The sequence below is a fragment of the Pelodiscus sinensis genome, chromosome 16, assembly GCF_052426305.1.
Source record: "Pelodiscus sinensis isolate ZL-2025 chromosome 16, ASM5242630v1, whole genome shotgun sequence".
NCBI lineage: Eukaryota > Metazoa > Chordata > Testudines > Trionychidae > Pelodiscus > Pelodiscus sinensis.
This window is the reverse complement of record NC_143067.1, coordinates 27,514,206-27,585,937: the sequence shown is the minus strand read 5'-3', so window position 1 is coordinate 27,585,937 and position 71,732 is coordinate 27,514,206. Positions and strand designations below refer to the sequence as shown.

Genomic DNA, 71,732 nt, shown 5'->3' with positions numbered 1-71,732 from the left:
AGAGGGACAAGCATGTCTCTCTCTCTCTCCAAGACATCATTCTTCATTTTCTGTAAGTAGGGTAAAGTTTAGGTAGTTTCGTTAGGTTTTATTGTGTTATGGATTGGGTATGGGATCTGAGATCTGGCACTGTTTAAACGATGTTTTGGCTTTTCTTTGTAACTAAGTTCTAGGCCCATGGAGTTTCTCCATGAGTATATTTTGTTACCTTCCTCTCCAGTCATTATACTTGCAACCAGAATATTGTTGTAATAATAAAAGTTCTTTCTTTTCTTTTTATTAACCTGGCAGTGGTTAATTGTGTGCCTTGATTTTTATTTTAGGGGTAAGATTTCCCAAATGATCTTTCCCTTGATTTCTTTATCAACATTTGGGTGGTGGCAGCGGAAGTTTTATTCCCAAGATCTAGGTTTTAAGATCTTGGGGGGAAGTTTTATACCAAAGCCTGGTAGATAAGGCTTTGGGGTACACTTGCTGGCCCCCACTTCTGCATTTATCATGCCAGAGTGGGGAAGGAGCCATGACAGTCCCACCATGGAATTAAGAGTAAGACAGGCCTCTCCAGAAACCCCATGAGAAGGAGCAACTGGTTCCTGTGTGGCAGCCTCATGCAGCTATCTGCTCTGGACGTGTGCTCCATGTACACCCACGTGCACTGGCTGCGATATAATCCCCAGGCTGAGAGGGCTGAGAAAGGAGCACGCAACCCCTCACCACCCCCCATGTGTGTCTAGGGAACGTAACGGAACTCACCTGATGGGCCTTCCCTGGCTTCATCTGAACCCTGGGAGACATCCGGGGGCTGGGTGGAGGCCGATACTGGCTCCAGGGAGGTGATGACCTCCTGGCTGGCAGGCATCGTGTCCTGGCTGGCCTCCTCCTTCTCTTCCTCCTCCTCATCAACAGCCCCAACCTCCTGGAGGATGACAACTGGCATCTCCAGGCTGGAATCAACCACAATCTGGGGGGAAGGGACCAACCTCCCTCCCAGGATGCGGTGCAGCTGGTCAAAGGAGCAGCACAACTGGGGTGCCACCCCTGATCGGGAAGTGCATTCCCTGGCCTTTGTGTAGGCCTGTCACATTTCCTTCATCTTCATGCACACCTGCTCCTGGGTGCTCATGTGGCCCTTCTGGCCCAGGCTCGTGGCCATCCAGCATTATACATCCACATTTCTGCACCTGGTGCAGAGATTCTGGAGGTTTGCCTCCTCTCCCCAGACCTCAGTGAGATCCAGGGTCTCTGCACCAGACCAGGAAGGAGCCCTCTTCTTCTTTTTGAAATAAATGTAGTGTAGACATGCCCTGTGAGTTCCATCTTGCTGTTAAAGATGGGGATTACTATTGTCTGTTCTATTTGGTGACTATTAGTTGCAGACTTTCCCAGTATTGACATGATATTAATGTAGTCCTGAGCTGGCTACTTGGGGAGCCCTTAGTTTCAGATTTCCAGCAACCTGTACCATTGATCAAAGAAAATAAGAGTACAGCACCCTCAACAAGAAAAATATATTGGTGGACTGACAGCAATTTCCACAATTCATCTCCGTGCAAAATGCACAAGTATATCCCCATAACAAGTGCAAATTTAGATAAATAAACTAGGCATTTTCCTTGTGCATGAGGGACCATCATTATTTTCATCAAGAGTGCAAAACATATGCTAGGGAGAAAAGAGAAGCAAATGTGATTAATACTTTCATCATCAAAATTCTGGAAGTTCTTGTCTGTCATTATATCATAATTTCTCAGCTTAGTAAACTATACATGGCAGATGAGGCCTGAAAAAATAAGGAAGTGGAAACACAGGACTCTGTGCTCTTAAAAAAAGTGGCAGAAATTTTAAAAATCTAGGTTTTTGAACACAACAAACTGCACGTTTTTATTCTAATTTTAGCCAAAACTGTGGGGCATCTGATAAAGGGATTACATCTGCCCATCCACCTCTGAGACACTAGAATGCATAAATGGGCCATGACCTTTTCAATTGTTATTAGCAAACTTTTTGCCTGGCTGCACTGTGGGCTAAATTCATGCCTGGTGTAACTCAAAGTCAGTGGAATTACCTAAGGGATGAACATGCCCCTGTCTGACTTTGGCATGGGAAACATCCAACTGTACTCAGAGTGACTTTTTTCTTCTCACTTGATAATTGTCTCAGTCCTGATCACTAGCTGTTTTTTTAATCTAGTGCTTGAACTGGCTAGTGCTGAGTGTTGAAAGTAATGTTACAGCCACACCTAGCATCACTGTTGGCTGAAAACAGGAGAAGGGTCTGAGGAAGAGAGGCCAATACAGGAGAGTCCTGGGAAAAAATGGAACAAATGGTCATGCCCCCATCCATGTGAATAACCCTATAATTTTGCATCCTAAATGGACAATGCACTTAGCCAAATTAGTAGGGAGTTTTAATGGCAGTGGCCTAATGGCTAAGGCATCAGCCTCCAGAGCCTGGGATTGTGGGGTTAAGTCCCACCCAGGCTCCCCTCCCCCAGAGGCTGGAGCATCAGCACCATCTTCCTGCTAATGGGGAGAGAAAGCCTGCAGGGGAACTGTAGAGCATGGACACCTGCCTAGAGGCTTTCCCCACTGCTCCTATTGGCCAAATGGGATGGCTCCCCCATCCCTGTCATGCCAGATCCTATACCCCCATCCTCCTCTCCCTCACCAAGACCCCAGCCAGCTCTTGTAGAAACTTTGTATTAAGTCCTTTCATAATTTGTATTCAGTCTTTTCATATTGTAGAAACTTGGTATTAAGTCTTTTTATAATGTTATAGTCCTTAGGAATAATTCAGATAACTTGGCCTTTTATTAGAAATAGAATAGATCTCTCCCCTTTGACTTGAATGTGGTCCTGTAAAATTAATGAGGTGTGAATGAATTAGGTGTGGAAGGCAAGCACCTCCAAACAGCTGCAACAGTTGGAGAGGGGAACAGGAGCCAAACCCAAGGACACTAAGACCTGTCAAGTGAGCTAATTGAGAAAAGACCAGACATATTGATGGCCTTGGGAGTCAGATCAGACATATTGTTGGCCTTGGGAGTCACCTTCTTTTGAAGCAAATTAAAAAATCCTATTTGAAGATGAATGTGGCAGCATTGAGGACAACACCCAGAAGAAGGTGCCATAGATCACTAACTGACACAGCTAACGTGCATAGATTTGCATAAGATGACTAACAGATACAGTTAAAGCATATAGATTTGTGTGAAAGGGAAGCTACTATAAATGTAGGGTGTCTTGCAGGGGATCCCAGGTCTCCTCAAAATTGGAGCATTGATCTGGATTGGCAAAAGCCTGGCTCCTCCCCCCCCTTCCAACTCACTTGGTCAGTGAAGTTAGGGGGAGCGACTAGTTGGTAACAGTAACAAGATGGAGTGTATTTGTGTGTGTGCATGAGTGCAGTACAGCATTTATATGTGGCATTCTGCCTTATCCCCCTGAAAAAGATCCCGTGCAATTCTTTAAGTACAACATACAGGCTGAGCAGGTACAGAATGGTGGTAGGATGTGCTTTTGGATGTTTAAAGGGAAGGTTCCACAGTTTTCCTGACTAAGTTAGAACTTAGCAAAAGCAACATTCCCATTGTGGTGGCAACCTGCTGTGTGCTCCATAATATTTGTGAGAGCAAGGGTTTATGTTGCAGGGCAGGGGGCTGTGGCAGAGCACCTTGCCATACCTTATGAGCAGCCAGATACTAGCCCAATAAGAAGAGCTCAGCAAGAGAGCTCAGGGCAATGGTAATCAAGGATTCATTAAGAGATGGCTTTATGAATGACCAGATTTAAAAGTCATGCATGTTGCTCCAGCTTTCAGTATGCTTGCCTCTTCATCCTGTCATCCCCTCCCCAAACCAAGCAATCAAAAGGCCTTTGTTTCATAACTTATGTGTTTTTATTTAGGGAACACCTATGAAAAAGAAAGAGCGTTCAGATGGGAGTGAGGTGAGGAGGAAAAGCGGTATGGGAAGGAAAGCCTTTGCTCCAGGATGCAACATGGGGCGTTGAAGATGCCCTTAACCTCCCTCCTCCCACCTGTTTTTTAGGGCCCCAGTAAAGGAGTCTATGGACCCCAGTGATGATGGAATGTTGCTCTGCAAAGGAGGGAGTGGGCCTCTGCAGGAACGCATCCTAGAAAACCATCACGCAGTCCATCATATCCGCCATGGATGACATCAGTGTCTCCTGGTTTCTCAGTTCCCTGTACCTGCCTGCTGTCCTGCCCTCACATTCAGTACACATCTCCTCCAGGAGTGTGCTCCTCCATTCCCCTAATTGCTCCCTGTCCAAGTGGGCAGACTGCATTTGTTCCTTGAACATTTTGTCCCGTGTCCATTTTCACCTGCAGATTTGCTCCAGACAGACAGCTGGCAGAGCCGGAGGTGTGCACAGCAAGCTCCCTGCTGTTCCCACTGTAACAAAGAGTGAAGGGTAGACTTTTCAGGAGATACATCGTGGAGCATAAAACCTAATGTATTAACAAACAGTGAAGGTCTCTCTAAAAAACAATGGGGATGTGTTCTGTGCAAGGTCACAGTTTTGCTTTAAGTGGCCACTATGTAGCAGGTATACAACAGAGTTCTTAGAGAAGCAGCTGGACTCAGTTTATTGGCAGGCATGGTAATGGACATGCTGGGGCATGTGCCTGTGGGTGGAAGGGAGGACAGGGTCCAGTCATGCCAGCCAGGCAGGATGGCAGTTCATGCAGATGCCCTTTGTGCTACTTTCCCATCCCACAGGAGTCTTCAGGTGGATTCTACATGCATTTCCCCCCCTCCACGCCCGCCAGTAAATTTCCCAACCCCACCCTAGACAGAAGCAGCTGCTGCCACCCCTTTATCAGAGGCAGCAGCACTCTCCTGCTGACAAAGTGAAACTCCCTCATTGGTGGTGGTGGAAGTATTTTGTTGGCAAAACTGCCAATAAAAATCATTCACATGTGCCGTCTTTTAGCAATGGGGCTGTGTCAACACAGACTTGTCACTAAAAGCTGCATAGTGTAAACACACCCTAAGTTTGATATAATTCTGCCCAGGAGCAGTAAAATGTACATATGCATGCAAAAATACGTAATGCAACTTGACTGACATAAAAAGCATTTTAATAAATAAGAGACAATAGTGTAATGTCAGTGGTTCTTGCCCTCTCATTTCATTAAAGAACAGAATGTGATATTAAAGGGTCAATATGCCATTTGAATGTTAGTCAAAACAGGGAAACATTTAGAGACTCAAAGAAGTTACTTTACTACAAATGCCACTCCTGCTTCCAGCATTGCTTGTCCTTTTCATTTTAGAAACACTATTTCTGACAGATCACTTCTGAAAAGGATGCTGCAGCAGCAGAAGATGGCTTGGCTGATTCAGCAACAGGATTCCCAGAGCAAGCACTTTTTGGAGGTAACACCATGAGTAATGATGTTACAGCATGAAGAATCAGCAAGCATAAGTATACACAGGGCTGGCCTTAAGCCGATTGCGCCGATTCGGCCAAATCGGGCCCCGCACATAAGGGGGCCCCACGCCCCTGCACCCAGAAGTTGGCTCCCTCAGCTTTGCTCGGCTCCCCGCTGCCCTTACCTACACACGCTGCCGGCTGCTCCTGCTGTGCGTGCCGTTCGCAGGTGGGCAGGGAGATGCCGGGCGTGACATGACATAATACCCGGGATTTTAAAACTGAAAAGTGCCATGCCGCTGCACAGTTCTCAGACCGACCCCGCAGAAGGCAGAAGGTAGGAGAGCGGGAGCGGGAGCGGGGGCAGGGGCAGGGGCAAGGGCAGGGGCCGAGGCTTGGATGGGGTGGGAGAGGAAGGGGCTTGTACGGAGAGGAGGGGGGAGAGAGGAAGAGGCTTGTACAGAGGGGGAGGGAGAAGAAAGGGGAAGGCACCAAGAGGCAGGGTGGAGGTGAGACACATGCCAGGGGGCCAAGTACAGATAATGAGGAAAAGGGCAGGAGGGGAGCTGTCAGTGGGAGGGGGACAGAGTGATGTGGGGAGAGGAGAGGGGAAGGACATTGGGGGATAGAGGGGGAGGTGCTGGGAGAAGGCTTGAAAGAAGGGGTGGGCATGAGAAAGGTGGGGATGGAGCAAGATGTGTAAGGGCACAGAGGGGCAGGAGGGGAATGGGGCAGAGGGTGGGGGGGTGGGCATCAGGGAAAAAGAGGGCAAAGGGGGCAGGGGCAGTAAGGGAAGGGGGAGGCACCAGGAGGGTGCAGGGGTAAGGGAAGGTGCAGGTGCCAGGGGATTCTGGGGGTGAAGCAGAAGGGCCGACACCTGCAGGGGAGGGACCAGCACTGGAGGAGAGAGGCAGGGCAGGTGTGTAGAGGGAGGTGTTAGAAGAGGGGATGAGGAGGGGTAACTCACTGGATCATTTCAACCAGAAAGGGCATTGTCTCAACGACTTGATTACCTGCATCCTGCTTCAAAGACCTTTTCACACCAGACTTGAAAGAGAATCCTCTGAACTGTCATTCATACATAAATTCGACACTTATCCCCTAGGTCTAAACAAAGACATTAATTATCTTACCCATTACAAAGATAGCTTCCCCAATTATCACCTCTAATATCATTAGCTCACAGACATTTACCTCCCCTCCCCATCCCCCTTCTGTTCTGAAATTTGATTTGTCCTTTTCATGTGTGTTCATTTTTTTGACTGTATCCTTTGGTATATATAGTTGTGCCAATTTTCTTTCACTATTTGTGAAGGAAGTGGGTCTGGCCAACAAAAGATCCTCACCTAATAAACCATCTTGTTAGTCTTTAAAGTGCTACATAGTCCTGTTTTTTGCTTCACCTGATAAGAGTGGGGCTACAGGAGAAGTGGGCACAGTGGGGAGAGAAGGGCTGGTGGAGTGGAGCAGGTTGCAGGAGGGATGAGGGCAGTGAGAAGGGCAGGAGTCAGGACAGCAGAGGAGAGTGAGGAGTTGGGGGGCAGCAGGCACCAGGGGAGATGATGGAGCAAGAAGAGGAGACATTGCAGCAGAGAGAAAAGGTAAAGGTTTATAAAATATTTCTTAATAAGTTGGTATGCTGCCCACGAGCAGTTTGTTTGCGCCCCACGGTGCAGTTTGGGTTTATGTGGGGATCAATACGTGGCCGGTGAGTGGGAGCCAAAACAAAAGTAGTCCGTGTAATGATCTTCTGTTGATATGTGTTTTAGTAGTTAAATTCTTGGACTGTCATTGCTCATGAAAAGTGCTGTCACATGAGTAGAAATCGGGTAAATATTGCATTTTATTATTATCAGCAGAACTCACTTAAATGGGGCCTGTGTGTTGTGTAGTCTTGCCTTAATCTTTGTATTCATGCCTGTCAGTGTGAGAGAAGCTATTTGTATATTTTTGCTTGCATATACAACCACACTTAAGTTGAGGCCCTCAGCATGTTCTGTAAGTATCAGTGTGGCCTCTGGGGCTTCCAAAGTTGAGTTGCCCTAGCTCATCCCCGACAGGTGTCTGTCTAACCTGGTCTTAAATATCTGCAATTTTCCACTCAAGTGGAACAAGGCGTAGAGATAGTTCGGAATGGCTTGCTAGTCCGAACTATCTAGCCCATGCTGCGTGTAGCCGCGCGGCACGGGGTTCGAACAAGCCAGCATTTAAAAATGGCGCCGGCCGGCTTATGCAAATAAAGCCCGGGAAATTCAAATCCCGGGCTTCATTTGCACGTTCGGTATGCATACATTACCCCTCTAGTTCGCACTAGCGGGGTAGTGTAGACATACCCATAGAGACAATGGAGAGTAGGGTGAGTCCATGACTATGGTTAATGACTGGTCAGGGTGACTAACTATTATCAGCCAGTGGTCTGAATGAGCAATCTACTGCCATCTGTTAATCAACTGTAGGAAAAGGCTTCACGAGCAGACCTTATTTATATAGCCAACTTACTTTGCCACAGAGATCAGTAAACACACTTGCTGTGTCAATGTGATCAATTTTGGCTCTTTTGGGTTGAAATTCACTTAAGACTTGGAGCTGGGAGAATGAAATGCTGTTATCCATATTGTAGGATTAAAAGACCTGAACTTAATATGACCTGGATTAGGGTCTACCATAACTTGAACACTAAGCAAAGGATAGTGAGTCACATCTAAATGAAAGTCACAGAAGATGGAAACAGATTTTATTTCTGGTGGTGTAGAGTCTATTTGGGAGTCCTCAATTATATCTGACACTTTACATCCAGGCTGTGTCTAGACTGGCCAGTTTTTCCGGAAAATCAGCCACTTTTCCAGAAAAACTTGCCAGCTGTCTACACTGGCCACTTGAATTTCCACAAAAGCACTGACGATCTCATGTAAGATTGTCAGTGTTCTTGTGAAAATACTATGCTGCTCCCGTTCGGGCAAAAGTCCTTTTGCATAAAACTTTTGCACAAAAGGACCAGTGTAGACAGCTCAGCTTTGTTTTCCGCAAAAAAGCCCCAATTGCGAAAATGGCAATCAAGGCTTTTTTGCGGAAAAGCGCGTCTAGATTGGCACGGATGTTTTACCGCAAAAAGTGCTTTAAAAGCATTTACGGAAAATCATGCCAGTCTAGACGTAGCCCCAGGGTTTAAAGGCAGGGCTGACTAAAATCAGTTGAGTCCTTGTCTTGTCTCAGTGATCGCTTGAGCAAAAATCATTGATAAAATCTAGTGTAGACAGACCTCGGACTCAACATGCAGGCAGTGTGTTGAAGGGCAGTGCAAAGGAGGCAATGGTGGTGAGGTACCATATTACCTAGTGAAATCATTGGTGCTGAAATCACTAAAGACTGGAATTTGACCACAGAACTGACACTTTCTTAACAAAGACTCCATTTTTGCTATTTAAAAAGTAAATCAATGTAACAGAAAACTGCAACGCTCTCTGGTAACTTTTTAAAAATCAAACTTTAAACTTCATTGAAAAAACTGGATAGTTTGCAATTGAAAATATTTGACCTACACTTAAGGCAACTGATTTAATTTTGTGTAAAATTTTGCATAATACAGGATGGCATTTAACAAAAAAATCCTGGGTCGGGGGGAGGAGGGGGGCCCTGCCAAAACAGTTCGAATTGGGACCCACACTTCCTAAAGCCGGCCCTGAATACACAAAGATACATCTGTTCCTGGCTGGGATGTAACATCACTCTGAAGTGCACATGCAAGTCTAAAACTTTCTTTTTTGTGAGTTTAGCTCTGGTTAACTGTCCCAGATTCAGTGCCCTAGACTGAAACTCTATGTAACTACAAAAGAAGAAAATGATAGAAATTAGCAGTGCAAGTTTCCTTTCCAGTGCTAATGTGCCTCCTACCTGTTAGTGGATTTATCTACTTCTATCATGTCCAAATAGTCTTTGACTTATTTGCTGAAACTACCCAGCAAGTGGGTCAGTGGCTCACTCAGTAGTGAGGTTTTGGTGATGTAGACATCTATCAATTAGGGCAGGCATGGCCAACCCACGGCTTGCGAGCCACATGTCACTCTTCCTCCCCATCAGTGTGGCTCACAAAGCCCCTGAGGCTCACGAAGCCACCCCCGCTCCCCCTGAACATGGACCACACCTCCCAACTCCCCTGTGCAGGGGGAGCCGTCTGGATCAAAATGGTGGATTCAATATCGTGGCTGTGGCCACCGATGAGAGCTTGCTGAGGCCAAAAAGCCTCAAAAAAACTTCTTAAAACTTTTTTTTTCTTTTTTTTTTTTCTCTACAACTTTTTGCCCTGACTCTTCATGCTGGATCCAGCTGAATCTTGACTTTTCATCCCAAACGGGTTGGCCACTCCTGCATTAGGGAATGATTGAAAACATTGACTCATTTCCCCATAAATCATTAAATAGTAACAGCTGTTGGTCATTACAGTACTAGGCTGAATTCTAACCTTTCATCTATATAGAGATTAAAGGCTCTGTTCAGTTATCAGGCATTAAAGCCATTAAATATTTTAAAAATATTATTAAGTGCCAACAGTGTATGTGTTCCTGTATAGGACCCAGAGAAGAAGTCTCTGCCCCATGGAATTTACAATCTTCATTCTTGTTTAGTTTAGAAAGATCAATAGATTGATCTGTTCCATTGCTGGGAAGTATACAGCCATATAAAATTGTCTCATTGATTTCCTTCTGATTCTAACTCACAGTAATTCTGCAGTTGCTCTAGTAATTGAATACCATTGTGAACACATTTCACTTTCAGGGTAAATAGGTAAATACAAAAACAAATAGTCTAGCAGCACCCTAAAGACTAACAAAACATGTAGATGGTATCATGAGCTTTCATGGGCACAACCCACTTCTTCAGATAAAGGGGGTTGTGCCCACAAAAGTTCATGATATCATCTATATGTTTTGTTAGTCTTTAAGGTGCTGCTAGACTATTCATTGTTTTGTTAAGTCTTTCCAGTTACAGACTAACTCGGCTACCCTTCTGAAGTTTTAGGTAAATGCAGGCATGCTAGAAGATCCATAGCAAAGTATTAATGTAAACAATGCCTCCCTTTCTTTCTCTTCTCTTATACAGTTGGTGTGGGGAAGGCATTTAACTACTGTGGACTATATAAACTATTGCTTTGCAAAGTACTTTAGGATTCAGTGATTGCATGAGTAATTTAAATGCCAGCTCAATGAAATATTTATGAGACAGATAATTACTAACTCCACTAAAAATTAAAAAGAATTATTTAAAAAGGCCAATGTGAATACATGACCTCAAGAATTACTAAATATACTTGAGAGACCTTGATCAAATTGCTTTATTTAGAAATAAGATGAACTTGTTTAATGCCCATCTTGACTATAATTCATAGATGACTAAGAGAAATATTTATGACACAAGGAACAAGGCAGAACAAAATGCTAGACTTGATTAATAACAGCTATTAAAGTGTTACAGGTCTAGATAAGAATTAAGATAATTAAAGATAGTGGTCTGAGAAAGGACCTGGAGCTCAATTGCTCAGCTAAAGTAAATCCACATTGCTCAATTCACTTTTATAGAGCTACTCTGACACCAGTGAGAAGTACTGGATGTTGTTTACAACTCTGGCAATGATTTGCTGTATGACTTTGGGCAAGTCACTAGATCCAGATTTTCAAAGTGGCCAGAATTTTGGATGCTAGAGATTTTGCAACCAACTTGAAGCTTGATTTTCAAAAGTGCTGAGCATGCAGAACTCCAAATAAAGCCACTGTGAAATGAGTGTTTTATTATTGCTTGAAAAACGAGCCACATGTTCATGTTGTGGTCTCAATATTTTAACAAAGGGCTCCCACAAAAATGTCCCCTAGAGGCATGTGCTTATAGAAAGGAAAGGTGAGGGAACAGGGAACCTATTCATTTGTTATCTCAAACAAAAATGTTCCCTTTTACCTTGAGCCAGGGAAGGAGCAGTGCCACTTGCTAAACAAACAGTAGGCGGCACTTTGATGGAAACATTCATGCTTAGTTCCTGAAATATCTAGCTAGCATGATGATTATAAAGCACAATGCCCAGTTTGCACAATCTGACATAGGGGGTGGGGATGAAGTTGTTATCTGTGGTGTGAATCTGAGAAGTGGTTTAATAATACCTCCATCTGGTGAAGCCTGATCTGTTCCAAAATCTTTTTAAAATGGTTTTTTGGAGTAGTTTTACAAGCCCCAAAGATGAGTTAGAGGAGTCCAGAGAAAGGATGGGTGCCTCGGGCAAGGAATCATCCAAATGTAATGAGGAATCACTGCTTCCATTGCAGCCAGCTTGAAGGGGAAAGTGTGGTTATGCTCACTCTTTTGCTTAGCCCTGTAAGGTATTCAACTGTTGTTATGGTAATGCAGTTCATGCTGGAATGAGAAAGAAATCTTGGGTGTGCTTATGTAAATTCAGTTCAGTCAGTTGCCATAGGCCTGATAGATAGTCAATTGTTAGAATGGAATTTTGCCTCTTGTAACTTATTTGGCTGTTGTGGGTTCACAAACCATGTTAACTCTAAATGCAGGAATTGTAAAATATGACCACCAATGCTTGCAGGAGAGACACTGTCATTATAAAGAATCTAGGCTGGACAAGGCTTTCCCTTCCTGACTCAGTGAAGTGAATTGTGGGGGAGAGCAGAGCTCTGAACCAGCAAGCTACATGCCCTCCAGGCATGAGCAGTAAGACTGGTTTATCTTCCCCCCTGTTCTAATGATAGAATTAAAACAGACTTCATAAGGAGTCTCTCTCTTTTCTGCTGGCCTACGCTGTGAGTCAAGAGCTGAAATCACCAAGAAGCTGGAATCACAGAGAAGTGAAATCTCTAGGTTTGGCCCAGATCCAAATCCATCACAAGGCCAGTACCAGTAGGCGTCTGACAGGAGCAGCAGGAGGTGGCCGGCGGGGCGACTGGCAGGAGCAAGGGTCTGGCGGGAGCGGCTGGCAAGTGGCTGGCAGGAGCAGTGGCAGGTGGCCAGCAGGGCGACTGGCAGCAACAAGCAGCCAGCAGGTGGCCATCAGGAGCCATGGCCAGTGGGGCAGCTGGCAAGAGCAAGTAGCTAGCAGGAGCAGCCAGCAGGCGGCTGGCAGGGTGGCTGGCAGGAGCAGCAGTGAGTGGCCAGCAGGCAGCCAGTGGGAGCACCCAGGAGGCAGCCAGCAAAGTGGGACCAGAGAGCAGCAAACAGGTGGATAGCGAGTGACCAGCGGAGTGGGTGAGATGCCTGATGCACCCGTACCCTCAGGATGGGAGATGAGCTCTGCAAATCACCTCTGAACTCTGGTCTGCCCTGACCAAGGGCAGCAACTGTGAGTGGAGTACAGAGAAGGGTTTGGCATGTGAATGGGACTCTTACATTGCTGGACTTGTGAGCCTGGGAGGCAAAGGCCATGGCTCAACCTAAATGAGCTGGCACATTTACTTTTGATTTGATTATGAACTCTGCTTGTGGTGTTTTCCCAAGCTAACGCCATATTACTTTTCTCCCTATTTCATTAAAATTTTCTTTTCTATGCTCACAGTCTGAGATTGTGAGTGGGGAAGCATTTCCTCTCAGATGCTCCCCGGGGTGTGTGTTAATTTCCCAGGTTACTGGGTGGGGGCTCGAGCCAGTTCTGCGTTGGATGGATGAAAAGGAACCCTTAGGATATGTCTACACTACAGCATTAATTCGAACTAATTTAATTTGAATTAGTTAATTCAAACTAAGCTAATTTGAACTAGTGCATCTAGACCTAAAACTAATTCGAATTAGCGTTTTCTAATTTGAACTAGCATGTCCACATTGAGTGGACCCTGAACCGAGGTTAAGGCTGGCCGGAACAGGTGCCAGCAGGGCATCAAGTTAGGACTTAGAGCGTGGAGCTGCTGCCTCAGGCTAACTGAGAGCTGTGCTTAAAGGGACCCGACCCCCACCCCGGACAGACAGTTTTCAGGGTTCCCCGCTTGCTTCTCTACCTCGATGAGGGACAGCAAAGCAGTCCTGTCTTGGAGTGCCCTGAGTGCCCACACTCGGCACATCACAGCACTCGGCCATCAGCCCGGCTGCACTTGCCGCAGGCTGCCATCTGGGGAGGGGGTCAATCGGGGGGCTCTCAGGATCCAGGAGACCCTGCAGGAGAGCTTCCACCCCGAGGAGCCCGCAGAGCCACCCCAGTCCTCCCCATCGGGGGCTCGTACCCCATTCCTCCCTCACCTCCTTCCACTTACCCCTCCCTAGCCCCACTTCCTGATGTAAAAATAAAGGACACGTGTTCAAAAATAGAAGCTCTCTTTATTTAACAAAACTGGGAGTGGGGGGAATAACCTCTGGGGAGACTAGGAAAAGGAGGTGGGAGAGGGGAAGAGAAAGGGTGGGAGAGGGGAGAAGGAAACCTGGGAGGAGGGAGCTGGAAGGGGGAAGCCAGGGGAAGAAGGAGGAGGGGACGTATCAAACTATGGTACGCCATATCTTCAGTACTGTGTACAGATGTGGTCTCCTCACCTCAAAAGAGATGTTTTGGCCTTGGAAAGGGTTCAGAAAAGGGCAACAAAAATGATTAGGGGTTTGGAACAGGTCCCATAAGAAGAGAGGCTAAAGAGACTGGGACTTTTCAGCTTAGAAAAGAGGAGACTGAGGGGGGATATGATAGAGGTCTATAAAATCATGAGTGGTGTGGAGAGGGGGCATAAAGAAAAGTTCTTCATTAGTTCCCATAATAGAAGGACTAGAGGACACCAAATGAAATGAATGGGTAGCAGGCTTCAAACTAATAAAAGAAAGTTCTTCACACAGCGCGTAGTCAACCTGTGGAACTCATTGCCACAGGAAGCTGTGAAGGCTAGAACTAGAACAGAGTTTAAAGGAAGTTAGATAAAGTCATGGAGGTTGGGTCCATGGAGTACTATTAGCCAGGGGGTAGGAACGGTGTCCCTGGCCTCTGTTTGTGGAAGGTTGGAGATGGATGGCACGAGACAAATCACTTTGTCATTGTCTTCGGTCCATCCCCTCTGGGGTAGCTGGTGTTGGCCGCTGTCAGCAGACAGGCTACTGGGCTAGATGGACATTTGGTCTGACCCAGTACGGCCATTCTTATGTTCTTATGTTCTAAGCTCAGGGCTCAGGGTTGGGGGTCTCACTGGACCACCTTGATTTTCATGCAAACCTGCTCCTGGGTTCACATGTGGCCTTTGGTGGCCAGGCTGGCAGCTATCCTGCCCTTGTCGGCCACTTTCCTGTGCCTAGTGCGGAGGTCGTGGACGTTGGAGACCTCCCCCCAAACCTGGATGAGGTACACGATCTCCGCACTAGACCAGGCAGGCGCCCGCCTCTTGCGGCCCTGAGCAGGCGCCTGGGAGCCGCCAGCCTGGTCCCGGGAAGAGGCAGAGGGCTGGGTGGCAGCGGGTGGCTGGCTCGTGCCGTGCCAGGTGCAGGGTCTGCTGGCTGGGTGCTGGCAGGCTTGTACCTGGCACAAGCACCGTAGCCAGACCGTGCCTCTTTAAGGGCTTCGGGGCCAGAAGGGGGGCAGAAGAGTTTCCCTGGTTTGTCCCAGAGTGGCCACCAGGGCAAGCTGGGAAGGGCTAGCACAAGCTTCATATTCATTTATTTACCTGCAGCAGCGCAGACTATTTTAGTAACTGTAAATAGCATTATCTGATGAATAATTTGTGTTGACAACAGCTGATTGTAACCCAAATTATTCGACCAACTAAACAATAGTTACAATAAATGACAGATTTGGCTCTGGTCTACACTAGGGAGTTAAATATCTCCCTTTATTTTGAAATAATAAGCGGAGCATCCACACTACCAAGGACATTATTTAGAAATAATGGGCTGGTTATTTTGAAATCTGTATCCCTAATTTCTTCTGGAAATAATGCTTATTTTGGATTTTTGAAATATCAGACAGTAATGTGGAGGCTTCACTGCTGCTATTTCAAAGTAACTGCTCCCTAGAGTAATTTGAAGTAATTACTCCCCAGTGCTTCCTGCGGCTCTAAGTTGAGGTAGCATGTCCACAATAATGGAGAATACCTCGGACTAATTTTGAGGCTTTCATGTAGTGGGGACATGCTATTTTGATTTTGTTATTTCAGGAGTTATTATTTAGAATTTAGTTATTTGGAAACAATTTCCTAGTGCAGCCATGCCCATTGTGAATAAGACTAATGTTATCTTATGCAGTATTCTCAGTGAAATAACATGGTTTAATGCTAGCTTTTGGGAGTCTAATGTTTCATCTAGCCAGTGATTATTATTTGAATAATGGTGGTTTTAGTTAGAAAGATATTCAGTACTATTTCTCCTGCCCAATAACAGTTGAGGGACAGCACATAATGGATCTGATTTTCAGAGCCACTAATCAGCACTTGCAGCTCCCATTTGCTTCTTCTGGAGTTATAACTGCTCAGCATACCTAAAAATCAGGCTTACTGTGTTTTTAAAGAGAAACGTAAAAAGCAATTTTCAGGAACTACAGTTTGCAGGCCCAATGTCTCCCCTCTGATGAGGAGAATGGGAAGGCCTCTGAAAAATACTGAGGGGGACCACCGCTGCTCACATCTACCCTGATGAGCATCAGCAGAAGGCACCAGCTGAGGATGCCATGGCAACAGAGGGGGACACTCCTGTCACCCTCGTGGAGTCCATCCCTGAGGAGGCCTCGAATGGAGATCCACAAGCCCCCCGCTGCTATTGCCAAGACAATTGTTGCCTCGGTGGCCAGCGGAGAGGACTCTGAGCCTGCGGGGATTGACTTTAGCTCCATCTTTGAAGAGATGAAGGCCCTGCCTCTGACGTCACTTGCTCAGGGGTGGATGACCCTTTGCCAATGGGCCTTGGTCTGAGTGGTGACTCAGCTGCACCATCCCCTCCTCTTCCTCCTTCCCCGATGCCCTAGGCAGCTGCCCCTACTCTCACCCCTAATATTACCCGTGGGCCTAGCCTTTAGAGGCACTCTGCCTGAGGCCACTGAACACCTAGGGGTGATGGCTGGCACTGAGCGGCCAGATCCCAGGCCTGTGGGTAACCTCTCCTTCACCATTGGGGGCCCACCAGCTTTCATCATGCTAACCAACAACATGGCTTTGGACATATGGTCCACCCAGCCATCCGAGCCCAATGTCAGTGCAACCCCCTTCCCCATGTCCATCCCCTCAGTCCCTGATCCCATTAGGGAGGTGCCACAACCTGCTGGCTTAAGCCCTGGGGATTGTACCCTCACCCCGTTTATAAGCCCTGGCCCTTCTCCCTGTCCTGAATGCTTCCCTGCTCCCACCCCTACTCACAGCTCAGCTCAACTCCCAGTCCCGCTCCTACTACCACTCTCGTCCCTCCTCCCACTCCTGGCCTGACATCCACTCCTAATCCTGACCCTACTCCTCCTTCTGTCCCCATCACAATGCCCATTCCCCCCCTACTACTGCCCCATCCCACCATTATTGCCATCTCCACCAAGGCCGTTTTGTTTCCGCTACCTGCGAGCAGTCCTTGCGGGGTGTTTTTTGTTTCACCTATCCCTAGTCTCATAGGGGCTGCCCTGTTCCCTCCACCACCCCCTCTCTCACTAGGGATGGAGACAGGCATCGTGGCGCTACCACTTGTGGTGCTGCACTGGGGTTCTGACCCCTGATTGCCTATCTCCATGGCCCAGGAAGTCCATCCAGGGGCCAGGCTGAAAGTAAACCCTTATGCCCCAGCCCCCTCAGCAGTGAGGGCTGAGCTGTGCCAGTGCCTCATGGATACCCATGGGGCTAAGGACAAGGTGCTGCTCACCCTTTGGTGCTGGGGAGATTTTAACTGTATCCTCTGAGCCACAAAGGTCCTTTTGCAGAAGGCAAGAGGGACCAAGAGGCAGGACATCACAGCCTACCACCGGGCCTGCAAGTTCCTCAACAGTCTCCTGGCCTTTGGGTCAGGGAGCAGTCTACTGCAAGACCTGTGGGAGACCAACAATCACCCTGCCTGCAAGAATCCACCCGAGCCCACAATATGAAGGACACCATCTTAGTGACATTAAATGCCCGGGTCAGTAGGGCAGGCCTCCGCAGGAGCCATGGGCTCTCCTTCCTTTGGGGTGGGGGAGTACTCCGTGGTTTGCCTGCAGGAGACCCACACAACTGCAGCTGTCGAGGCTGGCTGGAGCAGATGGAGGGACGGAGTGTACTTTAGCCACCTGTAAAGGGTTTACGCCTTCACCCTATGTTTTTATTTGCATCCCGTGCCCTTACGTTTACAGTTTGACAATCTTTGTGCTGTCTTGCTTGCCAGATCTGAATGTCCCTCCTCCGGGATTTAATTAACACTGACTTATACGGCGGTGGGGAGAGGGGGGTCCGGGCCCACCCTCACTCATGGACCCCAGCCCAGGGCCCTAAGGATGCTGACCTATCTAGGTCTCGTCTGACTGGCGGGGCTTCCCGCTGAAACGCACCAGCCCGCGGGCTATAATGCCCTGCCCTGGGCTGCTTCCTCTCCCCTGACCTGGTTTACCAACCAGTCAATCACGGGACTTCTGCCTAGCCCCCGACCTTTCCAGGGTTCTCCCGTGGCATCTCTGGGGCTCCCCTGGGGTTGTGACACGGCAGTACACACACACCTCCGCCGGTCCATCCCCCGTCTCAAGCGCTGGCTCCTTTTTTGAATCCTGGCTCCCTGGCATTACGTCACACCTGGGTGCCCCCTCTCATCTGTCTCATGGTGTGAGAGCACGCCGCGCATGCTCCGTCCATGCTCCGCCACCCTTCATGCCGGCGGCTTCCTTCCCCTTCCTCCTGCTCAGCTGTTCCACGATGCTTGAACACACCATGCATGCGTGCGCCTCTGCCCATCTCCCTCCATACCGGGCAGGCAGAGTGCAGAGCCATGACACCCCGTCACACCACCTCAGTGCCTATGCAGGGTGATCACCCTGTTCTCCCCTGCCTTATGGCCTGAAGCGTTCGAGGTTGCCAAGGTCACCCCAAGCCACCTGCTACACGTCTGGGCCCGTGTGAACTTGGTCAACATCTACACCCTGAAGGTGGGCCCAGACCTGGTGACCTTTTATCAGCAGGCCTTCCTCGGCACCTTGGATCCTTGTGAATGCATGGTGCTGAGTGGGGACTTCAACGCCACCGGGATCGCTCAGGAGTCGAGAACAGCCAGGCCATGGCAGTGTCCTCAGGGAGATTGTAGACCACGATTCCCTGGTGAACATTTGGTGTGACCATCACCCACATAACACCACCACCTTCATCTATGTCCAAGTAGGGGACAATCAGTTGCACCAATCCCAGTTGCCTCATATACTTATCTCATTTCCACCTAGCACAGGCCCACTCCTCCAATGTTCAGCTGGCCCCATTCACATACTGCCATGAAAGCCTCTCTTATCAAGGAGAGGTTGGGGCTAGCCTATTGGCACTTTAACAATAGCCTGCTGGAGGATGTGGGCTTTGTAGCATCCTTCCAGGAGTTCTGGCTGGCCTGTTGGGGGTAGCATCCTGCCTTTCCCTCAGCACAGAGATAGTGGGGTGTGGGGAAATGCGTGCTCAACTCTTCTGCAATGACTACTCCCAGGGTGCTAGCCAGTGGAGGAATACTGCAATAGAGCAGCTGGAGCAGGAGGTTTTGAAGCTTCAGAGGCACCCGGCATCTGTCCCCAAGGATCCACCCCTCCGCAAAGTAAACTTGGGAAAGTGGGAGGAACTTCGGGCCCTCAAGCATCATGAGCCCGAGGGGCCTTTGTTCGGTCTCACATCTGTCTCCTTCAGGAGATGGATCACAGTTTCTGCTTCTTCTATGCCCTGGAGAGAAAGAGGGGGGCCAAAAACCACGCCACCTGACTCTTGGTAGAGGACGGCATGCCCCTCATGGATCCGGAGGAGATGTGTGGAAGGGCCAGGCCTTCTACGCCAACTTATTCTCCCCGGATCCAAATGACCCTAATGCCCACCAACATGGGCGGGCTGACTGTGGAGTTCTACTGTGTGTTCTGGGACATTGTCAGCCCAGACCTTATCAGCATCTGGGCTGAGTCCTTAGATATTGGGGTCATCCCTGTGTTGTGCAGGTGAGCCATGCTTGTCTTGCTGCCAAAGAAGGGAGACCTCCACAACCTTCGGAACTGACGTCCCATCTCATAGCAAAAGCCACCTTGTTGTGACTCTGGTCCATCCCAACCAGACCTACGCTGTCCCAGGCCACATCATCCTTGATAATTTGTATCTGGTCTGGGATCTCTTGGAGCTCGAGTATAGGGATGATCTGTTGTTTGCCCTCCTGTCCCTGGACCAGGAGAAGGCATTTGACAGGGTGGACCACTGGTATCTCCTGGGCACCATGAGGGCCTTCAGCTTTGTGCCCCATTTTGTGGGCTTTCTCCGGGTGCTATTTGCCTTCACAGAATGTTTGGTCAGGCTCAACTGGACCCTGACCCAGTCGGTCACTTCAGGTGGGGAATACATCATGGATGTTCACTATCAGGCCAGCTGTGTGCTCTGGCAATCCAGCCCTTCCTCTGTCTCCTATGCCAGAGGTTGACAGGGTTGGTGCTCCAAGAGCCAAAGCCACGGCTGGTCCTGTTGGTGTATGCCAATGATGTGCTCCTTGTGATCCAGGACCTGGGCAACCTGGTGCAGGTGGTGGCCCGTCAAGCCATCTACTCAGCAGCCTTCTCTGCCCAGGTCAACTGGGTCAAGAGCTCTGGCCTGGTGGTTGGGGATGGGTGGCAGGCAGGCTCATTTTAAATCTTTGACTGCACCCCTGATCCCTGATGATGAGGTTTTTCATCATTTCTCCCCTGTAATCAGTTGAATCCTGGGTCCAGTGGTCCCTCCCGCAAGGCTGGGTGAGAGGCCTTTAGAAGTGGAAAGACTTGCACCCGCCCACCTCCTTGGATTCAAATAGTGCTCACCACAGTCACACAGCCCTCAACTAGGCTCAGGGGAGCAGATTGCATAGCCAAAGGTCAGGGAAAGGGGTGGGTATTGGCATCTGTGCATTGAGGTGGATGTGGGGGGAATTTGCTTGGTCCTCCTGATTCACTTGTTACAGTCCTCTCTGGGTGGGTTGGAAGGAGGGTGGGAAAGAAGACTGCATGGGGTGTGTGCGTCAGGACATTTGCATGATTACATTTCAAACAAAGTTTATATAGGTGTTAATGGCTTATGGTAAGAAAGAAAAAGATTCTTTTAATAGAATTTTTTGGAATGTTGCTGATATCTGAAACTCTGGTCTTAATGATCTTTTTAAAATCTTGTGTTACTAATTAATTCACAGTAAATTGTATTGCATTTAAGGCCAGATCTTTGCTATATGGTAGAGTTCTGGCTCTTATGAGTCACAAGTAGCAAGTACTAGGTGTGATGCTAGTTGTTTTGTAGGATAAAACCTAATTTGCAAACTCTTTGAAAAATGCATCTGTCTAAAAACCCTGAAGCCATGTATTCATTTGCTTTGAGGTTTCTACTCTTTGAGTTGGTAACACATATAGTAGTTCAGAACAGCAATGTAGTAAATTCAGAATTTACTGGTGTGGGATCCTGACAGGTCTCCTTCTTCATCAGTTATGATAAACATTCAGCTGTGTGCGTTTTCGTATGCTCCCTCAGCATACTATGTCAGCTCTGTGCAAGTAGATAGCATAATAGACTTCATGAGAGCCCCCAAAGACCACAGACTCAAATAAGTTACTAAGGCACCCAAAAGCAGCAAGGAGTCCTGTGGCACCTTATAGACTAACCAAAGTGTTGGAGCATAAGCTTTCATGGGCAAAGACCCACTTTGTAAGATGCATGTAGTGGAAATTTCCAGAGGCAGGTATAAATATACAGGCCAGAATCAGGCTAGAGATGACGAGGTGGATCCAATCAGGGAGGATGAGGCCCACGTCTAGTAGCTGATCTGGAGGTGTGAATTCCAAGAGAGAAGAAGCTGCTTTTGTAATTAGCGAGCCATTTCCAGGTTTGTGGAACTTGGGTAATAGATAGAACAACCCTGGTCGGGGCTCTAAGGGTGTGTTGATTTGTTCCTGTGCTTGTGTGGGGAGTGTCCTGAGCAGATGGTGCAGTTTCTTAGTGTATTCCTTAGTGGGATCTGAAGAAAATGGCCTGTAGAATTTGGTATTGGAGAGTTGACTGGCAGCCTCCTTTTGGTAGTCAGGCCTGTTCATGATGACAACAGCACCTCCTTTATCAGCCGCTTTGATTATAATGTCAGAGTTGTTCCGGAGGCTGTGGATGGCATTGCGTTCTGCACGATTGAGGTTACAAGGCAAGCAATGCTGTTTTTCCTCAATTTCTGCCTGTGCACCCAAGTTAGTTTTATTGTCAAACAAAGTACATTAACAGTTATACATAGCCAGATAGCCTCCAGGCCCCTATGCATTTGTATCCATGACAATGGACACGGCTCAGTCAATAGAATGGATTTCACTATTGCCCGCTAGACCTGCCAAAGAGTTAAGTCAATGTACCCCAACAGCTATAGACACAGAAAAACAATTTATGACACATGCCTTAATGATACATTTGGTACCTTCCCTTGTACTTTCCTCAGAAGCATTCCTATACTTTCATTCTTGTTTCAAACTATTTTATCATGCACTCAGCTGGGTGTCCTTGTACTATCCTGGTGGAATATATTTACGTATGCCATGTGCTTTTAGCACTGGGCAGATTCAAACCTGGGACTATAGAAGCTTAGTATAGAAACCTCTACAACTTGAGCTATAAAGCCAACTGCTTCTCAGCTTAGGCTATAGAGCTCCCTTGTTGTTATCTCTGGCTGTAAATGGTCTAAGTGCCACTACATGGAACAGTGACCCACACTAGGGCTGTGTCCAGACTCCATGCCTCCGTCGACGGAGGCATGTAGATTAGCCAGATCGGAAGAGGGAAATGAAGCCGCGATTAAAATAATCGCGGCTTCATTTAAATTTAAATGGCTGCCCCGATCTGCCGATCAGCTGTTTGTCGGCAGATCGGGAGAGTCTGGACGCGATGCCCCGACAAAGAAGCCTTTCTTCATCGACACAGGTAAACCTGGTTTCACGAGGCTTACCTGTGTCGATGAAGAAAGGCTTCTTTGTCGGGGCATCGCGTCCAGACTCTCCCGATCTGCCGACAAACAGCTGATCGGCAGATCGGGGCAGCCATTTAAATTTAAATGAAGCCGCGATTATTTTAATCGCGGCTTCATTTCCCTCTTCCGATCTGGCTAATCTACATGCCTCCGTCGACGGAGGCATGGAGTCTGGACACAGCCTAGGGCTACATCTACACTGTTTGTTTTTGTGGAAGAGGAAATGCAAAGGAAGCATTAATTTGCAAATCTTGTGCTCTCATTTGCATATTCTCTTCTGATCCTTTTTGCAGAAGAGATTTTTGAAAAAAAAACACTCAGTGTAGACAGGGCCCTTTGTCAAAAAAAAACAACTTTTACACAGGATCCCTTATTCCTCAAAAAATAAGGTTTACAGAATCTTGTGCAAAAGGGTTTTTTTCCAAAAATGGCCCCGTCTACATTGCGGGTTGTTTTGCAAAAACCTCTTCCACAAAATGGATCGGAAGCGAATTTGCAAATGAGAGCGCAAGATTTGCAAATGAGCTCTTCATTTGCATTTCCTCTTCTGCAAAAAACAAATAGGATGCGTCTAGACTGGCAAGCTGTCTACACTGGCCGCTTGAATTTGCACAAGAGCACTGCCTTTGTAATGTACAAAATCAGTGCTTCTTGCGCAAATATTTTCACGCTTCCACTTGGGCAAAAGCCCGCTTGTGAAAGAGGGCCAGTGTAGACAGGGAAGAACTGTTTTGAGCAAAAAAGCCCCGATGGATAAAATGGCAACTTTTTGCGCAAAAGCACCTATGCCAATCTAGATACACTTTTGTGGAAATACTTTTAATGGAAAAACTTTTCCGTTAAAAGTATTTCCACAAAATCATGCCAGTCTAGACGCAGCCGTAGTGTAGATGTAGCCTCGGTGTGCGGGTTACATAAGTAGTTCTGGTGCCAAGAGATTCTGACTTGCGGGTAAACATCTGCTTTTGACATGGCCTGTCTACTGATTATAGTATAACACTTGTTTAATTTGGTTCAAGCATCAGGCCCATGTGTCAGGCTTTCTTTCTCCTAAAACACACACAGTAAATATTGTATTAATGTTTACAAGGAGAGAATGACTATTTGAAGTTGATTCATATATTGGTTTAGCATCCTAAAACTGAGCTATCTGTGGATAATATGCATTTTGGTGTGTTTACTAGCTTGAGTTTTTAGAAAGGATGATGCTACATATACTACAAGGGTAATGTCAAATTTCTTTGCATTGCTCCTTATTAACTATCCCTTTTTTAATATATTTTCTTCCATATATATATATATGTGTGTTTTTGTTTTTATTGGTGGTGCACATCCACTCACTACCACAATATTGGTATTACACATAAGACATTTCAACCTGCCTAAAAGAAAATTCAACCTGCCCAAGGATAGAAAATATTAGATGGAACACTGCCCCTGTTTGGTTCCTTCAGCACTTACACAAAGCAATTGTCCCCAACATTCTCCAAAAACTTCCTGGATTGTCTGTGTACTGCTGTATTAGTCTCCCAACAGATGTCAGGGTAATTAACGACCCCCTTGAGAACCAGGGCATGTGATCTGGAAGCTTCTATTAGTTGTCCGAATAAAACTTTATTTACCTCACCCACCTGATCTGGTGGTCTATAGCAGACACCTACCATGACATCACCCTTGTTTCTCCTGCCTCTAAATTGAACCTAACGACTCTCAACAAGCTTTTCTCCCATTTTATTCTGGAACTCTGATCAATCATACTGCTCTCTTAGGGTATGTCTATACTACAAAGTTAATTCGAACTAACAGACGTTAGTTCGAATTAACTTTGATAGGTGCTACACATACAAACCGCAAGTTCGAACTTAATTCGAACTAGCGGAGCGCTTAATTCGAACTAGATAAACCTCATTCTACGAAGACTAACGCCTAGTTCGAATTAAGCCAGTTCGAATTAAGGGCTGTGTGGCCACTTAATTCGAACTAGTGGGAGGCTAGCTCTCCCCAGCTTTCCCTGGTGGCCACTCTGGGCACCACCAGGGAAACTCATCTTTCCCCCACCCGGCCCCGGAGCCCTTAAAGGAGCACGGGCTGGCTACGGTGCCCGTGCCAGGTGCAAGCCTGCCAGCACCCAGCCATCAGACCCTGCACCTGGCACGGCACGAACCAGCCACCCGCTGCCACCCAGCCCTCTGCCTCTTCCCAGGACCAGGCTGGCGGCTCCCGGGAGCCTGCCCGGGTCCACAAGAGGCGTGCGCCCACCTGGTCTAGTGTGGACATCGTGGACCTCATCCACGACGTCCACACTAGGTATAGGAAAGTGACCGTCTAGGGCAGGATAACTGCCAGCCTGGCCACCCAGGAGCAGGTTTGCATGAAAATCAGGGTGGTCCAGTGAGACCCCCAACCCTGAGCCCTAAGCTTAGAATGGCTGTACTGGGTCAGACCAAAGGTCCATCTAGCCCAGTAGCCTGTCTGCCGACAACGGCCAACACTAGGGACCCTGGAGGGGATGGACCGAAACAATGACCAAGCCATTTGTCTCGTGCCATCCATCTCCAGCCTTCCACAAACTTTGGGCAGGGACACCATTCCTACCCCCTGGCTAATACCACTCCATGGACCCAACCTCCATGACTTTATCTAACTTCTCTTTAAACTCTGTTCTAGTTCTAGCCTTCACAGCCTCCTGCAGCAAGGAGTTCCACAGGTTGACTATTTCCTTTGTGAAGAAGAACTTTCTTTTATTAGTTTGAAGCCTGCTACCCATTCATTTCATTTGGTGTCCTCTATTCCTTCTATTATGGGAACTAATGAAGAACTTTTCTTTATGCCCCCTCTCCACACCACTCATGCTTTTATAGACCCCTATCATATCCCCCCTCCTTCTCCTCTTTTCTAAGCTGAAAAGTCCCAGTCTCTTTAGCCTCTCTTCATAAAGGACCTGTTCCACCCCCTGATCATTTTATTTGCCCTCCCCTCTCCCACCCTCTCTCTTCCCCTCTCCCACCTCCTTTTCCCAGTCTCCCCGAGTTTTGTTCAATAAAGAGAGTTTCTATTTTTGAACACACATGTCCTTTATTTTGTACATCAGGAAGGGGGGCTATGGAGGGGTAAGTGGAAGGAGGTGAGGGTGGAATCGGGTACGAGCCCCCGATGGGGAGGACTGGGCTGGCTCTGCGGGCTCCTCGGGGTGGAAGCTCTCCTGCAGCCGCCCGATTGACCTCCTGCCCCGGATGGCAGCCTGCGGCAAGTGCAGCCGGGCTGATGGCCGAGTGCTGTGATGTGCCCAGTGTGGTCACTCAGGGCACTCCAAGCCAGGACTGCTTTGCAGGCGGGGAACTCCTGAGAACTGTCTTTCCGGGGTGGGGGTCGGGTCCCTTTAAGCACAGCCCTCGGCTAGCCTGAGACAGCAGCTCCACGCTCTAAGTCCTAATTTGATGCCCTGCCAGCACTGCTTCCGGCCATCCTTAACCTCGGTTCAGGGTTCACTTCATGTGGACATGCTAGTTCGAATTAGCAAAATGCTAATTCGAACTAGTTTTTAGGTCTATATGCACTAATTCGAATTAGCTTAGTTCGAATTAACTAATTCGAATTAAGTTAGTTCGAATTAGCGCTGTAGTGTAGACATACCCTCACATACAATGCAACTTCCCCTTTTCTCCCCCACCTGTCCTTCCTGAATAGTTTATACACTTCCATGACAGTGCTCCATTCATCCCACCAAGTCTCCATTATTCCAATCAAATCATAATTCTTTGGCTGTGCCAGGATTTCCAATTCTTCCTGCTTGTTTTTCAGGCTTCTTGCATTCATGTACAGACACCTAAGATAGGTAGCTGATTGTCCTACTTTCTCAGTTTGAATCAGGGGTCTTCCTCTATTGCACCTTTCTCCTTGTGTTTTTTCCTGGCATCCCACTTCCTCACTTACTTCAGAGCTTAGGATCCTCACTACCTCACTTACTTCATCCCCTGATTAACCTAGTTTAAAGCATTCCTTACTAGGTTTGCAAGTCTGCCTGCAAAGATGCTCGCTCTTCTCTTCATTAGGTGGATCCCATCTCTTCTTAGCAATCCTTTTGCCCTGAACAGAATCCCATGTGACGGGCAGCTGCCGCAGGTGAAGCCAGTTGTTCGTGGTGGCTCTGGGAGCCGGGGCTGTAAACTTCATAGAAACGTGCACAAAAAATGCAGCAGCAGAAGTCCCATTAAATTAAGTGTGTAAGTACAATGTTTAATTTATGCTATTATTAACCATCATGTCAATTATCAATAATATTATGTTGCATATTTTCAGTCATGCAAATGCAGCTCTTTGTTGACCACTTGTTCTGAATTTTGTTGTAGTTTGGCTCTTTGGTTTGAAAAGGTTGCAAACTACTGCTGTATTCGGTGGTGCCAAAATTTCAAGTGGGTTAAAAGCTTTTAGGCTGCTTTTGAATACTGGAACAAAAGGCCTAGGTCATGACACTTGCATGATTACATTTCAAGCAAAATTTACATAGGTGTTAATGGCTTAAAATAAGAAAAGAAAGGATTCTTTTAGAAGAATTTTTGTTAGTGTTATAGATAACAAACTCTGATTGTTTGATTTTATGCAAGTATGCAAATGATTTTTCATAATGAATAACAAATATGCAAATAAAATTTTGCAAGACCACCAAAAGTTTGTGAATAGGTTTGCTGGTCCACTGGATAAGAAATGTTGGGAACCACTGGTGTAGGACACCAGGGCTGTGTCTACACTGGCACCTTTTTCCAGAAATGCTTAAAACGGAACAGTTTTCCGTTATAAGTATTTCCGGAAAAGGAGCATCTACATTGGCCCCGGAGTTACCGTTATAACGATGCGCTTTTCCGGAAAAGAGTATCTACATTGGCGGCGCGCTTTTCCGGAAAAGCAGAAGCCCAGAGCCATTTTGAAGAGGGCAAAGGCCACCAGACCTTTCCGGGGGCGGGACCAGAGTGCCGTTCAGACACGTGCTTAAAGGGGTCTCGCCGGACAGCCGTTGGTCTCCTGCTCCCGTGCCTTGGGGCCTCTGCCAGGGACTGGCACCCTTCGCAGGTTCGGTGGTTGCCCTCTGAGTTTTGGGGACACCACCCTTTGGCCCCCAATTGCTTTTCCCTGAGTTTTGTTTTTTCTGCCCTGCTCTGTCTGCTATGGAGCCGTGGGTGGCCACGTACCTGCTCGGGCCCCTGTTTCAGCTGTATAAGTGCCTGCTGCTCGTGCTGGAGGCTGGTGCCATGGTGTACATGTACCAGGAGGCAGAGATCGCATTGGACTCCCTCACCAGGGAGGCCCTGGCAACCATGTTGCATCAGCACCCCACCGTAGAGAGGCCCGTTTGGAGAGCAGCACCGACTGGTGGGACCAGGTGGTCCTTGGACTATGGGACGACCAGCAATGGATCAGGAATTTCCGGATGAGAAAGCGGACCTTCCTGCAGCTGTGCACCTGGCTCATCCCCGTGCTGCAGAGAGCCCCCACCCGGCTGCGGGCACCCATCCCCGTGAACAAGAGGGTCGCCATCGCGCTCTGGAAGCTGGCCACACCGGACAGCTACCGCTCGGTGGCACAGCAGTTCAGGGTGGGAAGATCAACCGTCGGAGTGATCGTCGTGGAGGTAAGTCCCAGGGGGAGTGGGGTGGGGGGAGGGTGCTGCACTCCAGGCCCAGGGACAGCCAAGACTCCAGGCTGGGTCGCCCAGGGATTTGGGCCGTCCCTCCCTTGCACAGGCCCGGTGGTGGTGGGGGGGCCGTGGGGTGAGGGGGGCCCTGGTGTGTGTGTGTGTGTGTGTGTGTGTGTGTGTGTGTGTGTGTGTGTGTGTGGACAGAGGGAATCAAGGGGGGGGCCCAAGGGAGCACACACTCACCCCTGTCATATGTGATGTGTTCCCTTGTGTTTCTCTGCACCCTTCTGCAGGTCGTCCACACCATCAATGATGTCCTGCTTCCGCGAATCATCCGCCTGCGTGACGTGGATGATACCATGGCCGGCTTCGCTGCCCTCAGCTTCCCCAACTGCGGGGGAGCCCTGGACGCCACCCACATCCCCATCCGGGCCCCGGAGAATCGAGCGAGCCATTTCATGAACCGCAAGGGGTACTGCTCCATTGTTCTGCAGGCCCTTGTGGACCACCGGGGCCGCTTCGTGGACATTTACGGGGGCTGGTCCGGCCGGGCACATGACGCACGCATCCTCCGGAACTCCGGACTCTTTCGCAAGTTGGAGGAGGGCACCTACTTCCCCCGGCGGGACTTGACTGTCGGGGATGTGCCTATGCCCATCTGCGTCGTCGGGGACGCGGCCTACCCCCTGATGCCCTGGATAATGCAGCCAGACACAGGGCAGCTGGACCAGAACCGGGCCCGATTCAACGACCGCCTCAACCGGGCCCGAAACCCAGTGGAGCTCACTTTTGGACGTTTAAAAGCCCGCTTCCGTTGTCTGCTCACCCGTCTCGAGAAGGGTAAGCGGAATGCAACAGAGATACTGGCCGCGTGCTGCGTGCTCCACAACATTGTGGAGCACAGTGGGGAGGCCTTCCTCCCTGCATGGATGGCAGCCGAGGCACAGATGTTGGAACAGCCCGACACAGCTGCCATCCGCCAGGCGCGCCAGGATGCGGTGCACATCAGAGAGGCCCTGGTGGACATGTTTGCCCAAGCCCCGTAGTAGGGTCGCCTGGATCTCCCCAGACTACTCCCTCCCATCCCCTACCCTCCCCCCCCAATTGTAAAGCGTCGGGTCAAAGCACATCGGCTGTCATCGTGACTGTTTGTCGGGTGCATCGGGCTTAGTTAGGGTGTTTCTTTTTAGTTTAGGCTAGGGTTTAGGCCACCATCGCCTGTCCTGAAGAACAGCCAAGAGGATTGGGGGTTCGTGTGGAAGGCTCAAGTCAGTGTACCTGATTCCAGTCGTCTTCCATCGAGGGATCTCCTGGCTGTTCCTCTCCTGAGGCCCGGAAGGACCAAAGGATTGAGGTGGCCAGCAACACTACCCAATTGTCCTCCCTGCACCTAGACTATGTTTAATAATCTGTAGTGTGCATCTTTTAACCGTTCTTGCTTGTTTGTTAGCTATGTAAATATAGTTTGTGGTTGACATTTTACTGAAAAGTCTCAGTATTTCTTTATGCGCCACAAACCAATGACCACTTACAAAGGGCCCCTCCGGTGATAGAGTAAAGAATTTGTTGTCCACAGTTTGTAACCCTGTTAAATTTAAGTGGCTAATTGGCATCTCAAATCATTTCTTACAGTTACTAGAGTAACACAATAACCAACACAAGAATGAACTGAAAAATAGACAACTTTTTATTTACAAGCGGGGGGGGGAGAGACCTTCAACTGGGACAGGGAGGGGGGGCAGTTACTGCGACAGGCGGCCCCTGCGAGCGCTCCTCCGGGAGGGGACCTGCACACACAGGGCAGACCGCGTCGGGGCAGCCTGCATGGGGAGGTGGGCAGGGGCAGGGGCAGGGGCAGGGGCAGGAGCTGGGATAGGAGCAGGGGCAGGAACAGGAGCAGGAGCTGGGATAGGAGCAGGGATAGGAGGGGGCATAGGCTGTGCTCCGGGAGGGATGGCGGGGGCATGGGGTCTGGCCATGCCATAGTGTATGGCGTGCACTAAATGTGCTGTGAGCATGTCCATAGAGATGCGCATCCCTCTGCACTCAGTGAGGAAGGCATCCCAGCCCTCCTGCTGCCACTGCAGGTCCCCCTGCACTCGCTCTGCAATGGAGCCCTGGATTCCCTCCACGGCGGTCACGTGGCGGCGCAGAAGCTGGTCCCGCTGACACAGCCTGCGCTTCCGGGGTTGGCCAGATGGGGGTGCCGCTGCTGCTGCAGTGGAGGGTCTGGTGCTGGGTTCCGCTGCAGGGAAGAGAAGAAAGGATGGGTCAGTCAGGCAGGCTGTCCACTGTCCCCACACCTCATGCCCTCCACCCGAGCCCAGGTGACCCCACAGTTGTGTGGGTTGGGCCCACTCTCTTCCCCTCCTGCCCCCATGTTGTATGTTGGCAAGGAGGACCGCCCCTGGAGTAGGGTCCTCCCTCCAGTATTGTAAGCACCGGTCTGTATCCTGGCCCCGTGGAGGGCGGGAGGGTGCTTGTGCTGCGGTCACCTGTGGAACTCCCTGCCGGTGGAGACTGTGAAAAGGTTTGGGCTAATCACTGGTGTTTGACAGGGAGCGAGATGCATCCCCATACAGTGTCTGGGAGCACCTCTGGGCTCTCAGATCCCCTCGCGTGGGATATCTCCTGGACAGAACCAGAAGAGTGACTGGGTGGGGGGGTGTCCCATCCTTGCAGCAAAACTTAGGGGCCTTTGTCCCTCCCACTATCCCTCCCGCAAGGCCGGTAGCCCAGGGACATGTGTGGCCACAGTGGGGACTCCCCTCGGGGAGCCAGCCAAGGCTCCGGGAGCAGGCGAGGGGCTCGGTGGGGTCCACGGTCACAGGACCGTGACGCTGCGGCATACCCAACAGCAGCTGGCTGTGCCTCACAGCCAGGCATGGGACAGTGTGCCGTTCTCCGTGCTGCACCCTTAGTGGAGGTGCGGGCTCTGGGCTGAGTCCCTGGGGCCCTGGCCAGTTCCAGTCGGCATCCACCCTTCCCCCTGGTCCCGCCGAATGTGTGTGAGCAGCACGGTCCCAGGCGTGCCCAGCAGCTGCCACGTGCCGCTCAGTCACCAGTCTGCACGTGGTTGCACGTGCTGCTTGCTACCTAATGCTACGCAGCGTGCAGCTCACGTGGCCTGAGTGACATGCTCTCCCCCTCCTCCCTCCAGGCACCTGGCTCCCCCACCCGCCCACCGCCCCCTGCCCTTTGGGAGTGCAAACTGCAAAGACTCACCAGTGGGTTCCTCCCCGGCCTCGGAGGAGCTGCTGGAGGGGGCCTGCTGGGTGGTGTCAACGCTGGCCTCCTCTCCCCCGGATGCGCTGCTGCTGTCCTTTCCCTCCCCCGCCTCGGTGGGCCGGATGATGGGGGGGGCGCTGGCACATGTCCACCGGCACTGGCGGACCTTGCGGGGCTGGCTGACCCAGAAAAGCGTTCATCCGCTCGTAGTAGGAGCAGGCGTCTGGTCCTGCCCCCCTGCCCTCGCTGGCCCGGACGTACCCCAGCCGCAGCTCCTTAACTTTTGAGCCGACCTGCCCACAATTGCGGTGGGGTGTCCCTGCTGCGTGAGGTTGTTGGCCAGCCGAGTGTATATGTCTACATTCTGGCGTCTGGAATGCAGGTCATGGAGACCCTCCTTCTCCTGCCAGAGGTCCAGGAGGGTCTCCAGCTCCCTGGGGGTCCAGGATGGGACCCGCCTGAGCTGGGGGTGCAGGTGGCTCACCACCCGGAGCTGCCATGGCTGCCTTTGGATGCTGGCTGGGCAGGACAGGGGCACCGTGGCAAACGTCAGGCCGCAGGTCTGAGGCACGCTCCTGCCACGTGCGCCCAGCAGCCTCCGAGCTCTTTAAGAGCTCGGGTTACCAGGAAGTCCAGGGCTCCTACGGAGTCTCGCACCGTCCAAAACGCTTTTTTCCATTTCTTCTGCTTTTCCGGAAAAGTTGTCTGCCCTGGCCCTTTTCCAGAAAATCTTTTCCGGAAAAAGGACTTTTGCCCGAGCGGGAGCAGCATAGCTTTTCCGGAAAAGCGGCAATTTGCAATTTCGTTCCTCTGCATTTGCAGTCCTCTCTCGAAAGAGGAATGCAGTGTAGACATACCCTCATTGAAAAACTATCAACTGCCTTCAATTATTTTTCCTTTTAGACTTGCTTCCCATGGAATCTTACCTATAAACTCTCTCATTTTGCTAAAGTCTGCCTTCTTGAAATCCTTTGTCTTTATTTTGCTGTTCTCTTTACTATTATTCCTTAGGCCGGGTCTACACTGGGAGTTTAGATTGAATTTAGCCGCATTAGGTCAATTTTCTAAACAATGAGTCCACACCACCAAGTCCGTTCTGCCAACTTTAAGGGCCGTTAAAGTTGATTTTTGTACTTCCACTTTCATGAGGAGTAATGCTAAATTAAACCTTGCCTGTAGTGCAGATGCAGTGCTGTGAAAGTTGACCTCCAGGAGGTGTCCTACAGGAACACGCAGTGACTGCTCAGGCAAGGACTTTCAACTCTACTGCTCTCCAGGTGAACAGGAAAAGCTTCAGGAAAATGTGAATTTCATTTCCTGTGTGGGCAGCATGGTGAGCACACCTCAGAGTAAGCAGCTCACCTGATCATGAATTCCAAGGATTGCAGACGAGCACTAGCATAGAGCATGCAGGAGATCCTGGGCCTTGCTGTTGTGTGGGGAGAGGAATCTGTTCTCGCAGAACTACGAACCAGCAGAAAAAATGCTGATATCTATGCCAAGAGTGCAAAGGGTCTGGAGGAGAAAGGCTACGCCAGGGACATTCAGTGGTGTTGAATGAAAATAAAGGTGCTGAGGCAGTTGTGCCAAAAGATGAAAGTTATGTGGGCATGAAGCCACCACTATTAGTATAGTATACTGCACATACTCTCTAGAAGTGCTTATGTCAATGCAAGATGCAGTGTCCCATGGATAGGTGTCCCAATATACAATGAGCTATCATCCAACTTGCTATTTTTTTTGAGAAGTTTTGGAAATGCAAGGTGGAGCAGAAACAAATTATGCCGGGGTGACTGGGAGCAATCAGCTCAACTTCTCACCATGCAACTATTTCCATCCTTCAATGTCATCTATATTCCATTATTGTAATCGCTTTAAAAAAAATCCTACATACCCGTGGTCCTCCTCAGTGTCTGCATAACATACACACGAAGACAGCACAGCTCTATTATTGTGATAAGCACTGCAAACACAATCCTCCAGCAAATTTGCAGAGTCAGAAGAAGAACCAGAATTTCTTTGAGGTCAAGTTCCTGAAAGTTGCTGGTGGTGTTCACAGAGCACCTGCAGATGAGGAGTGCCACTTCTGGGCCTGAGAAATGAGTGCTGGATGATGGGATTGTATTGTAATGCAGGCTTGAAATGATAAGCAGTGTCTGCAGAACTTCCTGGATCTGTGCATCAATCCTCACCTCAGCTTTCCATTGCAGTTAGAGCTCAAATAACAGTTAAGGAGCAAATGGTGATTGCATTGTGGGAACTTGCAAGACCAGTTTGCTTGTGGTCAGTGGGAAGTGATTTCAGAATTGGAAAATTCACTGTGGTAGTCATTGTGATGCAAGTGTGCAGGGCCATGCTATGTAGGATTGTGTCTCTCAGCAATGTGCAAGACATAATGAGTGGATCTGTAGCAATGGAGATTTCCAAATTCACTAGTTCTATCCTATCCCCACAAAAACTAATTCATTTCCTTCCCTCAGATTCATCAATATCCTCCTTCCATTTTCACCACTGATTATTTGTATTATAGCAATCTCTAGAGACTCCAAGAACAGAACAGGGCCACGCTGTGCTAGGTACAGGTAACAAAAAAGAAAATCCCATCTTGAGAGAGTTTGTAGTGGCCACCAACCAGTGGATCGGGATCTACTGGTAGATCTTGGAGCCTCTGACAGGTGATCCTGACTGGTTTGGCCAAGAGGCTATCAAGTGCCAGCACTTCAGTTGCCCCTCCCCCTACTGCTGTGCACCTCCTGCCCTTTGCGTTGGAGCTGCATCCCTCCACCCCTGGGAGCCTCCTACTTGCTGTGCAGGGCAGGGGAGGAAGAAGAGGGGCACTGATGCCTCCTCTTCCACTTTGTATCCTAACTCCACAGAGCAGAGAGAGGCCCAACAGGAGTTAGGATGGAGTTTGCTGACTGCTTTTGGTAGTGGGGCAGGGGCAGAGGGCAAGGGTGAGCCTGTCTTAGCCCCACTGCACTACCACCCAGGAGCCCACATCCTGAAACCCTACCCCAGTCATGAACGCCCTCCTGCACTCCAAACCCCTGCCCAGCCCGAAGCACCCCTATATCCAAACACCCTCCCAGAGCTTGCACCTAGAACTCCCTCCAACACCCCAACTGCCTGCCCCAAGCTCAGCCCAGAGCCCCTCTCTCACTCCAAATCCCTTAATCCAAGACAAGAGCCTGCACTCGAACCCCCTGCCCCTGCCTGATGAAAGTGAGGGAGGATGGGAGAGGGAGGGAGTGAGCAGGGGCAGGGCCTCAGAGAGGGGACACAGAGGAGGCGGGGCCAGGGTATTTGAGTTTGAGGTAGATCTTGAATTGTACTTAAATTCAAAAAGTGATCTTGTGCTTAAAAAGTTTGGAGACCACTGGTTTACAGACTACGTTTATAACAGAGTGCAAGAGCAGGATGAAACAGGAAGATGATTGTCAATGGTGCACCTGAGGAGACAAACACAGTAAAACAAGCAAGTTTGTACATAATAAATGAGTCTCTTTATCACTTGCCTTTGGCATAACATACCTCCAAATACAGGAATAGCTTATGCTACTGTACTTCTGCATCTGGCAGTAGATCAGAGCGGCATACATATTTGTTTACATCATTTCACAAACACTTGGCTACTGAAATGTAAATGAAACTGTAAACAATCCTTTTACATTCATTCTCAGGGCTGCTGGAGACTCTATTAAGTATAAATGATGACAATGTTAGCATTTTAATAGATGCTATATCTGCCATAAGTAACACTTCTGGCAAAGCAGGGTGATTTCACAAAGCAACATTGCAATTTTTGAAGAGGAATTCTTCCATGTTACTCCCATCCTTTGGAAGAATGAATTTAACATAACAAAGACCCTGCTGAGCTGAGCTACTGGATCTCAATGTCCCATTAGTTCAATGGCTGAGTAGCCTCTTTGTATTGGTTGGTGACTCTTATAGGCTCAGAAATTATTGGCATTCTGCTCTAATAGGCCCTGGCTACACTACAGAAATGAACTGTGGCTAACTGAAGTGATGGAACATCACTGGTTTAAGCACTAATGGAACAGTGTATCCATACTAACGATGGTATTTTGAGATAAAAACCATGACAGTTTTGGCTGCATCTGCAGCAGTGCTGTTTTACAACTTCGCCATTGCCCTACTTCCTGGGTATGTTTCACAATTCCTAACACAGGCTTCTGGAACTTATTTTTGTGCTGCTTTCACTGGGAACTAATAGCTTGCCTTCTACTATTGCTTAATTGAGTAGGGCAATAAGTACCTGATTTTAGGGAAGGGAATCTCAGTTTTCTAGTCTCTCATCTGAAGTGGGTTGTGCCCAGGAAAGATCATGATACCATCTACATGTTTTGTTAGTCTCTAAGGTGCTGCAGGACTTTTTTTTTTTTTTAAGTTTCATCTGTTGTCAGAATTCTGGGAAGCTGACATAACATAAAAAAAAGAGCAGAGACCTAATTCTCCTTCTATGACCAACCCTCTGCTCCTGCATCCCTCTGAAATGAAAAACATTTCTGAATCATTCATAGCCATTGAAAACCTTTTGGGGACAGAACTATTTTGTTCACAGCACACATACCAGAATAAACAAAACAATTCTGAAATACAAAACTGAGATCTTACATCTGAAGTGAAATTGAAATCATTGCACTGGGGCAAGTTTTGAAGTTAAGGTATTAGTAAGGTATTATTCTGTAGAATACTAGCAACAGACATATTCGGCTCTGAGGGCTCCTAAATGGTTGCTCTTCTTTGAAAGCATGATGGCTTTAGGAAACAGTATACATGCCTTTAAAAATATGGTCCAACAAAATGTTTAGAGATGGTTTAGGCATTAATATTAACGTTGGGTAGTTCTGGAAAATTGGGTTGGTTTTGTTTTTAACCACAAATCATACAGCCATGAGTCCATCTGCTGTTTCTCCCTAACAGAGATCCATGCAGGATGGAGAATAAACACTGCAATTCAATATCCTACTCTCTAGTACTAACCTTCCTACAAAATACACATTGTATTTCAACCACACATCCCTTAAAACATTAAATTACCTGGGAACATGGTATATTGTATAGAACAGAGCAATTCAACTATTTTATATTTTAAAATTTCTTTTAACTCAGGATCTACATTTCTAAGGCATTTTCTGTCTCTAGAAATGTATCTACGTACACATAAACCCTTTACAAACTATGTGAGGCTGGTGCTGCTAACACTAGGACCTAATTTACTGTTGCCCTACAGCTTATACAGTCAGTTACACCAGTACAAAGAGAACGTAAAACATTATCAACTTGGAATGGTATTTTATGCCTTTCTTGCATTTGTGATTGAGGCCCATGGTTCTTGGGACTACAATGGAGCATATGTATGTGGTAGCATGCATTGTTTGGCAGCATGTGGAGGATCAGATTCTGCTTATACACAGACCTCTCCAGCTCCTTTTGCTATGATGGAAGGCTGCAAACCCCAGGTTTTGGTTTATTTGGTTTTATAAGAAAGATCATTATAGTTATTACTTGCATTACATACTAGTATAATTGCATGAAACTCAATTTTCCCAGTATGGAAAGATTAAAGGCAGTGTATACAAGTAGGCTTTGAAACTGCAGAGGGATTTGCTCCAGTATCCTTGCCAAAAAATCACTATCCCACTGTCATTGCTTTATGTCAGTTGCCTAATTGCTGCCTTTTAACAGAGAGGTGGCTACATTTCAATGACGCTATAACCCCCTCTAGAACCCTTCAAAAAGATAACTATAAATTTATTATACATTAAAATCCTTAAAACATTAGATTCAGGTAATTACTTTACCACGTATTTCACTCTCGGCCAATGGTTTATTCCCTGTAATTGCATGAGGGATGTGTGTTAAGTTTTACAAATTACATTCGTGCTAAGCATCTCTTCTCTGTGCTTTCTTCTTTCCAATATCTACTTTTGTCTTTTAACCTTCCAATTGTCTCCTCCACTTCATCCCTTCACATCCATGTCAACTTACCAAACTATACAGTAGTGTCTGATTTACAGCATTCCAAGTTTGAATCTGGGGAAGAATGACTAAAACTAGCAGTTTTCATAGTTTTGGGGCAGAAAAGGCTAGTGTTGATTGAGCCAAAGTGTATATTTATCATTTGCTTTTTTTCTCCTTTCTCTTTTCTTCATTTTTGTTTTGTGTTTAATATAACCTTTTAGAAAATGTTATAGTTCTTTACTGATTTGGCCACCTGTTTTTGTGTCAATATTTTTTCCTTCTTTGTTCCTATTTCTCTCCATTTCTGGTCCCTTTTGCAATGAATCTTGCTCATCCTCCCATTGTGGGCCCCTTGGAACAAGAGTTGGCAAGATCATTATTATTTGTGCTGGGGCAACCTCTGAGTCAGAATCAGAAGGCCAAGGTGCTAGGTTCTGTATGGAGATGGAGAGTCTCCATCCCAATAAGCTCCCAGTTTTGAATTACCTTGAGCTAACTCCCTCTCATGCAAGCAAACTAATCTCACACCTCTCTAACCTTAACGCCCGCCTCCCATCCCCGCCCTTTCCTGCCGCTCACTCAGAAACCTCCCTTTATACTGAACTCCTGATCTAAGGCGCCTCTCAGTGTGACGGACGTAACTCTGCACCAATTAGCAGCCTCTCAGAGGGCTTAAGGCCGACGGGAAGCGTCCCTGCGCCAATAGGAAAGCACAACTGCCTCCAGCAGCAGGCTCCTTTGATCTTTATTAAACTCAGCCCTTTCTTCCTCTTCCCGACCCCTGAATGGACGGAGTCGCAACTAGCCAATGAGAAGTTTCCTTTCGGCTCGATGGACTTTCCTGCTCTCCAGTAGGATGTGAGATTCGAGCCACAGCCACCAATGAGGTGTGAGTGATACACTCAATGGGCGGGCTCTCCCTCCCAGGCGGGCGGAGAAGGCCGCGGTTATCGATCCCGCTGCTGGAGGGAGGCGGCCGCGAAGCAGCAGAGAAAATGGCGGCCATGGCTGCGGAGGCGGCCGAGACTGCAGCGGTGCCGGGTGACGCGGGAGCGGGCGAAGCCGAGCCCGAGCTGGAGCCCATCCCAGGCAGCGAGGCCGGCGCAGACCCCCTCCCCGCTGTCAGCGAGGCCGTGGAGTCGGCCGTGCCCGATGGGGACGAGGCCGACAGGGCAAAGCTCACTCTGGGGGAGGCCGAGGAGCCGCCTCCGCCCGTAGAGCTCGCCCGAAGCCCGGCGAGGACTCAGGAGCCCCAGCGTGAGAGGACAGACCCGGAGGACGCGGAGCTGGGTTCGCCCCAGGCCGAGCCCAGAGGAGCGCTCAGCCCGGAGCCCGAGGACGCGCCGCAGCCCTGCCCGCCGCCTGCTGGGCACCCTGAACTTCCCGAGGAGAAGCCGCAGCCCTGCCCGCCGGCTGCTGAGGGCCCCGTGGAGCCGGAGCCCGGGGAGGAGCCGTGCCGGCCGGAGGAGGAGGAGCCGGATGCTGCTGGTGCTGCAGCTGTAAAGCCGGAGCCCCCGGCCGCCGGCTCCCCGGTGTCCCCGGCCGACGGGGCGGCGGAGCCTCCGCTTCTGCCTGGCTCGGAGGTGCTGGTCACCCTTGACCACATCATCGAGGACGCGCTGGTGGTGTCGTTCCGGCTTGGAGAGAAGCTCTTCTCCGGGGTCCTGATGGACCTCTCCAAAAGGTGAGATGTCGCTGGGAGCCTGCCCGAGCCCCGCCCGGCTGGGAAAACCGCTGCTCCCGGCCGGGGGAGATCCGCCCTAAGGGGAGATCCCCGGCCCGGGGCCCTCGGGGACTTTCGCAAAGGGTGATAGCGGGCCTGGACTCCGCAGGTCCCTCTCAGCCGCCTCCTTCCCTCCCCTTTGAGAGAAGGAATTGGGGGACCCAGGCTCTGTGCAGAAGTCACTAGTCTCCATCCTTCGTGGAGTTAAGAGGCAGGGTTCTTGGGGCCATGTTACCCCTTAAGCTCTGTCTAGTCGTGAGAGGGAAGAGAAACTGCCCCTTATTAATTACTACCTGTCTGAAAAACCCAGCCCTTACAGCAGCAGGCTAAGCCTGAGGCCTGGCTATGGTGAGTAGTAACGGTGCCCCAGCAGCCTTGTTGCTTTGAGACAATACCTAACAGCACCTTCTCCGATCGACAGCTGTGATGGGGATGTAGCCTCTGCTGCTGCCACACACGCTTTCTGGTCCTCTGGCCTACTACTGGGTTAAAGGTAAGGGAAAGGCCTGTCCCTTTTAAGTAATAAATACAGCACAAAACGGGTCCCTGACCAACAACCTCCGTCTCCTCCCCTCGTTTTGTTTTTCTTTTTTTACAAAAGAGTTATTGCTTGTGGGAAGTAGAAAATGAGATCAGCAGGAAGAGCACATGGCCATTTCTTTCTAACTCAGGATTCATCTGGGCCTTCCTAATACTTCCCTGTTAGTAACAGTCATGAGTTTGAGCTATAGAGAATTGACCTGATCCTCCCCAAATAGATATGTTCAGATCCACAGTTTCATTTTGGGTGCTCATCTCTGATTTACAACTTGCATTTGTCAAGTCACTTTGTATTACTGTTTGGATTTCAGCAGTCTTCAAATTGAAGAAACTTAAACAAAAAATGGTCTTTAAGGTGCTACTAGACAAAACATGTAGATAGAAGTGGGTTTTGCCCATGAAAGCTTATGATACAGTCTACATATTTTGTTAGTCTTTAAGGGGCTACTAGACTATTTGTTATTTTTTAAGTGTTTCCTGTTACAAACTAACTTGGCTACCCCTCTGAAGCTTTCAAATTGAAGGTTATTGGAGCCCTGGTAGGTTTTCTGATATGATTGCTCCTTGTGTCTGGGGAGAGGGTTAGTCTTCCTATGAACCAAACTTTCTCCTCAAGGAACCAATGTCCTCCTAGTCAGTCTGGACCCAGAGAGACAGTTTTGTCAAATCCAGCATTTCAGGAAACTTTGAGCGGAGTAAAAATTGTTTAAAAAAAAAAAAGTTTGTAATGATATAAATATCTCCTTTCTTTGATGTCTGTAGTTTGATACTTCAACATAAAGCAAGTACAGAGCAAAGTGAAAATAGCCCAATCATTCTCACTACCTGTGCTATATGAAGCACAAAAAGTAAACAACATAAACCTTGGAAAACAGAATTGCAAAAGTTCTTACTTGGAAATTCAAAATAGTGGTCATGACAGAGAACAGGCATCAGTTTTCAGAGATTATTTACCTTTGCAGTCTCTGTTCTCAGCGCTTCCTTTAGAAATGGGGCAAATGACTTTGTGCATGCTTTCTCTGGGCTCAGTTTGCTTGTTTTATGGGGTTGATGTTTAAAGAGGTTTATGTCCTCTACATTCTGTGAACCTGTTGGAAACATCTTAAAGGATCATGGAAGCTAATCATACAACTCTGAACTTAACCAGCTATGGTTTGAAAAGCCTTTATTAAATTGATTTCAGACTGATAGTTTAAGTGCACACACTTCAGTATTTCACACTAGAAAATTCACAAAGTGGTGATGGACCATTCAGTTACTCACCTATTTAATCTCTGTGTATATAAAAGAAACATTTCCTGTGGGACGACTCAGTCAGCATCCCCTCACTGTGTCCACAGGAGCCAGGCCCCACCCACTTCCAGCCTGCCCCTCCCCGTGCTCACCTACAGGCTGGGTGTTGGGGTTGTCTGCCCTCCCCATCCCAGTGGCCAGGGTATGGCTGGAGGGAGTCATAGCTGCCGCAGCCTGAGCCCAACTCCCCCCCCCCCCCCCCCCCTGTTTCTGGTGCGGCCTGTGCCCAGCCCCTCTCCTGGCTGCCCAGGCAGGGGTAGATAGACTGGGACTGGTGTAGCCTGGGCCCGGGCCCGCTCCTGGCTGCCCTGGGGGGGGGGGGGGGCCAGAAAGACCGGGACTGGTACAGTCTCTGCCTTGCCCGATGGCATAGGGGATGGGGGAGGCAGAGCTGGGGCAGGCAAGGCAAAGAGCTGGGGCGGGCTGGGTGCAGGGCTGAGTCCCTGGTGGCTGGGGGGCAGTGGGTAAGAGCCAGGACTGGCCGGCCAGGAGTGGGCAGGGGCCAGGGTGGCTCGGCCCTGTTCCCTCCCCAGCGGCCTGGGATGGGAGGGTCAGGGCTTGGGTAGCCTCAGCCCCAGGCCCTCCCTATCTGAGAGGGAGTTTGGTGAGTAGCAAGCAGGGAATACAGTTCCCTAGCTTTTTCATAGAATCAAGCTGGACAAGACCTCAGAAGGTTGTCAAGTCCAGCCCTCTGCCCAAGGCAGGACCAATCCCAACTAAATCAACCCAGCCAGGGCTTTGTCAAGCCGAGACTTAAAAACCTCTAGGGATGGAGATTCCACCACCTCCCTGGGTAACCCATTCCAGTACTTTACCACTCTCCTAGTGAAATAGTTTTTACTAATGTCCAACCTAGGCCTCTGTAACTTGAGAGCATTGCTCCTTCTTCTGCCATCCATCACTACTGTGAACAGCCTTTCTGCATCCTCTTTGGAACCTCCCTTCAGGAAGTTGAAGGCTGCTATCAAATTCCCCCTCACTCTTCTCTTTAGCAGACTAAACAAACCCAAATCCCTCAGTCTCTCCTCATAGGTCATGTGCTTCAGCCCCCTAATCATTTTGGTTGCCCTCTGCTGGTCCCTCTCCAATGCGTCCACATCCTTTCTATGGTGGGAGGCCCAGAACCAGACACAATACTCCAGATGTGGCCTCACCAGAGCCGAATAAAAGGGAATAATCACTTCTCTGGATCCGCTGGCAATGCTCCTAATGCAACCTAATATGCCATTAACTTTCTTGGCTACAGGGCACCCTGTTGACTTCTATCCAGCTTCTCATCTGCTGTAATCCCCAGGTCTTTTTCTGCAGAACTGCTACTTACCCCAACCTGTAACTATGCTTGGGATTTTTCCATCCCAAGTGCAGGACTTGACACTTGTCCTTGTTGACCCTCATCAGTTTTCTTTTGGCCCAATCCTCATTATATTCTTTTGTGGATCTGGAGTTCAGACCCTTAGATTTGCTGGTTCTCACTGTGTTCAGTCACTTGCCATTACATTACTCTGGATCTTGTGTGCAAAAACAAAAAATACTTGCATCTTAATCACTTACTTTTGACTAGTGATAGAAATGTAGCCGTGTTAGTCTGGGGTAGTTGAAGCAAAATGCAGGACAATGTAGCACTTTAAAGACTAACAAGATGGTTTATTAGATGATGAGCTTTCGTGGGCCAGACCCACTTCCTCAGATCAAATAGTGGAAGAAAGTAGTCACAATCATATATACCAAAGGACTTTGGTATATATGGTTGTGACTACTTTCTTCCACTATTTGATCTGAGGAAGTGGGTCTGGCCCACGAAAGCTCATCATCTAATAAACCATCTTGTTAGTCTTTAAAGTGCTACATTGTCCTGCATTTTACTTTTGACTGAGTGCATTCCCTCAGATGTACATGTCCGTGACTTCTGGCTATAAAAATTCTCACCATGGAGGAGCGGCCACCTTTTTGATTTCTGATATCCCTTTGAGACACAAAGCCAAATACATAGAAGCACTGTGGATCCATATGGATGAGAAGCTGCCGCTTGATTCTTTAGTAGTGCAGCTTCAATGCATTTATGCTTCCAAATTGCCCCAAAACTTTTGTTAAAGGTAAGAGAAAGTATTCATCCAGAGTTTTTGGTGGAAAGCTTAGTGTTGTATTACTACTTATGGGCTGATGAGGGAATGATGCATGTTCTGTGTCTGTCCCTCTGTCTGTGTACAATGGATGGTCCCTCTTTGGGTGGATATGGGAGGTAAACTTGCTAAAACCAAAGGGATGAGAATTGGACTTCTTTACGTAAATACTCTGCAATGTCTTGCTAGTGTGTTACGAATGTATGTGAATTGGCAAATGAGTTCTGGATTCAGATCATGAAAAGAAGAAGGAAGTACAGGCAGTCCCCAGGTTACGTACAAGATAGGGACTGTAGGTTTGTTCTTAAGTTGAATCTGTATGTAAGTCGGAACTGGCGTCCAGATTCAGCCGCTGCTGAAACTGACCAGCGGCTGACTACAGGAAGCCCGAGGCAGAGTTGCTCTGCCCCAGGCTTCCTGGAATCAGCCGCTGATCAGTTTCAACAGGCTGAATCTGGACGCCAGTTCCTACTTACATACAGATTCAACTTAAGAACCCCAGGTGTCCCCAAGTCAGCTGCTGCTGAAACTGACTAGCAGCGGCTGAATCAGGACACCTGGGGCAGAGCAGCTGGGGTGCTGCCTGGTTGGTCCAGTAGCGCTGAGAGCGGCGCTGCGGGACTAACCGGCAGCGCCCCAGCTGCTCTACCACAGGCGTCCAGAGAAAAGCCTAGTCTGCTGGGGGGGCGCACTAGCTGCGCCCCCTCTCCCCCCTCCCCCCAGCAGACCAGGGAGATGTGGGCGGCGGGACCGAGACGCACCGCGGTCCCGCCGCCCGGGTTCTCTGCGTCTCCCTGGTCTGCTGCCCCCCCCCCCCCCCCCCAGCAGACCAGGGAGACACGGAGTAGCTTTTCTCGCCCTGGTGGACGCGGGCGGCAGGACTGCGGCGCGTCTGGGCGATCCTGCCGCCGGTGTCCTCCAGGGTGAGAAAAGCCCCGTTCGTAAGTAACCCGGGGACTGCCTGTAATAAGTTAACTTTAGAAATGTAGTATGTACTTAGAATGTTTCAGCACTTTAACAATTAAGATTTTTTTAAGATAAAACTTAACTTCTGTGCTATTTTTGTCTTACTGAATTAGTTTATCTAGATTCTTAGGTTTGGTGGCCTATTATTGCCTTAGGACAGTGCTGTCAGTATCAGAAAATGCTGCAGGCCACTTCACTTTCTGAGGTGTATAATTCCTGTAGTAGAATTCTTTTAAAACCCTCAAGGCTACGTCTACACTGGCATGATTTTCCGGAAATGCTTTCAACGGAAAAGTTTTCCGTTACGCGCATTTTTTGGAAAAGCGCGTCTAGATTGGCAGGACACTTTTCTGCAAAAGCACTTTTTGCGGAAAAGCGTCCGTGGCCAATCTAGACGCACTTTTCCGCAAAAAAGCCCTGATCGTCATTTTCGCGATTGGAGCTTTTTTGCGGAAAACAAATCTCTGCTGTCTACACTGGCCCTTTTGTGCAAAAGTTTTTCGGAAAAAGACTTTTGCCCGAACGGGAGCAGCATAGTATTTCCGCAAAAGCACTGACAATCTTACATGAGATCGTCAGTGCTTTTGCGGAAATTCAAGCGGCCAGTGTAGACAGCTGGCAAGTTTTTCCACAAAAGCAGATGATTTTGCGGAAAAACTTGCCAGTCTAGACACAGCCCAATAGTTTTAACTAAACTCTTTCCTGGAAGTATCTGTTTACTGAATTTTGCAGCTTTTTTTAGGACTTCGGAGAATTATTACACTGTGGGAGAAACTTAAACCAAAAGCCCTATAAGTTCTAACATAAGTTCACTTGAAACTGAGGAAATCCTAATACAGAAAAAACATCCATTGGTGCTTTGATCCCACCAGTTCATCTACATTTGTGGAAGTTTTTCTAAACCTCCCCAGTGCAGACATGGCCATCGCCTAGAAATCTGCTTCTCCTAGAGATCATGACTTTCATAGGAACTGACATATTTAGGAACATTTTTTATAAGGATAGAAAAAGCTAATCTAGTCCACTTTTTTTGTTTTTCAGTGATGACCAACATCTTCAGTTACAGGTGATAACCTATTCATGGTGATCACCTTATGCTGTGCAGCATGAGGATTAAATAGCATTTATATTCTAGCAAGTGGAAATCAGACTGGTGTTTCCTCATTGTGATATGGCAGTGAGTTTGAAGGTTAACTTGTGTGTTTAAGAAAAAAAAAAAAATTTACTGCGGGAAATGCATTGCCCTTTTACATTTTAGTGCTGTCACTTCTATTGTGGGATGGAAGCACAGCCAAAATGCCTTCATCCAATTTTGTTGTTCTATGAACCTCTGCTACTTCTGTTTCTGCTGCTGAAGTGAAATGCTAGCCTTTGTATTTTTTCCAGCAACGTTTTAGATGAGGTCAACAATGCATATATAAAGGAATATTGTCAATTACATTTTTAAATCGACAAACATTTTTTGTTTGTTGAAGAAACACCTTTAAATCATATACCCTATATAAGTTTTCATGGCCCTCCTCACGGTAGTGCAAATGCCCTAATAATTGATTTTTATCCATACGGTGTACCTGAGAGAGAAGATGTATTATACCTACTTTTACAAATGGGGATCTGAGGCACAAAGTAATTTAGTAGCTTCTCTGTGGTTACACAGGAGGTCAAAAGTTGATCTGGGAATTCAGCCATTGTATTGGTCCTAGCCCAATCCCCTTGACAATTCTAATAGAACATTCTTCATACTCAGGACCTAGATCTTTTATTAAAATGAGTTTTTGTATCGAAGCTGACATTCTAAAATATCTTATGGGAAATTTAAGATCAAGCATCACTGAGACCACTCTGATCTGCTTACACTCCTGCCTGCTGCTGATTTTTAATTCCAGTAGTACAGTTGCCTATAAGCTCCCTCTTGCATCTCTTGACGAAGATAATGCTTAAGAGCTCCTCCCCAGTGCATAAGTGGTGGTGGTATCCTAATGCATGAAATGGGAAGGGCAACTGACTATCAAAAACAAACTGATCACGCACATGGTGAACTTGGATAGAGAGATTTTCATGAACATTGTGATTATAGCAATATCAGTTGCCATCTGCAAAAGTTGTTGGACAGAGTCTTCTTTTAAATTAATGTATTTCTAAGCATGCAGATGTATTGGTTTCTGATACCTGCTATGATACAATGCTACCTGTTGGCTCAGAATTGCTTCAAAGCTCACACTGCACCTGAAGGAAGCAGGTGTATAACACTTCTACATCTTAAGAGGTGATGCAAGAGTTCTTTCATCATTCTTGAATGCCATTCCAGGATTAGGGATGTTAGTGGGCAATAGAATAGTCGACTAATTGCATGAATTCTTAGTGGTTAGTCAACTAACCTGTAGTCCCTGGGAGTGGGGCTAGCAGCCAGTGCGCTTCCAGCCCTACTCCCAGGAAGCTCTCTGCCACTTCACACTGCTTCCTCTGCATCAGAGGCAGCAGTGTGGGCTGCCAAGCGGGAGCCGGTTGGCAACGGGTGCTCGGACTGGCTGCCTGCTGCTCTGTGTTGCTGCCGCTGCCCTGTGCTGCTGCCTCTATACAAAGGCAGCAATATGGGGTGGCAGCAGCCCCTGGCAACAGCACGGGGGGAGGGGGGGAATTCCGGAGCCGGTGGTGGGTGGAACCTGCTTCTAAACTGGCTCCTCCCAACTCCAGTTCCTCCCTCCCCCTCCCCCTCCCCCCCCCCCCCCCCCCCCCCCCTGCCTCTGATAAGACTAGGCTTATCAGTTAATCATCTAGTTGACTACTCATTGACATCCCTATTCAGGATTAAAAACTCCCTTGGGCTGGGTTGTCTTAGATTTTTTTTTTTTTTTTGGTACAGTGAAGTTTTAATTTGCTCCTTATGTCTAGTTGACTTTTAATGTTTTCTTGTGAATGATCATAGAATTTTTAACAGAGAGCTTTTGTTCCTAGCCCTGGTATTTCATGATTTACTGAACTTTGGACATTACAATTCTGCCATAGTAATCTTTTTCCCTTTTTTAAATTTCATGATGATAGCTCTGGAAAGAACCACCATGAGAGCTAGAAACCAAAATCTTCTACCATTTGAAAGCCTGCGATACCAACATTCAGAGAAGAGAGCATTTCATCTCTAGAAATCTGAAATAATGTCGGATAGTTCTATGAAAAATGGCTTTTGGTTGGGAACAAGATGGTATATTAGAATGACTTTCAAAGCAGAGTTGTCATGTAATTGATCTAGTTGGTTTGACTGAACCGTGTAAAAAATCTTCAACTTCTCTTGTAAAATTACTGTTGTTTTGTTCTGGTGTTCTCTCACAATATCGCAAGTGGTTAGAATCTTAGCTGCATCTGATCACATAAACTGATCATCATCTCACTGGGGTCTATACCACCTTCTGCATAGGTACGTGAATTCACAGTTGGTTAAATTGTTTTAACACTAAACTAAAGTGAAAAATATGCTTAAACTTGAATCTTTCACTATTGGGACTCCAAGGTTTAGTAATGATATAGGTAAACTCTTCAGATATTTAACCTGGCTGTCCATGAAGAGGTAAATAATTTTTTTCAATCAACTTCCTTAAACCAGTGTCACTTCTGTTCAGTACAGTACTGAAAAATTGTCTAAATTCCATGTTGTCTTGAACAGTTGTTTAAATTTTTGCATGGGAAGGAACTACAGTGTAGGTCAGGGTGGGCAATACTTTGTGATCCGGGGGGGCCCACTCCGATAATGTGGAAAGTGGTTGAGAGCCGCACTCTTCCATGATTAATGGAGGAGATGCGGGAGTCTAGGGATGAAGATTGGGGTAAGGGAGGAAGCTTGGGTGAAGGAAGCAGTTGTGACCTAGGGCACTGGACTGAGGTGCAGGGGGGTTGGATTGTGACCTAGAGCAGGGAATTGAGGTGCAGGGATTTGGGTTGTAAGCTGGGGCAGGAGGGGACTATGACCTGCACCCTTTGACCCGTACCCCATGCCCTTTAACCTCTGACCCCTATAGCCCATGCCAACACCCTCTTGCCCTGTGACCCTGCCACTCCCTCATCCAACACCCCTTTGTCTCCCCCCCCACCCATCCCAACACTTCCCAGAGCAAGGCTGCCCCCCTATGAAAGCGTGGCTGTTACTGCAGCACAGACAGGGGATGCAGCTGTTGACAGCTCGTGCACTCCCTCCATTGCACTCCCTCCCTCCCCAATTGCGTCTTGTCCCCCCCCCCCCATGGGTAGGGGTGGAGAGTGGAGACCCAATTGGGCCACCGTTACTGAGGAGGGAGGAGAGGTACCTCCTCCTGCTGTCGCAAGTGGCTGTGCAGGCATAATGCTGAGCCCCAGCTGGCTGCTGTTAACTGGGGGGGGGGGGGCAGGGGGCAGGAGGGAGGCGCCGTCCCAGCCCTAGTGCAGCCACCGACAAAAGTGGCCATGTGGGCATGGGGACCTGTCGTTTGCAGTGCATGTGCTCCCTCCTTCTTTGTGCCCCTTTGTTCCCCAAGTATGGAGGAGGGAGGAAGGCACTTCATGCTCCACTTCCTCTTGTGGTGCCTCAGCCATAATACGATGGCTGCCAGAGCTGAGTCACTGTGAACAGCTGGCTTGAGCTCTAGCAGTTGCCATGGCCAGGCAGCAGTCCGTGGCCCTGCAGTTAGGAACTGCTGCTCTATAGTACTGTTTTTCCTTCCTTATCTGCAAGGTGTCATGAAGGGTATGGCTGCAGTACAGTGTAAATTGGTATAAATTATGTCACTCAGATGTGAATTAGTAACCATCTTGAGCGACATAACTTACGCTGACTTGAGTACTGTTGTGGGCGGCACTGTATTGGTGGGAGAGCTGTTCCTTCCCTCCCTCCATATAGCTACTGTGGCTTGGAATAATTAAATAAAAGGAGCCATTGGATTAGAGCAGCTATGCAGAGAGTTTACAGTAACACTTTATTGTAGCCATAGTTTAAGAGTCAATCTTTTTTGTGACTAAAAATATAAAAACAGGCAGCAGTTCTTTAGAATTGTGAAAAAGCCAGATACGAAAAGCTATTTAGGAAATGGCCACAAAATATAAAGTTTCTCTGTAGTGACTGTTCTCCTCCATAAATGGGCTGTTGGGTGCTATTGTAATGCAGATCATTAAAAAGAATTATGGGGATGTCAGTTGTGATTGAATTGAGTTCTCAGTTAAAGTAGAAATTCTGTTATTTATGTACTTGTCTCCACTATGGGGTGTGCAGTGATTGATCCACCTGCAGTCGGGGAGTCAACAGGAATCTTTTTCTGCTGACTCCTCTTTCTTCTTCCCCCTGCAGATAGACCCCATGATAAGTAGATTTTTAGCTACATCGCAGCTTCACCTGCTAGCGTAAATCAAATTGTCACTTAGATCGACCTATCCTGGTAGTGTAGATCTGCCCTAAGAAAATTACAGCATGTTTTCCCCAAAAGCTAAGCACTTCATCCAAGTATAGAACAATATTTTTGGAAAATCAAATCAATCAAATTAAAATGAATTTTAAAATGAATCTAAGGTGTACCCTTTATTTGACTGCTGTCTGAGGAGTTCCGCTGTTTCAAAGAGGGGTTTCTAGTAGGGAAGTAAGGGACTAGTTGGGTAGCTTATTGGGTAGTTGAGTCGACTACTTGTATTCAAAGGCAGTGAGGAGGAGGGACTGCTGCTGTGAAGCAACCCCTGTGTGGGGGAGGTCCCAACTCGTTGCTGGGACCGCCGCGCACATGGGCTGCTGCCAGCTGGGCACTCATCCTGGCTCATTCCTGGCTTGCACCAGGTGCAGGACCAAACCATTTAAAAGGCAGTGGGAGCTGGGCAGCCACACGGGGGTTTGGGCCGGCAGCTGGTGCAAGCCGGGACTGGGTATGGCTGCCTATGGAATAATGGAGTAGTTGATATACATTCTAACGACTGCTTGATTATTTAAATACATGTCTCTTAACGTCCCTAGTTTTTTTTGCTTCAGGTTTGCACTCTACGCTACCAAGTTTTGCTGACAAAATTTATGGCAACACCCAAACGTCATCAAAACAAAAATCGCCAGAGGGTGTTCACATTGTCAGCAGTGGAGATGTGAACATGTAGCAGAGCACACAATTAACCAATGAGCCTGGGCTCCTCCGTCAATCCTAATGGTTACACGCTGTGGCCCTCCCCCTTCCTCAGTTGCTTCTGAATCTGAGGCGGAGGAGTGGTATGTATGGGGAGCTGGATTTTTAAGCGGGCTCCCTGTGCATGCCAGCTCTCCATGAACCTTCTGTCCCCTCTCCCTGCCTCTGATACAGGGAGGGAGGGAGGACAAACACATATTGGTTCCCAGGGAGCTGCCTGCCCTTTCTCCTCCCTCTCTCTCCCCACTGCTGCCTGTAAATGTGTAGCCACTGTAAATGTCAGCATTTACATGTTTACAAAAATAAATGCATTTTAATATCCCTAGTCAACAGATCACATACATATTGGGGACACCACCATCAACAGACTGAGCAGTATGTATTCCACACTGCAGCAATGTGGGAAGGCAGAGTTGATCCCACTGGAGTTCTCCCACAGCCTCATCAGCTATGGTCTCGATACATCCTTTGTCGCCCTCTTCCGTGCAGCAGCTGCCTGTCTGCTGCTGTGCTCCTAGTGTAGGGTAGAACAGGAGCATTCCAGTGATTTGTTGTTTGTTTCCCAAACAGAGCAGCTCACTTAGGGAGAAGGGTGCATCTCTGCATGGCAGCAGATCAAAACACTGAGCATAGCCATCAGGAAGGTATTGTGGGATACTGGGGGAAGCCAGTTCTGTTGACAAAACAAACCGAATCTACACAGGTTAATCCACAATAAAGGAAAGGGAAAAGAACAAAGCTTCTCGGAGGCTTGGAAGTTGGTTGCCAAAAGGCAGTTTTTGGTGACAAAACTTGATAGTGTAGACACAGCCTTAGTAATACAACTTCTAGCTGTTTTTATGTCAGTGTTTTCTTTTGGTGGTCAGTGAGTTTCTTGCCTGTCATTGTTTGCAGCTGCAGACCCAAAGGTGGTTCTGTGGGTGGGAATTTTCCAGTGAACGAAACTGATTGCCTTGAACAAACGGGGAGCTACCAGTATGCAGGTGCAAGTGGTAGAATGTTTTCTCAAATTCAGTGTGCTATGTGAAGTAGGGGTGTAAAATCCCATTTAATTGGTTAACTGATTAAATGGGGACAGAGGCTGAGCTGGATCACTCCTCTGCTGCAACAGGCTGCATGGGGCTGGACCATCGCCCCATGTCATACAGGGTGGAGGTCTACTCCAGCCCCCACTGGTTAATCATAACTGGTAAGCTTCATCCATTAAAGGTGTTGCTTACTGGTTAACCATTCACATCCCTAAGCCCAGTCTTGACCTTCAAAAAACCCTATTGAACATTGATCCAGGTCCTCTGAGAGATGTAATTGTTAAGGATGTCAACATGTAGATGACTACATGATTAACCAATAGTCTGGGTTTATCAGTTAATCCTGTTGACTACATGCACTGCCCCTCCCAGCAGCCTCTGTATCAGAGGCAGCAATTGGGTGGGGGGTATGCTGTGAGAAGCCAGCTTACGAGCAGGCTTCTCACAAGCACCAGATCCACCTGCCTTCCTAGCCCCCGCACTCCTGCCTTGGATAGAGGCAGCTGTGTGGAGGGGAAGGGGGGCAGGTGGAGACAATATGTGCAGGGAGCTGGCTTTTAAGCTGGCTCTGCGGACCTGCCTCCCCTTCCCACCTCCCCCATCCCACCAGTTCCCCACAAGCTGTCTTCCTCAGTAGCACCAGCTCCACAGTGCCACCTTCCCTGTCCTCTGGGGGAGGGGGAGGCTGCTGGGAACCAGTGTGTCTCCACGTCTTGCTGACAACAGAGGCTGCTGCTGCAGAGCAGCCTCTGTCTGTGGGGGGGCTCGCACCCCTGCAGGCAAAGGTCCATCTAGCCCAGTATCCTGACTGTTAGCAGTGACCAATACCAGATGCCCCAGAGAGAGAGAACACAACAGGGAATCATCACGTGAGCCCTCCCTGTCATCCAATTCCAGACAAACAGGATTTGGTCCCAGGACAGACCCTTGGGGGACCCCACTAGTTAACTCTCTCCACTCTGAATACATACCATTTATTCCTACCCTTTGTTTCCTGTCTTTTAACCAGTTATCACTCCATGTAAAGACCTTCCCTCTTATCCCATGACAACTTTATTTAAGAGCCTTTGGTGAGAAACCTTGTCAAAGGCTTTCTGGAAGCCTAAGTGTACTATATCCATTGGATCCCTCTTGTCCACGTGTTTGTTTGACCCCCTCAAAGAACTCTAGTAAGGCATGATTTCCCTTTACAGAAACCGTGTTGAGTTTCCCTCAACAAATTATGTTCATCTATGTATCTGACAATTTTATTCCTTACTATAGTTTCAAATAATTTGCCCAGTACTGACATTGGACTGACGGGTCTGTAATTGCCAGGATCACCTCTAGAACCCTTATTAAATATTGGCATCATATTAGCTATCTCCCAGTCATTAGGTATGGAACCCGATTTAAAGGATAGATTACAAACCACAGCTAATAGCTCACATTTGAGTTTTCAAAATTCTTGCATGAATGCCATCTATACCCAGTAATAGAAATGTAGCCGTGTTAGTCTGGTGTAGCTGAAGCAAAATGCAGGACTATGTAACACTACATAGTCCTGCATTTTGCTTCAGCTACACCAGACTAACACGGCTACATTTCTATCTGTTCTGAAATGTGATTTGTCCTTTTTCATGTGTTCATTTTTTTTAATTGTATCCTTTGGTATATATGGTTGTGACTATTTTCTTCCACTATTTGATCTGAGGAAGTGGGTCTGGCCCATGAAAGCTCATCATCTAATAAACCATATTGTTAGTCTTTAAAGTGCTGCATAGTCCTGCATTTTGCTTCATCTGTACCCAGTAATTTGTTACTGTTAAGTTTATCAATTTGTTCCAAAACCTCCTCTGATACTTTAATCTGGGACAATTCCTCAGATTTGTCACCTAATTCCGAGTAAAATATTTTTTGGTAGTCGACTGGAGTATCGACTTTCCCCCTCTCCCCCCCACCACCACCACCTCGCTGACTCTGTTGGCGGTGGGGGAAACAGGAGACAGTTCCCCTTAGCATTGGCTCTATGGTGCTGCCCTCTCCCGCTGCTCTACCAGAGCCAGTGTGGGGGGAGGATAGGGGAGGTAGCTTTAGCAGCAGCCTCTGTCTATGGCGGCCCAGGATGGCTGTGTGCAGGGACTGTTCCGGCAGCAAGCCCTGTCCATGGCTAGCCCTGTTTGCAGCGGTGTCGGAGCAGCCTCTGTGGTGGACTGGGCTGGCCGTGGACAGAAGTTGCTGCCGGACAGGGTTGGCTGCTGGACTCAGCACGAGTCAGGACCGAGCAGTCTCGGCTCGTGCTGGTCCCAGATGCTGCGCTTCTTAAATGTAGTAAGAGCCCAGTAGTTTCCAAGTACAAGAAGGATTCACTAAGTCCTGCTCATTAAGTAAACCTCCATGGCATCATGCATCTTTTTAATAGTTGTGTGCATATGTTCAGTCTAAAGAATACTATGGATGAGTCCTAAATAGGTTCATAGTTGTAGAGGAGCTTCTATAACCTGTACCCACATTTTCTGTCTTCAGTCTTGATTTAACTCGCATACAGGCTAAAGCTTGAATATTTCATGTTCTTGTGGTAGGTCACTCTTCTTGAACAGAATGCTGAAAGTGTACATCACTGGTTTCTCCTCACTACCCTTTAGAGAATTTGAATGTTGATATGCTGATATGATATAATTTCATTTATATTTTTTCTATAAGTGAGAAACTTGCAGCTTTTGGTTTTTACTGATGGTGCTTATCTAGTATATACATAATTACAGATGTCCATACAATTGGCCCTAATTGTTCATTAACTCTCATAGCTCACAGGACTTGTACGTTATAAGCTTTATATACTTAACCAGTGGTGACTTCAAAAATTTAGTGACATGGTAAACTTGGTAATTATTTTAAAAGTAAGATTGATTATGCTCCAGTAATTTTTCCTTATTTTGATTGTGCCCTATTTCTGCTACATCATGTTTGAATCATTCTTTGTTCTTCTCTAGGATTGCAAAATCTCCTTTTTTTTTGGTTTTTTTTTTGTTTTTTTGTTTAACCATCCCCTCATATTCTAAGCCAGTGTTCCATAAACTGGGGTCTGTGGACCCTTGGGGAGGCAGATGATCTGTGTGTGCTGCTGTTGCCTCTGCCCCGAGTGCCAACTCCACAGCTCTCATTTGCCAGGAACTGTGACCAGTGGGGGCTGTACCTGCAGGCAGTGGCAGTACGGGGAAAACCCAATGGATCCTACCTGCCTGGGAGCCATTCCCAGAGGGATGATATGTCAGTTGTTTCCAGGAGCCACAGGAGATAAAACACTGCTCAGTTGAAGCCTGCACCCCAAATCACTGCACCAGTCTAGAGTCTGCACCCCACAGGAAAAGGGGGAATGGAATGAGCAGGAAGATGGGGCCTCGGAGAGGGTTATGTCAGGTCCTTGGCCTTGGGGAAGGGAGTAGGGTAAAGGGTGGGGAGGAGCGAGGGGGAGAAGGGGCTTAAGGGTCCCTGAAAAATTTTAAATCAAAATGGAGGTCCTGGGGTTGCTATAGTTAGAGAACTGTTGTCCATAGCACACAGGATCCTTACCAGAACTAATGGCCATGCACTTGGTTCATAATCTCAAGAGGCTGAAATGATCTCTGACTGGTGTGTCAAGCTAGTTTCTTACTTAGATGATGCAGTGCATTGCAGTGAAATGTTAATAAGAACAGTGAAGTCTTCCCTCATCTATATACTGCTGAAACAAGGGGACAGGCCCTAGTTCCTACTGTCACACAGCTTCAAGCCAGTGTAACCAGCCCTCTTGCTGGAATTCTTTGGTAGGTGGCATGCAGTAGCATAGCATTTTCTGCAACAACCCCTTCCTGATGTAGGTGGCTTTTTTTAACTTCTTGTTTTGTTTTTGACAGAAAGGCCTGGAACATCTCTTGGAGGCTCATATCAGCCTTTTGTAATTGAGAGCAGCTGCTGTGAATTATGCCAGGCCTGGGCTATTGCCTGTTTAAATACCTTTTGCCCTGTGCCCTCCAGTTGTGTTTGGCACAGAACAGACTCTAGTGTAGGGTGGGTAACCTTTTTTCGGGGGAGGATGGTGTTGAGGCTGTTGAACCACATAAAAATAGGTCAAGAAGGCCACTTACAAGTGTGTGTGCACACGCACACCAACTCCCCACCCAAAAAAACCCCTTTCTGTTCTCAAGTGAGAAGCAAAAAACCCCCAAAACCCAAAATAGCCTCCCCCTCACATTCAACTCGGAATGCCATGACCTGCCCCATTCCAGCCATTTGATGCCCATGTTCCAGCCCCGTGGAAATAGCCAAGGCTTTGGGCTTCAAGCCCATGTGCAGAGATTTGCCATGGGTCAGATTAAATTAAGCAAGGTGCCACATCCAGCCCATGGACAGAAGATTGCTCACCCCTGCTCTAGTGCAAGATCTTTCCTGATCTGCATGTGAGAACCTAGGATGTAATTGTAGGTTGTCTAATGTCAAAATGAATGAAAGGAAATCTATAGATTATTGTCCCATCGACAATATTAATCACTTATGGTTGGAGTCATGTACCAAGAATAAACTGTTTTTTGTATTTAGCAGATCATAGAAACTGGTAACTTCTAGGGATGACACTGTTTAGTACAAAGTAATGCTGTATCTGCGACATGGACTCTTTTTTAAGCAAGAGCAGGGATGGGCAAAAGGGCCTCCACTGGCTGGATCTGGCCCTGCCGCTCCCCTGCCCCCAGGCCAATCAAAGGCTGGGGGAAGCATGCGGTTGACTCGTTCAGCTGGCGGTTGACTCTCAGCACGGTGCTCCCTTACAGGGCAGGGAGTGAGACTTCCCATGCTCTCCCGCCCCAGACCCCAATTGACCTGAAGGCAGGGGGAGCACCTGAAGTTTCCCGCTGCCAGGGGCTCGTGTGCCTAGAGGGAACCGCCAGCTGTTTCTGAAGTGACCCACATCTAAAACTATTGCCCACCCCTGAGCAAGAGCATTCCTTGCAGAGTTTTTCCATTGTACTTGGATATGAGAACAAACTACAACTATTGGAATGTTTGCCATTTTATGTGTGTTTCAAACTGAGTGATTAGACAGGCCTTGTGTATTTGGTATTGGTTGTTTTAAAAAGGCAAACCTTTACACTTACAGGATGTACTTTAGTTGAGAGCATAGGTCAGTCAGTAAAGGTGATTCATGATGTCAAGATTAATCTGAAGAATGGTGATGCTCTTTTCATCTTTGAATTATTATAGTAGCATTTTTCTTATGATCCTGCATCACCTTTGCTAATACCATTTAACCAAAACACTTTTTTTATACAACTTGTAAACATGTAGAAATTCTTCCACAATTTAAAACAGTTTGCTTTGTTGTTTGAAACACTCTAGTCTACATAATGCGAAGAAACTGAGTGAAGTAGAAAAACTTACTAGAGGAGGGGGAATTTGTGGCCTGTGGGCCGGATCCAGACTCCAGATTATGCCAGGTATGGGGGCAGAACCAACTCTGCATGCTACAGGGAAGCACTCCCTGCAGGCACCATCCTCTCATCGCTTCTATTGGCCAGAAATTGCAGCCCTATAGGATCAGTGGAGGGGCGGTGCCTGACCCACACAAAGACCACCCCCTCTTCTCATCCCCCCCCCCCCCAAGACACACACCTTCCAAAGAAGCGGCACCAGATCAGTGTTACAATTCCATGCCTTCTCCCATGTTGTGGTCAATACGCTTAGGACATCATGCATTGCAGCAGAGCTATTTATACAATTAATAATAGAGGATGAAGACGTGAATGTGGGCGATAGTGGTGAGAGGGACACCAGCGAATTGTCAGACCTTGGGGTGCCACAGATCTGCTGTGCATCGCAGGACATCAATTTTGGGCAATGGAGATGAGCAGTGAGTGGTGGGACCGCATTGCCAAAGGTATGGGATGAAAACCAGTGGCTACAGGACTTTTAAGATGCATAAAGCAAACTTCTTGAAGCTGTGCGCTGAGCTGGCCCCTGAATAGCGACACAAGGATATCTGAACTGGAACTACTCTCTTGATAGAGAAGCACGTAGCCATTGCTTTGTGGAAGCTGGCAACTCCTGATTACTACTGTTCAGATGCAAATCAGTTTGGGTAAGGAAGTCTCCCACTAGGGCAGCACTTATGCCAGTGTGCAAGGCAATGCATCACCTCATATTTTGCGGTGTAGGCTTGTTACTGGGAAGTGTGACATTGCAAAGCCAGCCACTAAAATGGGCTTTCCATATTGGTGGGACAATCAATGATGCACACATTCCCATTGTATTGCCACTCCACCTTACTTCAGACGTGCACAGGCAGAAATTGTGGACGTGCACAGGCAGAAATTGTGGAAAAACAGCATTGCTTCCGCCGATGTGCACAGGCAGAAATTGTGGAAAAACAGCATCGCTTGCCTGGTAAACTCAGTCGTGAAGAACGCAATGCCATCCACAGCCTCCGGAACAACTCTGACATTATAATCAGAGGCTGACAAAGGAAGTGCTGTTGTCATCATGGACAAGCCTGACTACCTAAAGGAGGCTGCCAGACAACTCTCAGATACCAAATTCTACAGCTCTATTTCCTCAGATCCCACTAAGGAATACACTAAAACTTCATCTACTCATGACACTCCCTACACAAGCACAGGAACAAATCGACACACCCTTAATGGGCACCTGCATGGCCCCACAATACGCCAACTTTTTTATGGCTGACCTGGAACAACGCTTCCTCAGCTCTTGTCCACTTATGCCCCTTCTCTACCTTTGCTACATCGATGACATCTTCATCATCTGGACTCATGGGAAGGAAGCTCTGGAAGAATTTCACCACGATTCAACAGCTTCCACCCCACCATCAACCTCAGCATGGACCAGTCTACACGGGAGGTCCATTTCCTGGACACCACAGTGCAAATAAGTGACTGTCACATAAACACCACCCTATACAGAAAGCCTACCAACCGCTATGCTTACCTGCATGCCTCCAGCTTTCATCCCAGAAACCACATGATCCATTGTTTACAGCCAAGCACTGAGGTGCAACCGCATATGCTCCAACCCCTCAGACAGAGGCCTAAACCTACAAGATCTTCAACAAGCATTCCATAAACTACGATACCCACACGAGGAAGTGAAGAGACAGATTAACAGCCAGACGTGTACCCAGAAGCCTCCTGCTACAGGACGAGCCCAAGAAAGAAACCAACAGAACACCACTGGCCATCACCTACCGTCCTCAGCTAAAACCTCTCCAACACATCGTTAGTGATCTATAACCCATCCTGGACAATGGTCCCTCACTTTCACATGCCTTGGGAGGCAGGCAAGTCCTCGCCCACAGACAACCCACCAATCTGAAGCATATTCTCACCAGCAACTACACACCGCACCATAATAACTAACTCAGGAACCAATCCATGCAACAAACCTCGGTGCCAACTCTGCCCACATATATACACCAGCAACACCATCACAGGACCTAACCAGATCAGCCATACCGTCACTGGTTCATTCTCCTGCACATCTACTAACGTAATATATGCCATCATGTGCCAACAATGCCCCACTGCTATATACATCGGCCAAACAGGACAGTCCCTACGTAAAAGAATCAATGGACACAAATCTGATATTAGGAATGGCAACATACAAAAACCTGTAGGGGAACACTTCAATCTCCCTGGACACGCAATTGCAGATCTAAAGGTAGCCATCCTGCAACAAAAAAACTTCAAGACCAGACTTCAAAGAGAAACTGCTGAGCTACAGTTCATCTTCAAGTTTGACACAATCAACTCAGGATTAAACAAAGACTGTGAATGGCTTGCTAACTCCAAAAGCAGCTTCTCCTCTCTTGGAATTCACACCTCCAGATCAGCTACTAGAAGTGGGCTTCATCCTCCCTGATTAGATCCACCTGGTCATCTCCAGCCTGATTCTGGCCTGCATATTTATACCTGCCTCTAGAAATTTCCACTACATGCATCTGACGAAGTGGGTCTTTGCCCACGAAAGCTTATGCTCCAACACTTCAGTTAGTCTATAAGGTGCCACAGGACTCCTTGCCCCCTTAGTTCAGAGTCATAAGGGGCTCCATGGGGCTTCAAGAATTTATGGATCACCTTGGGCATTGCACAGACCTAAATGTGGGGTGGTCTGGAAAGGTGCACAATGCATGCATTTTCATGAACATTGGGCCATTCAGAAAGCTGCATGCTGGGACCCTTTTCAGATCAGAAATTTACCGTGAGGGATGTGGGAACGTCCATAGCAATCCTAAGTGATGTGGCTTAGCCATTACAGCCCTGGCTTATGAAGCCTTAAATGGGGCATCTGGACACCAGTAAGGAGCTGTCCAACAACAAGTTACGCCTATGGTGCATGCTTGTTGAATGTGCCTTTGACAGATTGAAAACTAGATGGAAGTCTTTGTGGCAGGCTGGACCTTTTGGAGGATCATATCCTCATTGTGGTAGCTGCATGCTATTACTTGCATAATCTGTATGAGAATAAAGGTGAAGAATTTGGCCATGAGTGGAACAGTGAGATGCTGTGCTTGCACACACTTTGAACAGCCAGACACTCGTGCAGTCAGAGGAGCCCAAAGGTGGCCATGAATATTGGTGGCTGTGAGGAACCACTTTAATAGTGAGGGTCACTGACAGTGCTGTGTGTTGGAGTTGCTTCTCAGTCTCATCCCACTACTCATCCTGAGCAGGGCATTCCTATGAAACTCAAGGGATATGTCAGGCTTCCACAGAGGCCAGAGTGATTAGTGTGGGTCATTTCACACACATTTAAAAATGTCTGTCTTTCAATCAGGACATTCGGTGGTAAGGGATGACTAGGATTATTGGAAGACCTCACAGTGGTGTTGAAGTCCAGTGATTAAAGTCACAGCTACTTTCATAGGGAGTGGAATATGCTGGAGAAGAACACTACTTGATTGTTAGTGTAAGCATGGAGGGAGGGTTATTGGATAAAGAATTTTGCATGTGCAGCTATGGAGGCGGATGTGTGAGTACGGAGGCATGATTGCTGTGAAAAGAGTTCTGCTTTTGGAGAGTGAGGCCTCTATGTTCACTCTACATCTTAATGAAACACTTAAGCATCTCATTTAGCTCTTCCATGAGCTTTAGCCATGTGCTCAGTGGTTTGTGTTCTCACTTCAATCTCCATAGCTCTTTTTTGCTCTCTTCTCTGCTTGAAGTGTTCAAGTGACACAACACATCTTTGACCAGTTCTTCCCTTGTTTACTGTGGTTTTTCCTTAGTTAATGGAGTCTGTCTACTGGCAAGTGTGTATGACTTCTCGAGGCCTGGCTTTGAAAAGTAACCATTAACAATAGAGTGACTGTATTATTCATGATAAAGATTGTAACATTTCATGAACATGTGCACCTCTGAACAAAACTGATCATTTTTCTTGTGATCCTAGAAGCAAACACAGACCTTTTCGAGCCCCTCTGATCATGGTGAGTTTTAAATGTGAGGATAAAAGGGGGAATAAGTGTTGTGCATGGGTCCTCAAGAAAGTACAGTCTGGGCTTGTACAGCAGCTGAACATTGAAACAATTTGTAATGATCCTACACTTGTCCACAGGCTGAGAGCACTCTGGCTGATACATCCTTGCTGAAGGTTAACAGGCAAAGCTGGGATCTACTTCTGCATGTGAGTGGGAGGCACTTGCTCCTAATGCAGCCAAACTCTGTGCCACTGTGGTTTCGGCAGCAGAGTATGAGGAGTGGTTTGGGAGTGTCATACCATAGCAGTGGGGAAATGGCAGTTCTGCCATGGAATCTTCATGAGGAAATTAAGTTCATCAAAAAAAGCTTCAACACTCCCAGCAGGATTCTATTGATAACTGTGCATATGTCGATGCTCTGTTTGGACATAATGCAGACCCAGGCAGGGATTAGCCAGCTCACAAGACAATCTCCCTGTGGGGGGCACGCTGCAAGAGCAACATCCCAAGCTGCTGTCTGCCCCTCCCTCACCTCCCTGCAACAGCAACTTACCACCCCACGCTACTGCCACCCCCACATCGCTGGCTAATTGCCATTGTGTCCCCCCGCTAGACTAAAATAATGTCCCGCATAGCCTCTGCCCTCCCTCTCTCCCTCAGCTGCACTAGAGCTTCTTATTGCCCTGGACCGCGATGCCCCCCACTCTCAGGCTACATTAGAGCAACTTTGTACCCCGTGTGGCTGCCAACCAGACTGCCCCACCTGCACAACAACATACCCAGCGTCTCTTCCCTATCCTTCATGCTGCATGTTGAGTTGCTGAGATCCCTCACAAACAATGGGACTTGAGAACAATTCCTCATTGCTTGGCGCACTGGTTGCCACTAGACTGACCCTAACCCCTTTGTCTGCTTCCACCTCTTCATCAGTAACTTCTGTCTCCGGGACAAGTGTTTATGACTCCGTGCCATGAGAAGCATCCACATTCTTGAGTGTGGATGTGAGGACCGCATCCAGTTCCTTTATACGAATGGCATTTTTGGGGTGTAGCACCATATCTGTTTGCCTCCTTCACCTTCTGGTCCACCTGCCAGAGTTCCTTTATCTTGGCTCTGCATTGCAAGGTGCTCGCTCATATTGCTTCTCAGACAGGTCTTGAGAAATGTGACTGTACGTGTCCCAGTTCCTGTGGGTCACTCTCAGCTGTGGTTGCACTGATTCTTCACCCCACATACACTAAGATCCAAAAGCTCTGCATTGCTCCAAACAGGAGAGAGTTTTGAGCGATGGCCACCTCTGGTTCCCGAGAAGATGCAGTGAGCCAGGAGCATGAATATGCAATGAGCCAGACACCAGGAAATGGATTTAGGGGTTTGCAGGTAGGAGGGGCACATTTTACCTGTTTGTGGCTGAATAGCAGCAGAGTTCAAAGAGCTGGCCAGAGTGGCTAATTGGGCATTGTGGGAAACATGCTGTGGGTCAATAAACAACAAAAAGACTACTGAGTCAATAAACAACAAAAAGACTACTGTAGTATACACTACATGACTGTCAACAGTAAAGGCAAAGGGAGAGACAAAAGTCTTGTGTAGAGGTATAAGTTTTTGTCACCAAAACTGGGTGCTTTTGTCGCGTCGCAATGTGAACGCTCTGGGTTTTGTTGCCAAAAAATGTTTTTTGGGGATGACAACTTGTAAGTGTAGACAAGGCCTGAGAAATCCTGTTATCACAAAGGCTGTGAGGTAAAAATTGGGAACTTCTTGCTTGAGGGACAGACTTGGAGGTTTTGGTCTTGTTTGTTGAGATTTAACATTAAAATCTGCAAGAACCGACCCTGGTGGAAATGACCTTCCCCATGACTCAGAGTTCATAGGAAGGATGCTGGTTCAACCGTAGCAAGTCTGGGTCCAGCCAGCTGAAAGGGCTACAAGACAGACCCCAAACATCTACAGTAATGTAGGACAGAGAGAACGCAAAGGGTTTGTTATGCATTTTCCAATATCTTTAAACACTTTTTAAAATATAATTTAATAGAAAGCTTATCTAGGGTTTTTAGTTGTTGTTATCAAGAGTACAGCCATCTTGTCCTTTTAAATTGTCCTTGTTGTGTGGCAGCTAATGTCCTACTTTACCTTAAGGTTAACTTCTTGGATTAATAGCTATAGTATGCATTTAAAAAAAAAAAAAAAAAAGTTCTGATATTTCAATCTAATACATGAAAAAAGTATGGCAGAAATTAGTTTCCTGATAGCAGTGCTGATGTAATGACCTCCATTTTAAGGATTGTGAATTTAATGGTTAGTTGACATTTTAAATATGTTCTTAATTTATTCACAACAAAGTTACATTTTAACTCTAAGCCTCAACAGCACCAGACTCTGTAATGTAAGTGTTCTTTGAACCGATAAATATAATGGGTCATTTGATGGACCTTTTAAGGCAGAAGCTTCAGATTTAATAGTCCCCAGTGAATTTATGCAAGTGTCCTTCTAAATTAATGGAAAATCATCTAAACTTTAGATTTTAAGCAGGTAGAGGCCCCTGAACTGAATTTCCAAGGGAAGATGGTTCATTTTGTGGGGAAGGAAAGAACACAACTACTCATTGGCATGTGTAGAGGTGCACTGTAGTGTTTACGTTGTTAGGTAAGGTTGAACAGAACAGTAGCAGATACAAAACACTGACATATTGAGTAAGTTTTTGGGTGTTCACTTGAAGTACTGTTTTGGAAACTGAACTCCACTGATTTGGTTCCTGTTTCTCCATTATTTATGGTCTACAGCTGGGAGGATTGACTGTCTGTGTGAGTTTGAATGGAGTGCATTCATTTCAGCTATGTGTTAGGTTTTGTCAGGTCTGTTCCCCATTCTGGCACTTCAAGAGTAGAAGGTGGGGGCCCGCAAAGTCTTTAAATATACCTTACCACTACAGGATCTGGTTACAGAAACTTCCCCAGAGTCACAGATTCAGTGGTTGGTTTGTTTGGGGTTTTTTTTTGGGGGGGGGGAGGTGAAATCACCATCAAGTGATTCCACCCCCCCCCCTCCAAAACCAGGGGCAAACACATGAATTATCCCTCAAGGGTGTCACATGCTCTTGACCCAAAAGAGCTTGGAAAAAAAATAAGAGAAAAAAACAGCTGCAATCTCTGGTAACTGACCACCCAGTCTGAGGCAGGCAAATATACACACAGACCCCTGTTACTCTCCAGTACACAATAATCAAATCATCACCTTAAAGTGATTTTTTTATTACACAAAACAAAAGTATAACAAAAGATATACTTGATAAAGTATAACAAAAGATATACTTGATAAAGCATTCTTGGTTGCTAGATCGACAAGGAGTCCTGTGGCACCTTATAGACTAACAGATTTATTGGAGCATAAGCTTTCGTGGGCAAAGACCCACTTTGCAGGTGCATGTAGTGGAAATTTCCAGAGGCAGGTATAAATGTGCAGGCCAGAATAAGGCTAGAGATAACGAGTTTAATTCAGTCAGGATGAGGCCTACTTCTAGCAGTTGATCTGGAGGTGTGAACGCCAAGAGAGGAGAAACTGCTTTTGTAGTTGGCTAGCCATTCAGTCTTTGTCTAACCCTAAACTGATGGTGTCAAATTTGCAGATGAACTGTAGCTCAGCAGTTTCTCTTCGAAGTCTGGTCACACCCTCCCTGACTGAATTAACCTCTTTATCTCTAGCCTTATTCTGGTCTGCATATTTATACCTGCCTCTGGAAATTTCCACTACATGCATCTGACAAAGTGGGTCTTCGCCCACGAAAGCTAATGCTTCAATACATCTGTTAGTATATAAGGTGCCACAGGACTCCTTGCTGCTTTTGCAGCTCCAGACTAACATGGCTACCCCTCTGATACTTGGTTGCTAGATGTTACAGAGCACCTAAGGAAAACAAATTAAAACACAGGGAAAAATCTCTGGGAACAATTCTTAGATGGTAAACGGGGAAGGGGAAGCATAGATTCATACAGGGCAGTCCAGTCCAAACCAAACCACAAAATAAAGAAAAATAACCTGGGCGTGACTAAATTAACTTTTTTCCCTTTATTTATTCACAATCTTCCCTTGGTTCAGTCCACTTCCATGCCTCTAATTCATTGGAGGCATGGTAGTTCTGTCTGGGGTTACACAGAATGATTTCTCTCAACTCCTGGTTTAACTCTCCCACACAAAAGAAGCAGGCAAGGTATCTATATCCAATTCATATTTCAGCGCACTCTCTGGTTTCGTTCATCTGCCTTTCCTTCCCCACCAACACCCTTGCTAGCTACCTGAGTTTAATCCCTTAATCACCGGGTGCTGGTCAGCACTCCTCCTGTGTGTTATGGGTTTACTTTGTAACATCTCTTTTACCACACTTAATCAATATGCAGTAGAGTAAATAGGTAAAAACTTATGCTAACAATGTAAAGAATCTTTTAGCATGTACAACACCTTATTTCATAATAAAGCAGCAAGTAATACAAGGCCTAACAGGCATTTGTTCCAATAGCCTGTTTCGTGCAACAGTATGAAGCATTCAGCATACTTGAATTTAGTTAAGTGTCACTGGACTGTAAATACCAAACTTCATTTAGTGTAATTATGCTCTTAGTTTGTGTTGAAAAGAGAGGTTCAGCCACCACTAATGCATGCTGTTTGACAGCCTCTTGTCTATGAGCTTGTATTAACAGCAATGGTTATCTCAAGTGAATTCTCTGTGCGGTTGCACTAGCCTCTAGTGAGTTGTAAGGATCTGTTGATCCCCACTGCACTTGAGCTTCAAACCATATCCCTTATGTTTAAAATATAACTTGTGTTTAAAATACCACTTGAGTTAGTAATCTTTTGTGTGAATGGGAGTCAAGTTAGGGGCAAAACTTGTTATATCTTAAGCCATTGGCTCTCAAAGTATGAGGTCCACAACCATCTTGCATGTGGGCCATGAGCTTGGGGCTCACCCTACACCCCTGCAGCAGGGAGTTCACACTGGTGCTCCATCCCCACGGTGTGCTCTCTCCTTCCCCTGCAAGGTTGGAGCACCAGTACTGGCTTCCCATTCCGGGAGGGGGAGGGGGAGGAAGCCTCTCAGGTCCTATCCAGCTCATAGGAGCAGGAAGCAACTCTGTTCACTGCTGCTTCCCTTCCTTTGTCTGGGGAAATGGCAGCACAGGAAACAGCTTGCCTGGAGGCTTTCCCTGGTGCTCACATTAGCCAGAATCGTGGCTAAAAGGAGCAGCAGGTTGCATGGAGCCAGGTAAGTGCCCCACTTATCCCTCTCCTGCCAAGATCTTGCTTCCCCATCTGCACTCCTAGACCTTCCCGAACTCCAACCCATTCTGTCATCATGGGTGGTTGGCTGGTGGTCCGCAGAAAGGTCTGCATTGATCAGGGTGGGTCCTGGGCCAGAAAGGTTGAGAACCACTGCTTTAAGCTGTTGTGTAGTGAAGACTGGCTATGTACTGTTTGATATTTAAAATGTAAACATAAATAGAAAAGGTTTCAACCTTACAAGAATTAATTTTCTTTAGGGATAATTGAAAGTGGGTAGATGGTTTATGAAATTTATTGATCAAGTACTGTTCTTAAGGAAAACTTGCATGAAACACAAAGATTATCACTTACATTTTTTGTTTTATTGAATACTCTTAAAACCTATTGAATCTGCTTTGGGAGGACTTTTTAAAAAGCTAAAAGTTCTAAATATTTTTGCATTGAAAAAAGTGCTTACAGGAATTATGTTCCTCACTTGGATGAGCATAAAATGTAATTTGTGCTGACTTCTTGGAGAGAGAAATCCACTCTCTTCTGAAATTAGCAATCTCTCAGCATTAATTTTCTATGTATTTACAAAGTAGTACTTGGAATCTTGAAAACTGCCACTAGTAGCTAAACACATTACAGTACTCCAAACACTTAAACTAGTGGTGAGCAACCTGTGGCCCATATATAGAAACCCTATGGGCCACAAGACATTTTCTCTACAATTGCCCATGTGCAGGTTTATCAGTTTCTGCTAGCTTCTATCTGTGTATTTTTCCCCCCTACCAGTATTACTAAAGTGGTACACACATAAAGTAAGGGCACTTTAAGGGAAATGCATGCTGATTGCATATGCTGATTGCATACGTTGACTGTAAGAGCCGTGTGCATTCTCTGTATTCAATCAAAGCCCTGGTTCTTTGTGGCCTACGAGACCTGGGCAATAGCAGACAAAATGAGCATGGTTGCCAGAGGTGGTTTCCACCTGCATAGTTCTTTTTCTCTACAGATATGACTAAAGTAAAACTCATGTAAAGCAAGGGCATGTGAAATGGGATGTGTGCTAATTGCATACAATCAACGGTGTAAGTCATGTGTTCCCTCTGCATCCAATTAAAGCACTGCTATGGTTCAGTAACCCACTGAGATAAGGAGGGCCACTCATACGGCCCACTCACTAGCCTCGGTTGCCCATTACTGATCTGGACAGATGGCTAAAATGTGCATGGGCATCTTGTAAAAAAAGTTTGTGTAGTAAATAATGAAGATACTTCAAATTCTTTCTTACTTTTTTTTTTAAAGGTTTGGACCTCATGGAATCCCTGTGACCATATTTCCTAAACGGGAGTACAAGGATAAACCTGAAGCCATGCAGCTCCAAAGTAAACCATTCCAAGATGACACCCAGTTTAAGTGTGAAGCCAGTGGTGCAGTCCCTGATGACTCCTCTTCTCCCATTCAGCCATCAGAACCTAGCCTCGCTAAAAGCCTGTGGACTTCTAAACCACCTCCCCTCTTCCATGAGGGAGCGCCATATCCTCCCCCTTTGTTTATCAGGGACACATATAACCAAGCAATACCTCAGCCTCCGCCCCGAAAAATTAAGCGGCCCAAGCGGAAAATGTACAGGGAGGAACCCACTTCTATTATGAATGCTATCAAATTACGACCCAGGCAGGTCTTGTGTGACAAATGTAAAAACAGTGTTGTTGCAGAAAAAAAAGAAATTAAAAAAAGTGGCAATGCAAGTGACTGCTCAAAATATGAGGATCATAAAAAACGAAGGAATGAGAGTGTAACTACTGTGAATAAAAAACTTAAAACTGACCATAAAGTAGATGGAAAAAGCCAAAATGAAAGCCAGAAAAGAAATGCTGTGGTCAAAGTTTCACATGTTGCCCATAGCAGAAGCAAAGTAGTTAAAGTTTCTGCCCAAGCAAACACTTCAAAAGCTCAGTTAAATACTAAAAAAGTTCTCCAGAGCAAAAACATGGATCATGCAAAAGCTCGGGAAGTTTTGAAAATGGCCAAAGAGAAGGCACACAAGAAACAGAGTGCAACTTCCACTTCCAAAAATGCACATTCAAAGGTCCACTTCACGCGGCGTCTTCAGAACACCAGCTCAGGTTCCCTCCCACCCCGATTGCGTTTAAAACCCCAAAGGTACCGTAATGAAGAAAACGACTCATCTCTCAAGACAGGACTTGAGAAAATACGGAGTGGCAAGATGGCAACTAAGCCCCAGTCTCGTTGCTCCTCCACCCGCTCAGCAGGTGAGGCCCCATCAGAAAATAAGAGCCCTCCAAAAGGCCCTGAAGAGGCCAGCAGTGAGGTTCAGGACACAAGTGAAGTGCATGTAACTGTTGATCAGGATGAACATCAGACATTGGGCAAGAGAGGCAGCAAAGGCAATATAACAGTTTACATGACCCTTAATCAAAAGAAATCTGACTCTTCCAGTGCATCAGTGTGTAGTAGTGATAGCACAGATGATTTGAAATCCACCAATTCTGAGTGTAGTTCTACTGAAAGCTTTGATTTTCCTCCAGGCAGCATGCATGCACCTTCTTCCTCCTCCTCCTCTTCCTCCTCTTCAAAGGAAGAGAAAAAGCTCAGTAATTCCTTGAAAATGAAAGTCTTTTCCAAAAACGTCTCTAAATGTGTCACACCAGATGGCAGGACCATATGTGTAGGGGACATTGTTTGGGCCAAGATTTATGGCTTCCCTTGGTGGCCAGCCCGTATTCTCACTATAACTGTGAGCCGGAAAGATAATGGCCTTTTAGTCCGACAGGAGGCCCGCATTTCGTGGTTTGGGTCTCCAACAACATCTTTTCTTGCTCTTTCACAACTATCCCCCTTTTTAGAAAACTTTCAGTCGCGCTTTAATAAGAAGAGAAAGGGCCTTTACCGGAAGGCCATCACAGAGGCAGCTAAGGCTGCTAAGCAGCTGACTCCCGAAGTTCGGGCCCTGCTGACACAGTTTGAAACGTGAATGTGGAAAGTAAGGTAGGCAAGAATTTGAAGGCTCCTCAAAATTTATAGCCTAGTTAGAGAGCTACCATGAAGGACTTGGCCAATTCAAAATATTGCACTCAGTTGGCTGCTCTTTTTATATTAAAATTGTTTTGATTTGTAGCAGTTTCTTAAAAAGTTAAACTAAACATATTGAAAATGCAATTAAAATGAATCTAAAGTGAAAACTTTCAGTATTTTTCAAGTGAGTATCATTTTTTTTAAATTAAACTCCTCAAATATCCCATGCATAGGAGCCATAGCCTCAGCTGAAAGGCAGTTTATTTGCAGGGAATTTTTAGTAGTTTCTAGCTGGTATATACCTAGTCACTATGTGGCAAAGGGTAATAAACAAGGGATGGAAGTAATAGCTGTGACCTTGGTGGCCCAACAGAGGAAGTGCAGAAACTTAAGCCCTGTTTAGGTTGGCCTTCAAACCTTGTTTCAAAACTTCTGCATTAAGTAGCTTCTATATATAGCTGCTCAGTACGAGTTGGGCCAAAGTGAGTTCAAACCACGTTTAAAAAACATGCTTGGTTCCATCAACACTGACCAATTTAAATCATGTTGGAAACCAATTTAACAAAACCCTTTAAACAGAATTTAAAGGCCAGATTAAACAGGGTCTTGTTGACCACTTTTTTTCCCCAAACACTCAGCCTTTCTATGCACAATGGGGGCACAAGTACTACACTTCAGGATCTGACAAGGTGAGGGGGATGGGATGCCTGTTGCCCAAAGGCAAAGCTGAAAAATTACTCAGTATTTTGGGATCAAGGGCTGTTAATGCTGCATAGGTGTGAATCGTAACTTCCTGTCTTTCTTCCACTGAAAAATCTTCCAGGCCTCTTGTCTGGGAGTTTAGAGCAAGAGAGGTTTTGTTTGAATGTGTAAATAATTGATTGCTAAAATTAGTCAGATTTTCTTCTGACTTATTGTTCCTAAATTCTTAGGATACGTCCTAGTAAATTACACTTTGTGAATTGTCAGATGTGTAATTGTTGCATTTTGGATGTATCTAACTTCATTTTTTTAACATTTCCGTTTTAAGGTATCTGTTTGCAGGTCAGAAAATGAGAATATGTAATTGTGTAATGCTCTGAAATGTACAAAAACTGTAAATAAAATTGACTAAATCTGAATTACTTGTGTGTGTTTCTCAAAAAGCTTTGAAAAAATTTTAGGTGTTAGTTTTTTGTGTACATGATATTTAGAGACACACCCTTTAAAATGTAAATTCTTTCTCATTCAGCATTTTTAAAAAGCTCATTTGCTGTAAAGTACTACTGGTCTATACTTAGGTTTCCAATTTTGAGACTTAAGCATTCATCTGTTTCCCCCTAAACTGGCTTTTGTCTTAGGTAAAGCTAGTCAAATTATTTCTCATAAATTCAGTTTCATAGATTTTGAATACAGACAGACAATATGACTTGTACAGTAGGGAAATGTTTCAATCACCATTTTTCCAGCTGTCAAAACCTAATCAAACCCAATCTCCACTGTTCTTAGCTACACTTGTATGTCTGTTGCTCAGTATTGGGCACTTTCATGCATCTGAGTTACATTTTTCTTCCTAGTTTTGGTCAATACCTGACCATTGAGTTAGTCTTTTTTCCCTGTTCCAGCTTTGTACGATCCTGTGAAGAATTTGGCTGTCTTCATTCCAGAACAATTCCAATCCCTAGTTTTTCCATTTGCCCATCTAAGCAAAGCAGACATAAGGAATACAAATTTAAATATAAATTGAGTGTAGTTAAATTAAATAGTGTTAAGTTTAAGGACTGAACCAATTAATCTATATTGATACCGTTTTAGAAGATTAATATGCTGCCTTGCAACTAACAAGTCAGTTGATTCCCAGAACAATGAGTTTCTTCCAACCTTATTCAGTTACACTATCTGGTTCATGTAACTATTGAATATCTAGTGTGTTTAAAAAAAACAAACCGCCCAGAGACAAGTACATATGCTTGTCCAAATTGTTTTGTCTCAGCTTTCCTGAGGATCTTGCTGCAATCTGTGTGTTAGATGCTAATTGACTTTCCAACTATACTAGGTTTTTTCCAAAACAAATGAATTCCAAGAGGCCAGTCAATGCTTTTTGAATGTGATAAACACACAATGAAAATTTTCATAATGTGAAATCCTGTTTCACTCTTCTATTTATATATTCTGTCCTGCAAACAGAAACAATTATAGTATTTCAGTAAATAAGCCTTACCTTGATTTAAAGAAGCTGTTTTCAGAGGCCAAAATTTACACAATGTTTATGTGTGTAGAGCAGATTGCTATCTAGTTATCAGGCAGCTCAAAATGAACTGATCCCACATAAGTCATGTGATGTTCTGAACCAAACACCTGAGGCAGAATATTTGTTCAACTTGCTGCAACTTTTTAAAATATTTAGAACTTTTGGCTAGTATCATAAGAGAAGCATAGTAGTAGTGTATATAGTCAATTTGCTCAAAGACTGTTCAGTGAGATAGGAAAGAAACAATCTATTTCGAATTTTAAGTTCACAAGAACTTGTGCGTGTGTTATGTAACATCTGGTGGTCATGACGCACACTCCCGGGTGAATTACTCTCCTAATACAGACCACACAAATCTTGTGCATGTAATATCAAGAACAAAAACTACTTTCTAATCTAGTACTTGGTCTCATAACACCTGTCTGTTATTTGCACCACACCAATATAAGTTGTCTAAAATGATTGCTTAGGTGTACTTCTGATTTTCACCAATTTAAAAAAAAAATCAAACTATAGACAGCTGCAGCTGTATCACATGTCACCTGTCCATGGGGACTATTAATTGATTGAAAAAAATTAGGTTAATCCAATGCCCCCTGCTCTGTAACTGCCAGATACTTTTTTAGTATGTTCACCTGATCCCAGTGGATGTTTCC

At 46.8% G+C, this 71,732-nt stretch overlaps 1 protein-coding gene across 3 annotated transcripts; it reads left to right on the top strand.

Moving 5' to 3' along the window:
• Positions 1-38,079: 38,079 nt before the first annotated feature.
• Positions 38,080-69,967, top strand: PWWP2A (PWWP domain containing 2A). Of its 3 annotated transcripts, XM_089769532.1 has the most exons (3): positions 38,869-38,995; positions 44,995-45,019; positions 67,113-69,967. In XM_089769532.1, exons 2-3 carry the CDS (start codon positions 44,997-44,999, stop codon positions 68,803-68,805), a joined length of 1,716 nt encoding a protein of 571 aa, XP_089625658.1. In that variant the 5' UTR covers positions 38,869-38,995; positions 44,995-44,996; the 3' UTR covers positions 68,806-69,967. The 3 variants fall into 3 exon arrangements, with proteins under 3 accessions (XP_075756316.2, XP_089625658.1, XP_025034281.3); XM_075900201.2 differs by lacking the exon at positions 44,995-45,019 and having other exon boundaries at positions 38,080-38,995; XM_025178496.3 differs by lacking the exons at positions 38,869-38,995; positions 44,995-45,019 and adding an exon at positions 39,458-39,527.
• Positions 69,968-71,732: the final 1,765 nt, after the last annotated feature.

Coding starts and splice junctions, on each gene's coding strand:
- PWWP2A (XM_075900201.2), top strand. CDS start 38,217: ATGGGCGGGCTCTCCCTCCCAGGCGGGCGGAGAAGGCCGCGGTTATCG. Junction 38,996..67,112: donor CTGATGGACCTCTCCAAAAG/GTGAGATGTCGC, acceptor TTTTTTTTAAAG/GTTTGGACCTCATGGAATCC.